The 70752-nt window shown below is 47.7% G+C and overlaps 1 protein-coding gene and 1 non-coding gene across 3 annotated transcripts; one reads left to right on the top strand and one right to left on the bottom strand.

Annotated features, from left to right (window-relative positions):
* Positions 1 to 1094: 1094 nt before the first annotated feature.
* Positions 1095 to 27317, top strand: Ercc3 (ERCC excision repair 3, TFIIH core complex helicase subunit). Of its 2 annotated transcripts, XM_013124958.3 has the most exons (15): positions 1099 to 1446; positions 1614 to 1822; positions 2910 to 3146; positions 4607 to 4656; positions 5229 to 5364; positions 5537 to 5701; positions 6288 to 6492; positions 7442 to 7756; positions 13894 to 14078; positions 17973 to 18175; positions 18588 to 18684; positions 20622 to 20739; positions 22556 to 22674; positions 24583 to 24735; positions 26985 to 27317. In XM_013124958.3, the coding sequence occupies exons 1-15, from the start codon at positions 1419 to 1421 to the stop codon at positions 27114 to 27116; spliced, it is 2352 nt and encodes a 783-aa protein (XP_012980412.1). In that variant the 5' UTR covers positions 1099 to 1418; the 3' UTR covers positions 27117 to 27317. The 2 variants fall into 2 exon arrangements, with proteins under 2 accessions (XP_040613953.1, XP_012980412.1); XM_040758019.1 differs by lacking the exon at positions 26985 to 27317 and having other exon boundaries at positions 1095 to 1446; positions 20622 to 20738; positions 22554 to 22674; positions 24583 to 24720.
* A 25720-nt stretch (positions 27318 to 53037) lies between these two features.
* LOC121144416 lies at positions 53038 to 53144 on the bottom strand. The gene has a single exon (XR_005881772.1). It is a non-coding gene; the product is annotated as a U6 spliceosomal RNA (small nuclear RNA).
* Between the last annotated feature and the right edge of the window lie 17608 nt (positions 53145 to 70752).

The following is a 70752-nucleotide window of genomic DNA, read 5'->3' on the forward strand; positions in this document are numbered from 1 at the left end:
GCAACAGGTCGCTAAAACTAGAGATCACTGATTAGACTGGGGATCCAAAGTCAAGCCTTGGATGCCTATGCAGCAAGTCTCTTGCCCCCACTGTTACCTTCCCAGCTCTCTTTAAAGACATAACCCAGTCTTGTATTGCTTGCTTTTTTGTTAGCATAATGGGCTTCACCGTAACATTTTCATCCACATGGCATGATTTCTCATTTTCCTCCCTCTTCCCTCCAGGCCCCCCTTCTCACCGTCTTCTACTTGGTTATCTGAGTCCTGTTGCTGGAATCATGCCACCTGGGACATTTTATTATGGAACACCAAACAGACTTAGTACTGTCACTTACATCCGACTTGCCCCGAATCATCCTCCAAAGCTGAACCTTCCCTTCTGTAGTTACTGGAACCAAAAATCTTGAGTGTTTCTTTCTTCCTCCCCACTTTCCGTATCATCTCAGCAAATCCCACCCATTTTTTTTTCTCTCAAAACAAACACAGAATGAAACCAGGCTTCATGTCTTTTACTTAGAACTAGTCAAGGACCACTCTACTGCTATTTTTTGGAAACATGTAAACACGCATTTCAGGCTAACCTCAAACTATTAGGTAGCCAAGTGTTGCTCCGAACTTCTTCCTTGCCTCTACCTTCCAGGTGATGGGATTGCAGACGTGGTTTATGTGATGCTGGGGCTGGAACCTGCTAGATTGGGGGGGGGGGGGGGGAGCTTTTGCACCCACCCCACCCCAGCGCAGGCTGCTGACCAGAATTTAAAAACTCAAAACAGCTGACCGTGCCTACCGTCTCCCCTTTCCATTTCCTCCGTGCCTTGTTTTAGAGCCGGGCACTCGTCAAGGAGTCACAATCACCAAATTAGAAAGCACGTGGACAGCCTCCCTGGACGTGCGTGTCAGTCGCCTTGGGCTTCGGCGCACCCTTTCCTAAAGAACTGCCAGGCCGAGTTACCGTTCGCGTCCTCTTCGGCGGGCGGGGCGCCACCCCTCCCCACCCCGACCCGGAGCCAGCGCACTCAGGACGGCGGGGGCCCGGTTTATTTCCCCGGAAGCGACGTGTGTTCCCCGCGTCGGTCGTTTCGAACCGGACTTCCGGGTGTGGCGGCGGCCTCCACGGGGCGTCGTGAGCCACAGCCCCGGGGAGGGAGAGGCAGGCAGAGCTCCGAGCTGTGGGCCAGCCTGGACTACAGGGCAAGCAGGGAACCAACGCGGCCCAAGACACACTCGCCGAGCGAGCGGGGAGGACGCGCACCCCACTGCGGGTCCGCGGCTCCGCTCTTCCGGCCCAGAGCTTCAGAGGCGGGCGTTTCCGACCGTCCGGCGCCGTCTTTCCGGCACGGGCCGGAAGTCCCTCTGGAGGAGCTCCTCCGGGGCGTACGCGGCGCGCTGTGCGGTGGCAGTCTAGTCCCGGAGCCGTTATGGGCAAAAGAGACCGAGTAGACCGCGGTGAGGGCTCCTCGTGACGGTCGCAGTCCCCGGGTGTCCTCCGGTCGGCCGGGTCCGCGGTGCCGAGCCGGGCGGGAGGTGTGAGCGGGAGGCCGGGGCGCGGAGCGCGGTGCGGGAGAGCTTCCCGTCCCCGCTCGCCGGGCTCACTCCCGTGTCCTCCGTCGCAGACAAGAAAAAGTCCAAGAAGAGGCAGTATGAGGAGGAGGAGGAGGAGGACGACGACATGCCCGGGAACGACTCCCAGGAGGCGGTGCCGTCGGCCGCCGGGAAGCAGGTGGACGAGGCCGGCGGCACCAAGGTGGACGAGTACGGAGCCAAGGACTACAGGCTGCAGATGCCGCTCAAGGGCGACCACGCTTCCCGGCCCCTCTGGGTGGTAAGCGCGGCCGAAGAGTCCGGGTGGCGCCGGATCGTGGGCCCTCTCACGCCCCCAGAACACAAGGGGTCAGGAATGCTGCTGGGTTTGGTTTGGTTTGGGTTTTTCAAGACAGGGTTTGTCTGTGTCTCTTTGGAGGCTGTCCTGGAACTCGCTCTGTAGACCAGGCTGGCCTCGAACTCACAGAGATCCCGAGTACTGGGATTAAAGGCGTGCACCACCCACGCCCGGCTGAAATGCTGCTTTTTTTTCCCTCCCTTGGAGCAGCCGGTGTGACCCTGGCGCTCCCCAGTTCTCCCCAGCCCACCACGCACGGGCGAGCGCCGTGCGCCTAGCCTGTCCTAGCTAGCGTCATGGGCAGGCCAGGTAGCTCAGCAGGTCAACAGGGAGACCCGAGTCGGCCCCAGTACCCACGCGGTAGGGGGAGAGAACCGGCTCTGGCAGGTTGTTCCCCTGACCGTTGGAAGTGTGGCATGTTCGCGCTCACACACTCGCACGCACACACCACGTGCAAACAATCAATAAATGTGCTTATTCTTTGTGTGTGGGGGTGTGTGTGCACACGCTGTGCGGGTGTGCGCGTAGGGGTGCTTACAGCGCCCCTGATTGACGCCAGGAGGGTGTCTGCAATCACCCCTCACCCATTTGCCCAGCTCCCTCCTGTGGCTAGACTGGTTGGCCAGCGACCCCCTCCCCATCTGCCTGCCCGCACACCCACCCACCTCTTCCAGCCCGTGGTTATAGGCAATGCAACCCGGCTTCTTTGCAAGAGCCGCAGTGCTCCTGACCACTGAGCCCTCTCTTTGTCTCCCCCGTTCAAGTTAATGGAAGACATGTGTTTGCTAGCTGAGTCCCTACACTCATTTTCATTCTATCTAAAAGGCGATTTGAGAACAGTAAGTTAGGGAAGATTTCTGTATATGGGACATTTGGAAACCTTTTTTCTCTGCTCTTCTATGTCTAATTAAAGTAATAGGACCCTTAGGGCTGCCTGGCCAGCTCATCCTTCTTGATCATGATGTGGGCGCCTAGTGGTCTCTGCGGCTCGTTAATATTCTTGCCCGTTGTGTTCCCTTGATGCTTTCAGGCTCCTGACGGCCACATCTTTTTGGAAGCCTTCTCTCCAGTTTACAAATATGCTCAAGACTTCCTGGTGGCGATTGCCGAGCCAGTGTGCCGGCCTACTCATGTGCACGAGTACAAGCTGACCGCCTACTCCCTCTATGCAGCAGTCAGTGTGGGGCTGCAGACCAGTGACATCACTGAGTACCTCAGAAAGCTCAGTAAGACTGGGGTCCCCGATGGGATTATCCAGTTTATCAAGGTGAGTTGCTAGCAGCTCTAATTATCTTGATAATGTGGCTGTGGTGTATCTGGGTACTGTATTTTGCGTTGAAAATGCCTGGTTTGTGTCTCCTTTGGTAGCACAGTAGCTTATTGTCCAGCTGCTGCTGCTGCTGCTGCTGCTTTTGATCCAGCTGTGGTTCTGGCTGAGGCTGTGCTTCCCTTGGGTTGCTCCTAGCCTAGCCATGGGGTGATGATTCAGGTCCCGTTCTAGCAAGGGCTGTTTGGCAAAACAGCTCTGAATGGGTGGCGGTATAGACTGCATTTATGTGTGTGTGATGTAACTGTATTTGGTAAACTTAAATGAGGCCTTAAGAGTGAGACCTTCCAGCCGGGCGTTGTGGCCCACGCCTTTAATCCCAGCACTCGGGAGGCAGAGGCAGGCGGATCTCTGTGAGTTCGAGGCCAGCCTGGTCTACAGAGCTAGTTCCAGGACAGCCTCCAAAACAATACAGAGAAACCCTGTCTCGAAAAACAAAACAAAAAAAAAAAACAAGAGTGAGACCTTCCAATCAGGAAGATACTTGTCTTAATAGAGTTGTCATAAGTCCCTTCTTCCTGGGACTATGTAGCGAGAAGGTGGCTATCTCCCAGTCAGGAGACCTGACCACAAACTCAGTCGGCTGGTCCTGGTCCATTGATCATGAACATCCAGAACTCTAAGAAAGTAAACCCTTGTTGTGGGTTTTTGGTGACTGACTATTACAGGTAGTGAGCACCATTTAAGGTTAAATACTTAACTCAAGACCCATGGTAAATGAATTCAACTAGGGAAAGTCAAAACTTCTACTGTTGAAGTAAGGAGGGTTCCATGGGAACAGCAGTTGAACATAAGTGATTATTAGGACCGAAGTTTCTGTTACTGTTGGCTAACATTTGGAGGCAGAAGACCAGGGCCATCCACTCCCAGAGAAGCTTTGGAGCTCAGCAGAGATCTCTGATGTTGTGATGGAGAAGGAGCCCAGGGAGAGATCACCGGGCTGGGCCAGTCTTGGTGGGAAGCTGCCTACAAGGATGCTGGTGCTGGTCTGTGCTGCGGGGGTCTGGGGGCAGCTCTGGATCTGTGTCGAGTTGTCGTTGCCAACACACAAATGACTTACGTGGTGCTGGACGTTGTGGCACATGCCCCAATCCCTGCTGTCTGGGAGGATTGAAAGTCCAAGGCTATGCTGGCCAGTTTATAAGAACTTGTCGTAAGATTTAAAAATAGAGGCAGTGATGGCTAGCACTGTTTAGTAAATAAAAACTAGGATGTGGATTAGACAGGAGGAAGGTTTTTGTCCCTAAAAACTTGAGGTCAGTGGGGGAAAAGCTCCCTGTAGGCAGCTATGACTGCACATGGGGTTTTCCTAAAGCACATTCAGCTCTTCACTTGGCTGTGCTAATGTGTGGCAAGTCCTAGAAACTGAGTTTCCTGTGTGGTGTTCTCTCTGCTTGCAGTTGTGTACTGTCAGCTATGGGAAAGTCAAGCTGGTCCTGAAGCACAACAGGTAAGAGGAGGTGTGAGGCCCCGCCCTCTGCGTGCCGGGAGGAGGAGGGCCGAGGGTAGGGGCTGGGCTCCAACTCTTGTTTGAGACAAAGGTGGAAAATTGAGGGGACATGGGAAGGGAAAGGAGTCCCTAACCCTGTAGTCTAGTTGACTCCCTCCAGCTGATAATCAAGGATCCCAAACAAGACAAAGAAGTTGAAATTTGCAGTGTTGGTTACCTACTTACAAAGAAGAAGGTTAACCCAGCAGTGAGCATTCTCAAGCTTTAAGCATTTACAACGAGTTCAACTGTGCTCCCTTCCCAGCTGCAAGCATGTCACTTAGGAGAATGTCACTAGTAAGGTTGTTTGCACTCCTGCTGCTGACAGGACAATGTAACTTCAAAATGAGGCTCTCATATGACTCCCTGCATGCTATTTCTTTGCCTGTAGTTCCTATCTGTGATTTGCAAAAGGTGTGGGAAGAGTCATTATGAGGCTGTTATTTTTAGATCATCTAGTTGAATTATAGTTGTAGAGTATTCTATAAATGGTGTGCTGGCCAGTAGGGACTTCCCTCCTTCCCTGCTTGTAGGTACTTTGTTGAGAGTTCCCACCCTGATGTCATCCAGCATCTTCTTCAAGACCCTGTGATCCGCGAATGTCGCCTGAGGAATGCTGAGGGGGAGGCCACGGAACTCATCACAGAGACTTTCACAAGCAGATCTGCTGTGCGTGAGCTCCTGGGTTACTGGGGCTGGGAATTGAGGACTCAGTTCTTCTGTAAGCCAGAGTGGCAGTCTGGCTGCCCTGCTGCTGTTGCCCTTACAGCTTCCATTCAGGGTTGACAGCAGCAGCGAGGTTCAGTGCTGTGTGGAGACCCAGACTACCTTTCTCTTACAGATTTCTAAGACAGCAGAGGGTGGTGGCGGTCCTTCTACCTCCCAGATGGTAGATCCGCAGGCCAAGTCTGACATCCCCAAAGACCTGTTTGAATTTTATGAGCAAATGGACAAGGATGAGGAGGAGGAAGAAGAGACCCAGACAGTCTCCTTTGAAGTTAAGCAGGTTTGTTTAGCAGTCCAGCTTGTGTCAACACCTCTGCTCCTGGAGGAAGGGGTCCCTGTAACTTTCCAGTGCGGGCCATGGCAGTCTCCTGAGTGCCCTGCCTTGGCCTTTGAGCCTAGTTCTGAGGAAAGTTTGTTTTGAGGAGATCAGGGATGTGGCTCTGTTGGCAGAATAACTTTCCTAGCACGTGTAAGTGCCGGGGTTCAGTCTCCTGCACCACAGAAACTGCGTGTGGTAGTATACATTGTGATCTGAGCCTGGAAAGGTTGAGGCCAGGAGGAATCAACAGTTCAGGGTCATCCTCAGCTACACAGTAAATTTAAGGCTGGCCTGGGATAGATGAGACTTGTCTCGCAAAAACCAAAACAAGAAAAAAACAACCAACTAAACAAACAAACAAAAAAACCTGTTATTGCTGTGTTCCTAGCTTGTGCTGCTGTTCTGTGCTAACCCCTTGTCAGCAAGCAAGGTCTGAAGTGTATTCCTTCAGATACAACTCCAGATTTTGATCATGAGGCCTGTTTGAATGCTGCCTTGTATACTTTTGCAGTTGAGATTGTCAAATGCCCTTCCTGCTGGCTCCTAGGAGATGATCGAGGAGCTCCAGAAACGCTGCATCTACTTAGAGTACCCTCTGTTGGCAGAGTATGACTTCCGGAACGATTCTCTCAACCCTGACATCAACATTGACCTGAAGCCCACAGCTGTGCTCAGACCCTACCAAGAGAAGAGCCTGCGGAAGATGTTTGGGAATGGGCGGGCACGCTCGGGAGTCATCGTTCTCCCCTGTGGTGAGTGAGCGAGGCCTGAGTGAAGGAGGCTCCATGTTTGTCTGCTTGCTGCCGCCTACCCTACTCGGTGTGTTTCACTGCTCGCACTCTGCCTGTGCGTGGCCAGCGTCAGACCACTTCCTGTTCCAGGCTTGACTGACATTTATTGAAGAAGGGCTTGCTTTGTGCAGCCCTTACTAGGCCCCTACGGGTGTCTCTGAGCTCATTTAGTTGGGCACAAGACTGACTGTAAGTGGCTCAGGTATGAGTAGGCAGCCGGGCTGCTGGACACCCAGCACGTTCCTTACCCGGTGAGTCATTCTCGTTCTGGAAGCCTGTGATGGCTGTGCAAGGCTGAGGAAAGGCAGCAGACGCACACACCTCACACGCGTGCCCCTCTGTCAGACTGCGCAGGTCTAAGCAGTGTCAGGTTCGAAGACAGACCACAGCAGAGTGATCTGGGAACTCCACCCTGGACAGTGTGCAGAGACAGGCCTCTGCCTTAGTTCTCTTCATGAAGCTTCATAGGTTATGTCCCGTAAAGGCAGAATCATTGTTGAGCAGTTTGATTTTTTTTCACTTTAATCTTCTAATGGAAGGTGGTACTAAAGTAAGAATTTAGAGAACTTTCATTTCTCACTTTGCCAGGAGCATGTGCACTTTGTGCATTCCTGAGCCTTGATTGTCCTGTTAGCTAACGGTTGTCCAGTGACAGCCTACAGTGCTGCAGCCTTCCCTTCCTTAGATCAACGGCAGCGGGTTCTAACATCTCACCGCTCTACGTAGATACGTAAAGGGGCTACAGAAGGGCCCGTGTCCGCTAATTCCCACAGAGAAATCCAAGCGGGTCTTCTCTGAAGAAAACAGCCTGAAGCACCGAATGCCTTACAGATGCTGCTGTGAGGACTGTCCATCCCTGACCTTTGTTTCAGTCTGCTGCTGGTTAGCATCACCCCTCTGTTGCTTGTAGGTGCTGGGAAGTCCCTGGTTGGAGTGACTGCTGCATGTACCGTCAGAAAGCGCTGCCTGGTCCTGGGCAACTCGGCTGTGTCTGTGGAGCAGTGGAAAGCCCAGTTTAAGATGTGGTCGACCATCGATGACAGCCAGATCTGCCGTTTCACCTCGGATGCCAAGGACAAGCCCATTGGCTGCTCCATTGCCATTAGCACTTACTCTATGCTGGGCCACACCACCAAAAGGTCCTGGGAGGCTGAGAGAGTGATGGAATGGCTCAAAACCCAGGAGTGGGGCCTCATGATCCTTGATGAGGTGCACACCATCCCAGGTAAGGAGGTGGAGGCTGGCTGTCTGCACAGATGAAAGCTGACCTCCACTCGGGGACTGCGAACGGCTTCTGGATGTCCTGCTCACTGGCAGGCAGAGCTTCGAAGCAGTCCTTGAGCCTGGTGGGATGGAGTGGGGAGATAGGTGTACACTTTCAGAGCCGAGAGCAATGGCCTCTTCCCTTCTACACCTCATTGTTGAAACTTAACCCTTAACACATGTGTATGGTCCTGGTGGCACTGCTGTGTTCATTTAAATGATGCTGAAGTATCAGCTGTCAGTATGTCATGTAACTCCAACTTCTCCAATTACAGGCATATCTTTGTCTTAAAACAGCCTCAGTGATATAATGGATCTACTGTAGAAGGCATCCATTATAAGAGTATGATTTAGCAGGTTTTAGTAAACTCCTCAAGCTGTGCACCCTCACCATGATCTAGTTTAGGACGTCTCTCCTTCATCTCTGTGTATTTAGGACGTCCCCTGCATCTCTGTGTATTTAGGACATCTCCTGCATCTCTGTGTATTTAGGACATCTCCTGCATCTCTGTATTTAGGACATCTCCTGCATCTCTGTGTAGTCAGTTCTTGTTTCCTCCTGCACTCTGAGGCAGCCCATGCTACTTTCTGACTCAGTGTTTCTCAACTTTCTTAATGCTGCAACCCTTTAATATAGTTCCTTATGTTGTAGTGACCCTAATCATAAAATTATTATTGTTGTTGTTATTATTGTTACTATTAATAGTTTGGAGAAAGGGTTTCTCTGTAGCTTTGGAGGCTGTCCTGGAACTTGCTCTGTAGACCAGGTTGGCCTTGAACTCACAGAGATCCCTCTGTCTCTGCCTTATGAGTGCTCAGATTAAACTTGTCTGCCTGGCCATAAAATTATTTTTGTTGCTACTTCATAACTGTAATTTTGCTGCTATTATGAGTCACAATATATCTGATATGCAGGATATTTGATATATGGCCCCTGTGAAAGGGTCATTCGACCCCAAAGGGGTCAGGGCCGACAGATTGAGAACCACTGTTCTAGATGTACCCTTTCTGAGAGTTTTCATATAAAAGAAACAATACAGTATTTGTTTTATCTGTCATCTTTCACTTCCCACAGATGATCTGTGTCATAACAGTGATTTGTTTCTTTTAGTGATGCACAGGGCTCTAAGCAAATGATCTCTTGAGTTTTTGTTGGTGGTGGTGTGTACTGTTCTGGTTTTTGATTTTTGGAGATATGATCTTTCTGTGTTTCCCAGGCTGGTGCCAGATTGCTGAGCTCGCAGTCACCTCAGCCTCTGAGCATGCCTGACTAGGCAGCTCTTTCTTGAAAAGAGAGGTTAAGGAAGATCCCTGGTCTAAAGTGGAGATTCTTTACTCTAGTGAGGCGTTTTTTACAGAGAACATTCAGATCAGTGAAAATGGGCTGCCCACCATTTGGGTCTTTTTGTATGATGATAGCTCTTCCAGGATCTATATATGTCTGATGATAACTAGAAATGTTAATAGAGTGTTCATAGAAGGTTTGGTAGAGATTGGATGTCTTTGAGGAAGGAAAATGGTAGGGTACTGGCCTTTTGGTGATAAAGAACTTGACATGCACCTGGTGGTGGTGGCACAGACCTTTAATCCCAGCACTTGGGAAGCAGAGGCAGGCGTATCTCTGAGAGTTTGAGTCCAGCCTGGTCTACAAAGTGAGTTCCAGGATAGCCAGAACCATTACTCAGAGAAACTCCGCCTCAGAAATAACAAGGACAGAGGGAAACAAACTTGGCATGCTCACCAAGTGTCCACAGAGAAGTTCTGAGAGCAGTCAAGGCTGGTGGCGAAGCAGGTGTCAGAGCATCTTAGGACCTCATAGGCCATGGTGGAGATTTGTCTTACGCTCTTCATCTCTGGGTAAGAAGCCATCCAAAGATCAGAAGCAGGGTAACCTGAGCTGACTTACAGTAGGAATCATCCTGGCTGCTGAGCAGAAGCACTTGGGAGCAATGAAAGGAGTGGACGTATGGAGTCCCCAGAAAAGGCTTGACCCAGGGAGAACACAGTAAGACGAGGACCATCTGTTTGGACAGGCCACAGAGATCCCATGAGCAGGTTGGGTGTGCAGGGCAGAGGGGAAGTCTAAATCAAGGCTGAGACTAAGGCTTTGGTTTCAGTGAAGGAAGGGCAGCAGGTCACTCGTTGAAATGGCGATAGCTTTGAAAACAGCATGCTTACAAGGGAAGCCAGGAGTCTGTTAGACTTTGGACATACTGATTTGCATTGTCTGATGAATTCAGGCAATGACCAGAATGTTAGGAAATGAAATTAGCAAGGAATTACATGTGCTGTGTCTGCACTAAAGGTGCTAGGCATCATTAGCCACCAGGGAAATGACTGTTAAAACACAAGGTGCCACAGTCCCTCTACTCCACATGGAGTGGTGAAAATGAGACTCCTGGCATGACCAGAGCAGAGGGACTGCAGAGGGATGGTTGCTCTGTAGGACAGCGTGAGTCTCTATCACTCCTGGCCGTCTTAAGGAAATGAAAACAGATTTATATAAAAATATCTATACTTGAATGTTTCCATAGCAACTCTATTCATAAGCTCCAATTTCACCTGGGGATATTGAGATACGCAGACTATGGCGCATCTGTAACTGGAACACAACTTGGCAATAGAGAGGAATGAACATGCAGTAGCTCTTCTGAGGCTCAGGGCCGTGGGGCTGAAAGAAGCGTGTGGTTGCACATACATGACATGTGCACAGGGTGTCATCTAGCGTGCTAGTGAACAGGCCAGTGGTGCTGGGCAGCACTCATGGAGAACACTAAGGGACGACATTAGAGAGCTTTGGGGGAGTGATGGATCTGTTGATCTATGTCCTGATTACAGTGTAGACATAAAAATCTATACCTGCATTAAAATTCATAGAACTGTTATCCTAGAGTTACGTTTATTTTGTGATAATTTAGAAACTCAACATTAAAGAGTGTGGGTGTCAGGTCTGCTAGGATTGATGGTATAGGAAGTGTGGGTGTCAGGTCTCCTAGGGTTGATTGTGTGGTGTGGGAGGTGTGGGTGTCAGGTCTCCTAGGGTTGATTGTGTGGTGTGGGAGGTGTGGGTGTCAGGTCTGTTAGGACTGATGGTGTAGGAAGTGTGGGTGTCAGGTCTCCTAGGGTTGATTGTGTGGTGTAGGAGGTGTGGGTGTCAGGTCTCTTAGGGTTGATGATGTGGTGTGGGAGGTGTGGGTGTCAGGTCTCCTATGGTTGATGGTGTGGTGTGGGAGGTGTGGGTGTCAGGTCTGTTAGGGTTGATGGTGTAGGAGGTGTGGGTGTCAGGTCTCTTAGGGTTGATGATGTGGTGTGGGAGGTGTGGGTGTCAGGTCTGTTAGGACTGATGGTGTAGGAAGTGTGGGTGTCAGGTCTCCTAGGGTTGTGTGGTGTGGGAGGTGTGGGTATCAGGTCTCTTAGGATCGATGATGCGGTGTAGGAAGTCACGTCTTAACATGAGTCTGAAGTTGTTCTGCAGTGGTTCCTTTGAGGCTGGGTATGGAACCCTAGAAGGCTGAGACATTCTTTCGGAGTGTGCATATGCATGCTGCTGCTCTTAACTGAGATCTCAGATTCAGATGTGTGGGAACCTAGCGTCTGGTGATAAGGATAGAGCTCATAGTGTGGTCTCTGTTCTCTGGTCTGGTTCACAACATCACTGGTTTGTCTTTGCTTGTAAAAGTGAAACCAAGATTTGAGTTGAGGCCTTTGAGTGTGTCGCATAGAGTTCCTGCATTGAGCCAGGCAGTGGGGGCGCATGACTTTAATCCCAGTACTCAGGAGGCAAAGGCAGGTGGATCTCTGTGATTCCAGAGCAACTGGGGCTACACAGAGAAACCCCGATTCGTAGGGGTTCATATGTTGGAGGCCATTCTGAAAGATGGTGGAGTCTTTAAGAGAAGGCCTTTGGTCATGTGTCACCTGCAAAAGGGATTAATTCTGTTCTCCTGGGATGACAGTTAGCTCCTGCAAGAGCAGGCACTTATAAAAGATCACACCTTCCAGGTTCCATGGGAGCTTTTCTGCATGTGTGAGGCTGTCTGTGGTGAGGCGCTCACAAGAGTCCACAAGTGGGGCTTCCTAATCTTGGACTTTAATGGACATTTCGCTAGACAACAGAGGATGAACTAATAACCCTATTGACTAGCAACCAAGCTCCAAGAGCTGCGATTAAATAGAGAAGTGAGCAAATCAGTTAATTTCCTGACATCCACTTTTACCACATCAGATCTGGCAAAGTGCTGCACCTTTGAGATCTCAAAAGATTAGAGATTGGTTCTTTTGCAGTTCTTTGGTTGGAGCAGTTTATTAATACGTGTGTGTTGTGATGAGCACAAATGCATTAGTTAGTACAGTGCCTGCCCTGCGTCTGCTCCCCAGCCTCACATAGACTAAAGGCCCGTGCCGAGCTCTGCTGTTCTAACAAGTGTTTACTGAACACTTGCAGAGTTCGGCACTGTGCTTGGCAGAGGCACAGCTGAGCCGTTGCAGAGGGACTTTAGAGAGTGATGCAGGCTCCACCCAGAATGAGGAGGTGACTCGTTTATGTGAAGTTCAAGGAGAAGGCAGACTCTTGTGTGACAGCGGGAGTCAGGGTGGCGGTCTCTGTGGACAGAGGGTGATGTGATGGAGGCTCGCGGGTGCTGTGCTGAGCTCCGTCAGTGACTGTGGAGTGGTCTCTCAGCACAGCACGCCTCACTGACCTGGGGCAGTACTGGATGCCAGAGAGATCTAGAGGGATGCGATTGGAAGACATCCAGACCAAGTCCTCCCTGTCCCTGTCCCTGTCCCTGTCCCTGTCCCTGTCCCTGCTCTGCCTCCAGGCCCACACTGTGGTGTTGTTGCCTGGGCCTCTAATGCCCCTCTTAATAAGGGAGCCCCGGGTCCTTTGCTGTTGTATTTTTGGACCAGCAGCTGTTGCTCAGAGATGACCTTGTCATTAATGTTTTATTTGCTTGTGCCTCCTTTTGTGTTTTGGTATAATTTTTGCACATGTAAGTTTTCAAAATTTTTTCTTAGTGTGTGTTATTTAAAACTGGCCATTTACTTGGAGTCTGACCACCCTGTTGTTGTATGGCTCTTGAATTTGATTTGTCTTTTGGCTTTTTCTGACCTCTTCATCTCCCAATTGTGTTTCTTTTTGAAGTATCATTGGTCTCATCTTTAATTATATTATAAATAAGCACAACTCACGTGTGTAGCCGGAAATTTCTCTCCTGCCCACCAGTTCCCAGATAACCACTCAGAGGCTTAATATTAATTACAAACTGTTTGGCCTGTTAGCTGAGGCTTTTACCAGCTAGCTCTTACAATTTAAATGTGGCTTATTACCTCAGTCTTGCTTCTCCAGTGGCTGCTGGCGTCTCCCTGACCCTGCCTTCTTTCCCCGGTATCTCTGCTTGGATTTCCCGCCTGGCTCCACTCTGCCTGGCTATTGGCCAAATCAGCCTCTTTATTAACCAATGGTAATAAACATACAGCATACAGAAGGGTGTCCCACATTACGTGTCTGTGGGGGGAGGGGGACTGACGATTGTGGCCAGGGTTCCATGTATGTGAAGGCATGTTCTTCCACTGACCTACACCTCCAGCTCCGTGACTCGGACATTTTTTCCCCTTTGGAAAGACAGGCAAGCCAGGTTTTATTGAGAAGCAGAGTAACAACTCCCTGTGGGTGCGGGGAAAGGCTATCTCCAAAATGTATGGCCCAACCCAAACCACTTAAAAATCTTATATTTACTTTCGGGGAGGGCATGTGGAGCCATGTCCAGGGCATGGTGGTCCACAGGAGTTGGCTCTCTGCTTCTGCCACTGGCTTCCAGACTTTGAACTCTGGTCAGCAGGCCCGGCAGCAGGTATCATTGGTAGGAGAGTGCTGGCATTTGTGACCCTGCAGCTCCTTGAAGCCCTGCGCCCCTTGTTCTTTCTGTCTCTTGAGCAGGTCTAAAAGACATGGTGAAATACTCTTTGTTTTGTCTGGAAGGAGACTTTAGCTCTCTAGTCTGCACATACAGTGCCACAGACCAGTGCCAAGTTTCTAGCTGTGTGTGGTTCCTGTTCAGGTAGAAAGTGCTGATGCGAATGTTCCCTTTGTTTCCCCAGCCAAGATGTTCCGACGGGTGCTGACCATTGTGCAGGCCCACTGCAAGCTGGGTTTGACTGCAACCCTTGTTCGGGAAGATGACAAAATTGTTGACTTAAATTTCCTGATTGGGCCCAAGCTTTATGAAGCCAACTGGATGGAGCTGCAGAACAATGGATACATCGCCAAAGTCCAGTGCGCCGAGGTATTTGCACCCCGGGGGGCGAGGGGGGCGGGGTGACGGGACAGGACCCTCCCACGGAGGGAAGGGATCTGTTGATAAATTCCTCATGGGCAGACAAGCAGGCCAGCACCCAGTCTAAGTGAGCATGCGTATCTTAGTCACCTTGAGAGGTGAGCCGTACCTCAAGCAGAGGGCAGTGTGGTAAAGTCAGTAAGCCAGTACGGACCATGCCTCTGCACGCTCACTCGCTGCCCGCTCTCCTGGGATGGGCTGCTGCAGCGGCCTGTGTGGACGTCCACTTAAACTAATTCCAGTGCCAGAGTCCTGAGAAAATAGATTGTCCTTATGGTGTTGTTTCTAGTGTTTTCTAGTGAATATCCACACAGATATGTGTTAAAATCCATAGTCAAAGGCAAGTCTTTGAACGAACGACAAAACCATGCATTTTAGCACTCTAAATAGCTAGAATGGGTGGCCTCTGAGGACAGGAAGGGACTCATCTCTTGAGGTGCGGATGAGAAACGTGTGACGTACGTACTGCTGAAAGTAACCCTCCCGCTTAGTTGCGTCTGTTACGACCCACCAGCCCTGCAGTCACTGGTGTGGAACCTACCCACTGAGCCACCCTGCCAGCCCTGCAGTGTTTTCTTGATCATGTAGCTGTAGTTCATTCCTTTGAATTACTGTGTAGCAGTCTTTCATATGATGTATCGTAATTTGTTATATAGCTAAATGTTACCTAACAATAGAAAACCCTTTTTAATATTGACTGACATTTTGTTTACTACATTGTTTTTATAAGGCTTTTGTTACTTGTTCAGTGACAAAACTCTTGCCTAGTATGTGTGACAGAGACTCTGGGTTCATCTCCCTGCCTCCCCAAACAAACAAATAAGCAGACACATTTATTAGAGTATAATTTATGAGTGAGGATTGGGGTTCAGGGGGCGGGGAGCGTCAGCAGAGGACTTTATATCCCCCAGGAGTCTGATGGCTGCTGGCCCTCCAAGAAGGGGGAGCAGTTTCTGTAGCAGTACTGTGTGGTGATGTCTAAGTGCAGGGGTTTCTGGTTTCTCACACTAGCAGCCCCATGAAAATAATTCCCTAAATATGACTATTTAAATATCTTTGTTAAGTTAGTAACCAGTTCAATATTGAGTTAATTTTTCTTTTTAAAATTATTTTGTTTGTGTATTTGCCTGCTTGTATTATCTGTGTACTTCATGCATGCAGTGCTCTTGGAAGCAAAAGAGGGCATTGGATCCCCTGAGACTGAAGTTAGACAGTTGTTAGCTGCCATGTGGGTGCTAGGGATCAAATTTAGGTCCTCTGGAAGAGCAATTAGTAATCTTAACTACTGAGCCATCTCTCCAGCCACTATTTTATTTTAAATTAAAATATAATTACGTCATTGTTTCCCTCTTCTCCCTCCAATCCTTCCAAACCCTCTGCCACGTCTCCCTCTAAAATTCATGGTCTCTTCTTTAATTATTGTTGAGGTGTGTGTGTATGAATAAATAGAACTTGCTTATCCTGCTTAGTGTTCCTTGCTTTTAGGACTTACCACACGACATTGGACTTATCCCTGAGGACTAATTTTCCCTCTCTTAGAAGTTGGTTACAGCTCTTCATCTGAGTGTCGAGTAATGTGAGATTCCCCCATCCATGTTGTCATTTTTCAGGTCTTGTTTAAGTAGTCACATGGTTAAGGTATCATGGGCATAGTTTTCCTGTCCCCTGTCATATCTAGAAGACACAGCTCTCACAACAGCCGTCCTGGTCCTCTGGTTCTTACAATCGTTCTAACAATCTCACTATGTTACTGAGCCTTCGGGGCAGGGCTGTGTTATAGATATAACAGTCGGGGCTTGGGACACCATAGTCCGTTGTTCTTTGTATTTTGACCGGTGACTTTGTGTAACAGCCTCTGTCTGCTTCAAAAAGAAGTCCTTTGATGAGTGAAAACTGCACTTACTGTGGGTAGAGGGTGAGTATTTAGAGCCCAGTTAGAAGTTATACTGGTTTTAGGAAAGTGGCAGCAGTGAGTTCTCTTCTAAGTTACATGATTTTACCAGCCTTGGGTAGGTGGCTGTGATTTCCAGTCCTTTGCATGGTTTCCTTCCTGTTTAGACAGTTGCTGGTCACTGCCATGATGAAAGCTCCACTCACTGTGTACATTTAGGGTGTCATCGTGGTTCACAGGCATCCTGGCTGGGAAGGACGTTCATCATTTACCTCCCTTTGCAGATGTGTATCACCTTCTGGTACTATGAAAGCTAGTCCTCAGGCAATATATACATGCATGTATACATATATGTATATTATATGTAATTTGTTATAAGTATAAAATAATTCGCTATTGCTTTTTCAAACATCCTTAGCCTTTTCCCTCTTCCCTTTCTTGTTTTGTCCTGTAGTTGGAATTTTCTTTGGGCCACCAACCAACTCCCAAATAAAGACATGGAGACTTATTAATTATGAAAGCTTGGCTTTAGCTTTGGGGCTTGTCCCACTAGCTCTTATAACTTAATTTAACTTGTTTCTATTCATTTATGTTTGCCTCAGGGCTTCTTGGTTTTTTGAGACAGGGTCTCTCTGTGTAACAGTCCTAGCTGTCCTGGAACTTGCTCTGCAGACTCAGAGAGGTCTCTGCATCCCAAGTACTGGGATTAAAGGTGTGCACCACCACTGCCTGGCCATCTGTTTGTGGTTTTTGTTTGTTGAGACATGGTCTTACTATGTAGTCTTAGCTGGCCTTCAACATGCTATATAGGTTCTAGGCTGACCTTAACTTACAGAGATTCACCTGCCTCTGCCTCTGCCTCTGCCCCTGCCTCTGCAGTCCTGAGATTACAGATATGTCCATAAGTATTAAATTTGATTAATAGTTAGTTGTACAGTAGTTTTCTCTTCCTGTCCATGGTCAATTACTTCTAAGAGCCCCCACTGGATGTCAGATACTGGATAGTCTGAATGTTGTGATGTAATGGTATTTGCATTGTTACTATGCATTGCACTATGGTCATAACTTTTGCTCTGTGGGGCTTGATGGGAAACTTAGCTGAAGTTTCCTTTTCTTCCTCGCACTTGATGAGGCTCTTAGCAGCCCCAGCATGAGGCTTTTGTTCTTCTCCTGTGTTAAGGACTCTCTGCTTTTCAAGTAGAGCAAGAGCTTTATGGCGTCTTCGGGACATTTACGTTGTCAGCATCACGGAGCTTGTGCTTTCGGGCTGTTAAGTGGTGTTACTGAGTAAGAGTTACTTAACTATGAGCGCTGTAGTACTGGGCCAATTGGTGCAGTAATTAAGATAGCGGTTCACGAGCAGGAATTATGTACAGTGCAGATGAGCTGGAGCCAGAGATGACTGACAGCATAGGCGTAGTGGAATGGGAATGCATAGGACTTCATTACTCAGAATTACTCAGATTAGTGTACAGGCTAATCATGAATTGTGTATTTGGATGTTTCCATTCAGTATTTTCAGACAACATTTGATTGTATGAAACTGAAGTCATGGATAAGTTAAAGGATGACAACTATATTGAGATAAAATTCACCTACCATTGATTTAGTTTTTTAAATTTAAAAAAAAGTTTCTTGTGGTGTTCTGTGTGCATGTATGCGTGTGTGTGTGTGTGTGTGTGTGTGTGTGTGTGTGTGTGTGTGTGTGTGTGTGTAGGTATACACGTGCTCTGTGTGCGTGTGAGGGGCAAAGGGCAAGGACATCTTTTAGGGATTGTCTCTCAAAGTCAGCTCACGAGGCCTTTGCATCTGCTTGTTGAGCCATTGAAGGCACTGGAATCTGAAATTGTTTGTTTGTAATTCTGCTGAATGAAACAGCATCAACGATCCTTAGTGGTGTGATGTTTTGTTTTGGAAATGGTCCCTTATCCCTTGCTCTTGCTGCATCTCAGGTTTGGTGCCCGATGTCCCCTGAGTTCTACCGGGAGTATGTGGCAATCAAGACAAAGAAACGGATCCTGCTCTACACCATGAATCCCAACAAATTCAGAGCCTGCCAGTTTCTCATCAAGTTCCATGAGCGGCGGAATGACAAGATTATTGTCTTTGCTGACAACGTATTTGCCTTGAAAGAATATGCCATTCGGTTGAACAAGTAAGAGTTGAAAATTTTGAGTTGTCCCCAAATCCCCTTCCCATTGAGAGTCTGGGAGGTGCCTATCTGTGAGCTCTCCAGAACTCCCTGTCTCTGTTCTGGGTCCTCACCCCAGGAACTGGCAAGACATAGACGCATGTAGTCGGGGGAGGCTGGAAGCTGTAGAAAAGAGACTCCTGACCGCCCTGAACTTCAGGGCTCCAAAGACTGATGAGTCAGCGTTTCAGGCTAAGAGAGAACTGGGGTTGGAGTTGAGGCTCGATTGTGTGATCCTGGGGCTAGTCGGGCAAGCTGGAGTGACCAGTACCCCGGGGTCCTTGCTGTTCTCCTCACTGTGACCAGTGAGGACATGGATTCACTCAAGGGAAGATGTGATTCTGTGATGTCTCTCAAACTCCTTGCTCCTCTCTAGACCTTACATCTACGGGCCCACATCCCAGGGAGAGAGGATGCAGATTCTCCAGAACTTCAAGCACAACCCCAAAATCAACACCATCTTCATCTCCAAGGTGTGTGGTGCAGGCTGGCGGGGCAGTGCCGCTCTTTCCCGGACATGGTTCTTACATGCTGACGGCCTCCTGGGTGTGCTTACTTTCCTGACCCAGGCGTAGGGTTAGCGAGGGGCAGCTCTGGCTAGTGTGCAGAGTAACTCAGGGTTCTTTGTCTTGGGGGTTTCTGTAAGGGCTTTTCAATTCTCAGGTGTGTCCCACGTCTCCCTGGGAAGTAGAGATCTAAATTGTGTTTCCGGCTCTGGCAAAAGCAGGTATTAGGATGAAGCTTCCTTTTTGGAGCTGGGGAAGCTTCTGTCATGGCATCTGATGTGCCTTGATGGTGGGTGGCCAGTGCCACAATGGACTTGGTAGGCCAAGCTTCAGCATGATATCACTGTCATCATGTGACCCAGTTCCTCCCTCCTTCTCTCCCTCCCTCAAGACAGAGTGTCTCTGTGTGTACCTCTGGCTGTCTTATAACTCTGTACACCAGGCTGGCCTTGAACTCTGGACACACAGATGGGTGGCCGCAGCACAGCAGGAGCTGAGGAGAATTCAGGCCTGGAAGAGGTGTCACAGCACAGGCCATGGCCAGGCTGTCCCTGATGGCAGGGGTGTGGCTCTAGGTGGTTAGGATAACCACTACACCGGTTATAGCTGCTCACGCTTGCAGTCTGGCAGTGAGGGCACTTTGGGAAGGGAGGAGGGCACCTGCCACTCTCCACACAGCGATCCGTCTCGGGAACGGTGAGGTCGAGAGTGAACTGCGAGGCAGTGGATTCTCCCATCGATGTGATGGACTTCTCTACTAAGAATTAAATCTCAGCTGATACCACAGCATATACAGGACCCTGTTGTGGAATGCAGAACACTGCCAGTGCTCTCCAGAGTTGGTGGATTTTTGTCAATGCTGAGAATGCAGTTTCCCATAAATACATACTTCAGAATAGCACAAGTATGCTTGGAGCCATTCCAGAAATTGTTAGAAATTCTGTCCTGATCCCAAGCCCAAATTTATCCATTGAAATAGGAGTTTTTAAAATTAAACATTCTACCACAATATAATATAAAGATAAACAGATCTAATACTCAGGTGCTTAGGAATGATTGTAAGAAAATATTAATTAATTTGTCTTCCGTAATTAAATCATTATGTAAAAGCAGACAAGTTTGCTTGTGCAGCTGAGCTGCTTTAAGCAGCGTTTATTGTGTTGCAAAGGTGATGGCAGGCACAGCGGGAGGTGTGTGTTTGGAACCAAGGCTCTCGTGAGAGTGTGCATTTAACTAAACATTCGGAGCCTTTAAAATCGTTTAATTACGGTTGGTTGGTTGGGAGAGGGTGACACAAGTGTGCTGTGTGGTGTGTGTGGAGGTCAGAGGACACCTTGTCCCTTTACTTCAGGGGCCAAGGGATTGGGCTTGGAGCAAGCACCTTCACCCACTGAGCCCCTCGGGCCCCGTAAGCCGTAGTGTAAGGAGCTGGATGGCGTTTAGTCAGGTGAAGAGAAAAGCAAAGTCTGGAAGACAGTGTTCCCAGTCTGGCGGCGGTGGCTGGGTACCCCTGTGGTGTGGGCCGAGACCCCAGTGGGCAGTAAAAGTGCATTATTGTCCACTTGGGCTGCTGCAGTTGTCAGGGCTCATCACGTAAGACAGGCTTTTGTCCAGACCCATTTCTGTAGCACAAAGATGAAAGTCGTGGCTGGGCTCTGGGGAGGTCATTCTGAGGTCCAGTGTGTCCTTGACAAGAGGAAGAGAGAACGTTTCTCTAAATTACCTCCAGCTCTGACTTGTCCTAACCAGGGGTGTATGTAGCTTAGTGGGAGAGCACATGCTTAGCGGGCCTGAAGCCCTAACTCCATCTCTAGAGCGACAGGAATTTAAGATTGAAACTCTGGACTAGTCGATGTTCTTCTGTTCTCACTATTCCCAAACTCATAGCTCCTTTATTTCTGTAGGTTGGTGACACATCCTTCGATCTGCCAGAAGCAAATGTCCTCATTCAGATCTCCTCCCATGGTGGCTCCAGACGGCAGGAAGCCCAGAGACTGGGGCGGGTACTCCGAGCCAAAAAAGGTAAGACCTCCTTATGTCTACTGCCACAGGCTGGTGGATGGCCTCTCTCCACACAGGTGAGGAAGAGTGGAGATGACCTACTGGGAGGCCTTGACAGGACGGTCCCCAAGCAGAGCTCAGAGCCCAGAGTCAAATCTTCATTATTTCTAATGGCACAGGGATCCATGCTCTCCACAGAATCTTTAAATGAGTCTTTTCTTTCTTTCTTTTTTTTTTTTTTTTTTTTGGTGGTTTTTTCCACACAGGGTTTCTCTATGTAGCCCTGGCTGTCCTGGAACTCACTCTGTAGACCAGGCTGGCCTCGAACTCACAGAGATCCGCCTGCCTCTGTTTTCTAAGTGCTGGGATTAAAGGCGTGCGCCACCAGGCCTGGCAGTTTTTACCAGTAACTTCAGCTCCTCTGGATCTTAACACCTTCTTCTGTCTCTGTAAGTGCACACACATGGCATATACTCACAGACCCACAAATATGCACATCAAATCAAAAATAAAATCTAGGCCAGGCGGTGGTGGCGCACGCCTTTAATCCCAGCACTCGGGAGGTAGAGGCAGGTGGATCTCTGTGAGTTCAAGCCCAGCCTGTTCTACAGAGCGAGTTCCAGGACAACCAGGACTGTAAGACAGAGAAACCCTGTCTCGGAAAAAGAAGAAAGAAGAAACTGCACAGATGAGCACTACTCTCTGGAGAGGCCCCTCTGGCCTCCACACTGCTGCTCTCCACGAGAGCTGGCTCTCTGATCCCACTCTCAAGGACCTTCTCCAGGCTGTAAGGGAAGCCTCTTCTTCCCGTAAGGCCTCACGCTTCTGTCGCCGGGTATTGTCATGTTTCTCTGTGAGGCTTTCTTTCCCTTCCACCTTTGAAAGCACCTGCGTTTACTTGCCGTACCAAGGTCACCTGATAGGGTAGGGAAGGAATCAGGGCAGGTTAGACATTTCTATTGAGGGCAGCCAGACTTTATACCTTTATCAGAGACAGAGCATAACGCAGTTGCCAAGATAATAGAGTTGTAGCTGCCAGGATACAATGATGATTGTAAGCTCTATACCACGTATACAAGATAATGTCTGAGACCAGTTGTCCTGTCGGGTTTCCACACTTTGTTGACTTCTGAGGGGACCTACAGACAAGCACAAGGTGTCCTGCAAGCTCCACTGCCTGAGGGAGGGCATCAGTCTGTCAGGAACTGGAAGGCACACTGTGCCCAGGAGCCATGGGCTCCACCCTGAAAACCCCATGGGGTATGCCTCTCAAGGCAGCTAGGCCAGGCCAGCTCCGTGGTTCCCTGCACACCGTAGACAGCATGGCCTTGAGGCTCTCTCACTGTACTAACCTCATTCCTAAAAGGAACTGAGGTGTTGGCTTTCCTCTGCAGACTGATCTCTGCACTTTTGATGGCTGTTTTAACAGGATCCCCAGGCTTGGCAGCATGTGCCATTATCCACCTCACCGTCTCGATTGTCCTCTTTGTGTGTTTAGTTTGTGTGTTTCTGTGTGGTGTTGGGGTCACACCCAGCCCTCTTTGTGTGTTTAGTTTGTGTGTTTCTGTGTGATGTTGGGGTCACACCCAGCCCCTCTTTGAGCATGCTAGGGCAGGCATTCTGCTGCCAAGCACCATCCTCAGCCCTGTTTCTCCACTCACGTGATAGCGATCAGTGCAGGTGGCTGGATTGGATGAAATCCCATGCGGTCAGGGCGATTGCGCACTGGCTGAAGAGCTCGGCCACTGCACTGCCTGCTTCCGGCAGGAAGCTGGTGTTTCGGTGGCTGTGTGGGTCCTCTTTGCTAGTGTGGATTTTTTCTCACCTTTTCCTGTAGGGATGGTGGCAGAGGAATACAATGCCTTTTTCTACTCGCTGGTGTCCCAGGACACACAAGAAATGGCTTATTCTACCAAGCGACAGAGATTTTTAGTAGATCAAGGTTACAGCTTTAAGGTATGTATTCGTTGACCTTTGGTTATGACAAAGGTGGGGCCGCCGGCCCGGGACAGCACTCAGGCCGATTCATGCGCTTTTTTCTCTGTAGATCTCTGGGGTAGCACTGTGCTAGCCTGGCAGCTCTGAGGTGCCGGAGCCCTGAAGTCACTGAGAGTCTGAACCCCCGAGGTTCTTTCTTGGGTGTGTCCCTCCAGGTGGCTTGGAGGGGTCTTTCTTGGCTGGAGAGGCTTGATCCAAGGTTCTGTTCATGAGGGAAAATGGAAGGTTTTTAGAAGCAAAAATGAAAAAACTCCTACTGTGACTTACTAATAAGATGTCATCAGGATGCCAAGTTCTAGGTTCTTAATTTGCAAAAGACTATACGTGGGTCCCTGTGTTAAGCTTCTCTGAATGAACGGAGCTGACATTCACATTCTAGGGGCATCCACTAGACTGGCTTGAGGAGCCCGATCATGACTGCCCCCATACTAGAGACAGGGCTGGGTGTCTCAGTCTGGCCTGGACAGCCTGCAGGATTCCTGGAAAGCTGCTGGTTTGCAGTCTGTGCTGGCGTCCTGAATAAGTTATTTAATTCTGGCTGCAGAGCCCGGATAGGTGAACATGCTCGTGAGAGTGACCGCAAGCAGGCGAGAAAATGATTTCCCTTCTCCAGGCCCTTGCATTTGAGCTCCCTAGAAGGCGCTGGATTGTGTGCCGGCCTTCCAGCGTCAGATAATCTGAGGTCAAGAACGCCCTTCACGGGAGTGCTCAGCGCCTGCCTGATTCTAGCTCTCCTCAAGTTGACAGCTAAGATTAGCTGTGACAGGTCTGCCCTGTGTCAGCTTGACACCCAGTCACAGCTCCTTGTGCCATGCTTCAGCTCCTAAGGAGCAACTCCCCCTAAAATGATCAGCTGTCCGTGTACAGCACACACACATTGTCTCTTTTCTGTTTTAGAGCGGATGGCAGTCCCTTTAGGAGTGCTGTTTTTCAGTGTTTGATAACAAAAGTGATGGTAACAGGTTCGCAGCTCTTAAGCACTGCTGTTATCTCAGTTGGCGTTACATTACACAATAAAGAAACAAAATACCAATACAGAAAGAAAATGACCAATGTCTGCTTGTTGTGTGTGTCTGTGTGCTCTCAACAGAATAGGACAGAAACGCCCCTGTTGACACATTTCCACTGTCTGTGAGCTAGGTAAGGTTCCAGTGTTAGCCTTCACAAGAGCAGCCCTGCCACGCTTCTTCAGCCTGAAGTGAGCTTCTTGGTCAGAGTTAATGCAGGCAGGCCAGCCTTGAGTTCCTGCCTTGACGTCCCTTGGTGATGAACCGTGCCCTGGGATGTCCGTCAGATAACCTGTCCTCCCCACACCTGCTTTTGGTCAGGGCATTTATCTTAGCACAGACATGAGAGCGGACATTTTGATTCTGAGAGAAGATTTGGTCAGTTATTTTTAAATCTTTACTGTAGGCGTGTTTTGCTTGCATGCGTGTCTGTGTACCACATGTGTGCTTAGTGCCCACAGGGGCCAGGAGAGGGTTTGGGTTCCCTGGAATGGAGTTATGGGTCTGAGTGCTGGGGACTCGATCCGGGCCCTGTGGAAGAGCAGCCAGTGCTCTCACTCCCGCGCCGTCTCCAGCCCTGGTCTGTGATTCTTCGCATCTTGTGTGAATAACTTGCTGGAAGCCCGAGGTGCCAGGTGGTGCTGGAGTGTCTGTGTGCGCCTTCCCATGCTTCCCTCCCTTCCTAGGGCAAGGTGGGAAAGTGCAAGGGAGTCTTGTAGAAGCCAGAGGGCCCTCTCCTGGTGTGCGCACTTGGAGTTCCGTAGTCTCTTCTTGAACCAGTGTTGTTGAGCAGAGGTGACCGGAAGCAGCGGGGCTTGGAGGCGAGACCAACAGTGTGTGTCCGCTGTCGCTCCTGTAGGTGATCACAAAGCTGGCCGGCATGGAGGAGGAAGACCTGGCGTTCTCCACCAAAGAGGAGCAGCAGCAGCTCCTGCAGAAGGTGCTGGCAGCCACGGATCTGGATGCGGAGGAGGAGGTGGTGGCTGGAGAGTTTGGCTCTCGGTCTGGCCAGGTGAGTGCAGCAAGGTCCTTGTGTAGGATGCCTGCTATACACGGGCACATGCGTACATACGTGATGCACTCATACATGCACAGACACACACAAGCCTCTGACACGGGAGCAAGTAGGCTTGGGGGAAAATAAAAATTCTGAAGAAACAACCCCGTTATCTTTTGATGTGGGTCCCTTGTAAATGTGTCATCAGGTATAGGGGTTTACTGCAAAAGTGACTAGGGTCCTGTCTGTCCATATGACAGCCTGGTAATCTGAGGGTCCAGGATGACACTCCTACGGGCTCTGGACCTAGTAAGTGCTGCATCTGTTGCTCTGGGATCAGCCGGCTCACCTTGCTTTCCTCCTCAGTGAGGGCGCTCAGCCTTCCAGGTGAGCGTGTTGATGAACTCAAAGCATAGCCTCAGTGCATCGGAAACCCCAGAGTTCTCTGAAAAGATTCAGCCTTTCACATGCACTAGTGAGCGCCCGGCAGGCCCAAGCCAGTGAGTGCATCGTGAGGAGAGATAGGCGAAGCTGAATCAGCTGATCCAGAAACCCCAGTTTCTGAAATTCAGTGAGACTAAAGCCGGAAGGCGAGCGTCAGCTAGAGCAAGACGGGGAGAAGCGGCAGCCGCTTGGGCAGGCGCCAGCCACCTGCAGCCAGGACCTTTCTCGTGCCAGGCAGTCTACGCGCTGGTCCGGGGGCCAAGGTGGCCTGGGCTGTGAGGACCCGCTGGGCATGCTCGTGCCCAAGCAGACTGGCTCTGGGCCACACCCTGACCTATGTGGTGCTTTTGTTTTTGAGATGGTGTCACTGTGACTCTGGCTGGCCTGGAACTCGGAGAGATCCCCTGCCTCTGCTGCTCAAGTGCGCCTCCCTCCCCAGCTCCACACCCATCTCTGGAGCACATTTAGTCATCCCCGTTTTATAGACACTCAGAACTTGCCCGTGGCTTTGGAGCTGAGTCAAGTCATGGTTTCCTGGCTTTCCCTTTGGTTCAAAGCCTTGCATCACGTCTTAGGAGATTTTAGGGGCTCCCACCCTGACTTCCCCTTTAATTATTTTGTGTGTGGTATTTGCCTGTGTGTGTGTGTGTGTGTGTGTGTGTGTGTGTGTGTGTGTGCTTGGTGCCTGTGGGGCCAGAAGACAGCATTGGATCCCTTGGAAGTAGAGTTACAGATGATTGTGAGCTCCCAGTGGGTGCTGGGATTCAAACCCTAGTCTGGAGGAGCAGCCAGTGCTCTGAACTGTGAACTACCTCTCCACCTCAGTCCACCCAGCTCTTAAGACTGCTCGGGGACTGAGGGTGTTGCTTGGTGACAGCATGTGTGCCTAGCATGTGCAGTGCCAGGCCTTGTTTTTGACCTCAGAACCACAAAAGAAAGAGTAAGTTACGTTGAGCAGCTGTCATTAAGGGAGCCCTTGTAGCTGTGCCTGGGCAGTGCTCTAGTCCCATTTTTCTATGTGTTGGAGCTGGCCCAAGTCAGCCTCTTGTGCCTCAGTTTCCTATTCTGTAGGCTAACATTGTAATTGTTGTGAGGGTCAGGGTAGATAGTATGTATGCAGTGCCTAAGACACGGAGAGTGGTCAGAAGGATATTTACAGTTTATTTTGTGTACTTATGTGCGTAAGTGCACGTGTGTTTGCATGTGTAGGGGGCACATTTAGGGAAGTCAGAGGACAACTTCTGGAGTCTTTTCTCTCCTTTTACCTCTTTGTAGGTTCTGGGGATCATACGCAGGTTGCCATGTTTACACTGCAAATGCTTTTACCCAGCTCTCCAGCTCAGAGAGTGTCATTTTAAAGAGTGTATGGAAATGACGGGGGTTCAGCTTGGTGGTGGAGTACTTGCTTAGCCTGCACAAGACACACTGACACACACAGAGACACACACGCGCACACACAGACACACGCACGTGTGCACACACACGCACACAGACGCGCGCGCGCACACACAGACACACGCGCACACACACAGACACACGCACACACACAGACACACACGCACACACAGACACACGCACACACAGACACACACGCACACACACAGACACACACGCACACACACAGACACACGCACACACACAGACACACACGCACACACAGAGACACACACAGAGACACACAGGCACACACGCACACACACACAGAGACACACAGACACACACACACACACGCACTCACACGCTACTGAGTTTCGTTGTGAGTGTTGGAAGAGGTCCTTCCTTTGGAGATAACCTTGCGTGGCTTCTGCTTCCTCCCACAGGCGTCCCGGCGTTTTGGCACCATGAGTTCCATGTCTGGGGCCGACGACACTGTGTACATGGAGTACCACTCCTCCCGGAGCAAGGCTCCCACCAAGCACGTGCACCCCCTTTTCAAACGCTTCAGGAAGTGACGCCTGCCCTGTTCTCTCCAAGTCTATGTACTTGTGTTGGTGTAAATGCAATACCTATTGACTGAAAACTACCAGCATTGAGGCTTTGATTCCACCTTCATGGGGTTGCCCAGGCTTTAAAAAGGAAAGAAAGATTGTTTTTGTTTGTCTGAAACTTGTTGAGAGTGGATCATTTCTGTATATAAAAATTATACCACTTAAGGCATATTGTCCTTATTCTACTGAATAAATTAAAAGTGGAATTTTGTGGGTGCTGAAAGGAGAAGTCACACATGTTTCATCCCTCACCAGAAGCAAGCTTCAACTGACAGCCACTTGCAAATGAAGATTTAGTTTTCCCCAGGGGAGTCTCTCTGGGGAAACAAACTCCTCTCAAGGGTAGACCCCGTGCCCAGCAGTGGATGGCCCACAGGAAATGAACTCAGTGGCAGCTTTGTAGGTTCCTTGTCTCATAATTTCATGTCCGGGCTCTCTAGAGTAACAGAGCTAATGGGAACTTATTATGCTAGCTTACTTTGAAATATTGACGACCCACGCGTCTGAGAACCGGGTGGTCACTCCAGTCCACGAGGCTCGGTGCCTCAGCAGCCCCAGTCTGAAGCCAAACGTTTGGAAGGGTCCCGGAGAGCTGCTGGTCCTCAGGGATGGAAGCGCGGAAACGCTGGCTCAGAAGTCAGCTAAGGGACTGGCAGCAACGGGTAACGAAGGCTGACAGCAAGAGGCAAGGTCGCTCTGCCACCAGCCACACCCTGTTAGATCCCCGCCCACACCACACGGTGCCACACTTGGGGTGGCTTTTTCCTCATGGTTCCTCGTTTGCGGTTCTCTGCAACTGGAGGCAAGTTGACACTACAGCCACCACAAGCTTAGTTACTGACTGAACTGAGGGGACCTAAAATCACCTAGGAGGGCTGGAGAGACGGCTCGCAACCAAAGCTGTAATGTTACCTAGGTGACACACCCATGGGCCTGTCTGTGAAGAAGTTTCTAGATTAGGGGAATTGACCCACCCCAAACACAAGCCCCCACCAGACGGGCTGGGATCCTGGACTGGAATACAGAGGGGAAAAGCGGCCACCAGCATTGCTTGGCCTGTTCCCTGACTGCTGCAGTGTGAGCAGCCTGCCTCCATGACTGACTGACTGGGAGCGGAGGTGAACCCCTTCCTTGACTTGCTTTGTCACGGCCATGGGGAGAGTAACTAACAGTCCCAGAGACTAAGGCCTAATGTAGTTAAAACCCCAGGGGCTGCTGCTTGCTGCCCTTCCTGTCTGTCTGCTGCTCCTCCTGTTCACGGCCACCAAATGCTAGGGGACAGGCTGCCAAACGCACGCCAGGGCTGCAAGAGTTCGTGAGCGCGTGGGTGTGTGGTGTGTGTAAGTGTGTCGGGTGTGTAAATGTGTGCAGGGTGTCTAAATGTATCTGGGGTGTGTAAATGTGTGTGTACGTGTGGGTGTATGTAAATGTGTGTAAATGTGTCTGGGTATGTAAATGTATCAGGGTGTGTGAATGTGTGCGGAGTGTGTAAATGTGTGTGTGCATGTGTAAATGTGTGTGCATGTGTAAATGTGTGGGTGTGGATGTGTAAATGTGTGTGAATTTATCTGGGGGTGTGTAAATGTGTCTGGGGGTATACGTATGCACAGGCCAGAAGTTGCTGCTGGGTGTCTTTCCTCTTTGAGACAGGTCTCTCACTGAACCTGGAGCTCACGAGGCTAGAAAGCCCCAGGGATTCACCTGCTCCTGCCCCGCGTCCAGCACCTCGTGATGAGCGAGTGCTGCCGTGCTCAGCTTTTTAATACAAGTTCTGAGGAGTCAACATGCATGGCAGCTCCCCGGGCAGCTTTCTCTAGTTGCTGCATTTCGGTGCTTTTCTAAGAGGTGTTGCCTAACTTGAGCTCACACTCTTAAAGGTCAAGGTTTTTTTAGTCTTCTGATCTACCATGAGTTAGTTTTTTTCCAGTGCTGGGTGTTGAACCCAAGGCATTGAACAGGTAAGTGCTCTCCCAGTGAGCCCAGCCTCAGCTCCTGAGTTAAGAACTGTAGTGGGCAGGGTAAGGTCCTGTTTCTTCCTCTCGTGTGGATACCCAGTTGTACCTCCTGTGCAGCATAGTCCTCCTTCATTTAACTTGCATTGGGTTAACTGTGGGTCTCCAGGCTTATTTCTGAACTCCTGACCCTCTTCCCTGGTAGAGATGTCTATTTTATGCTAGTGCCATATGTCTTGGTTACTGAGTGTGCTGGTTGGGTTCTTATCAGTGTGAAGCAAATTAAAGTCATCTGGGAAGGGAAACCTCAACTGAAGGGTTGCCTCCTTCAGACTGGCCTGCAGGCATGTCTACGAGGCATTGTCTTAGCGATGGGCGTGGGAAGGCCCTGCCCACTGAGAGTGGTGCCACTCTGGGCAGTTGGTCCTGGGTTATATGCAAAAGGAAACGAGTGAGTGACAGGAAGAAAGCCAGTAAGAGCGTGCCTGCATGGTCTGCTTCAAGCTCCTGCTTTGAGTTCCTGCCAAATAAACCCTTTTTCCCCAAAATTACTTCTGATGAGAGTGTTTTGTTAAAGCAACAGAAAAGTAAACGTACACCCAGGAGGTGGGTTTGGAAACGAGGAAACCTGACCTTCAACTTCTCAGGTTTGCTTTGTTCTGAGTCTCTCATTTAAATACAGGTTAGAATCAGATTGTCAATTTCTGCAAAAGACACCATTTTGATGTGAAGTACATTAAATGCATAGATAAATCTGCAGAGCATTGCTGTCCTAATGATATTAAGTCCTTGTGAATGTGGATGTCTGTTAATGGGTCTAACAAAATCTTTTTCCACAGTGTTTTATAGTTTTCACAGTTCAAGTGAGTTCTTCTGCTAAGTTTATTTTGTATTTGATTCTCTCCCACTGCCTTTCTCTCTCTGTGTACATACAGATGCACATGTGTGGGGAAAGTTAACACGGTGTTTTTATCAATTGCTCTCTGTTTTATTTTTTCAATATTTTAAAACTTTACTTTGAGTATTTCGTATATGTATATAATGTATCTTGATCATATCAGCCCCCACCCCAGATGATTTAATTTTATCATTTAGCAACATGCCAGGTAGAATATTAGATATGAGCAATTTTAAAATCTAATTACAAAAATATTTGAGAAACACAAAAATTGAGGTAAATATTTAGTCCCTCGGGGCACTCAATTGTCAGTGGTGTTGAAGGTGAACACATCACCATTTTGGATGTTCCACAGGACCTCCATCTCAGATGGGGTGAGGAAGTCCCTGCCTCCTGGTGACTTAGAAGTCAACTTGATACAGTCCCAATATTTTAATCAGAATGATGTGATGTCTTTGTTTTTTCTCCCTTGGTTGATGCAATCATCTGGGGTTTTGTTGTTGTTCATTTGTTTGTTTCTTTTTTTTTTTTAAAGGATTTATTTATTAGGTATACAGTGTTCTACATGTTTGTCTGCAGGCCAGAAGAGGGCACCAGGTCTCATTATAGATGGTTGTGAGCCACCATGCGGTTGCTGGGAATTGAACTCAGGACTTCTGGAAGAGCAGTCAGTGCCCTTAATCTCTGAGCCATCTCTCCAGCCCCCATTTGTTTGTTTCTAATCCTTTGAAGAAGACTGTACCTAATTTTGAATTTTAGTTATTAAAGTTAAGTCTTGGGGCTAGTTTTTATCGGGATGGTCTGTCTATTTGGGAGAGTGGGTATTGAAGTCTCCCACTGTTGCTGGGTGAGGGTTGATATGTGCCTTAAGCTGTGGTAGAGTTTCTTTTATGAACTTGATGCTCTTTTGTTTGGTGCATACATGTTAAGAATTGCAATATGCTCTTGGTAGATTTTTCCTTTAATGAGTATGTAGTGACTTTCTCTACCCATTCTGTTAGTCTTTTGTTGGGGAATTGAGATCATTGATGTTGGGAGATACCAACAAGCAGTGTTTGTTGATTCCCATAATTTTGTTGTTGCGGGGTGTGCGTGTGCATGTGTGTGTGTGTGTGTGTGTGTGTGTGTGTGTGTGTGTGTGTGTGTGTAACCCCTCTTTTTGATTTGCTGATCTGAGATTATTTATTTCTTGTGTTTTCTTGGGTGTGGCTAGCCTCTACAGGTTAAAGTTTTCTTTCTAGTGTCTTCTGTAGGACTGGATTTGTAGATAAATAGTGCTTATATTTGCTTTTATTGTTGAATTTTTTCTTTATCTATTGTGAGAAAAAGTTTTGCTGGGCATAGTATCCTGGGCTGGCATCTGTGGTTCCTTAGAGTTTGTAGAGCACCTGTCCAGGACCTTCTTGCTTTTAGTTTCTGTTGAAAAGACTCCAATAGGTCTGCCTTTATATATTGCTTGTTCTTTTTCCCTACCAGCTTTTAATATTCTTTGTTCTGTACATTTAAAGTTTTGATCATTACTTGTCATGGAGAATTTCTTTTCTAGTCCAGTCTATGTACTTGGTAGCCATCTCCTTCTTTCAGTTGGGGAATTTTCTTCTCTGATTTTGTGGAAAATATTTTCTGTGCTTTCAGCCTGGGTTTCTTCTCCTTCTATTTCAGTTATCTGTAGATTTCGTCTTTTCACTGGGTCCCAGATTTCATGAATGTTTTGTGTCTAGATTTTTAAAAAGTAACATTTTTCCTTACCTGAGGTATCCATTTCTTGTATCTTGTCTTCAATGCCTGAGATTCTCTTCCATCTCTCTCTTTTTTTAATTTAAATTGGAAACAAGCTTGCTTCACATGTCAATCCCAGCTCCCTCTCCCTCCCCTCCTCTCCGATCCTCCCCAATCCCCACTCTGCTCCCCAGGGAGGGTGAGGCCCTCCATGGGGGATCTCCAGAGTATCATTTCATCCAGGGCAGGGCTAGGCCCTCACCCAAGAGTCCAGGCTGAAAGAGCATCCCTTGATGTGGAATGGGCTCCCAAAGTCCATTCCTATGCCAGGGATAAATACTGATCTACAGGGCTGGAGAGATGGCTCAGAGGTTAAGAGCACTGACTGCTCTTCCAGAGGTCCTGAGTTCAATTCCCAGCAACCACATGGTGGCTCACAACCATCTACAGAATTTGCGTGCCCTCTCCTGGCATGTAGACAAACTGTATATGTAATAAATAAATAAATCTTTAAAAAAATACTGATCTACTACCCGAGGACCCGAGGATTGCTGAGGCCTCCTTGCTGACACCCATATTCAGGGGGTCTGGATCAGTCCATCAATCTGGGGTCCATGAGCTCCCCCTTGTTCAGGTCAGCTGTTTCTGTGGGTTTCTCCAGTCTGGTCTTGATCCCTTTGCTCATCACTCCACCCTCTCTGCAACTGGATTCCAGAGTTCAGCTCAGTGTTTAGCTGTTGGTCTCTGCTTCCATCAGCCCCTGGATGAAGGCTCTAGGATGGCTTAGAAGGTAGTCATCAATCTCATTATCGGGGAAGGGCTTTTTTTTTTTTTTTTGGTTTTTACCAGACAGGGTTTCTCTGTATTGCTTTGGAGGCTGTTGGTCCAGTCTGGCCTCGAACTCACAGAGATCCGCCTGCCTCTGTCTCCCGAGTGCTGGGATTAAAGGCGTGCGCCACCACCGCCCGGCTCAGGGAAGGGCTTTTAAGGTAGCCTCTCCACTATTGCGTAGTTTGCCTTGTGGATCTCTGGACATTTCCCTAGTGTCAGCTCTCTCCTCAAACCTAGAATGGCTCCCTCTACTATGGTATCTCTCATCCTGCTCTCCTCTATTCTTCCCCCGACTCAGCCTTCCTGCTCCTCCTCGTCCTCCTCCTCTTCTCCCCTCTCTTCCGTCTCTTATTTTCTTTGGTGAGTCTTGCCTCTGGGTTTCCTGTTCAAGTTCCTGAAGTTTCATTTCCGTTTTTCTTTACTGATTCCATTTTTACTTGCAGTTCTTGAACTGTTTTGCTTCATCTACTGTCTTCATAGACTTCATTAATGGAGTCATTCATGTCCTCTTCAAGTCCTCGAGCATTTTCAGAGTCCCTGATTTGACGGCCTTGTTTGTGCTTCAGCTACATCGTATTTCTCAGGCCCTCCTGGCCATCATTGACTGTGTTTTTAAGCTATGATCTAGGCATCTGGGTTTGGTATGATTGTAACTCTAGGTGTTGACTTGTCTTTGTTGGGTGGGTTTTCCATTCCTTGGTTTCTGTTGTTTTCTCTGGATCTTGGCGGGCTGTCATGGCGGCGGACAGCCTGGTAGGGAGTGCTGCTGAGTTCCCGCGTGTGGACCTCTGGGGGTGGAACTTGTTTCTTGGCACTAGGAGCTGACACTAAGGAATGGGGATGCTACAAGGGCTGGGGGTGAGGGGGTCCACAGGAGGGAGGAAAGCTGAGTTTTGTCCTGAGCGTCTGCGGGGACCATAGCGAATGGAGGAACAGAGGGAAGAGAGGCCCCCTGCGGGCGGGGATGAGCGGGAGGAGTTGGAGGATGGGAAGGAGATGCAGATCGCCTACCTGATGTCCTAGCTGCTTACACTTTGACAGAATAGCTAACCAAGTAACTTAAGTTAGGAAGGGTTAATTCTGCCTTATCGTTCTAATGGATTCTGTCCATTCTGGTTGGTGAGACATGGCAGCAGGAGACGGTGGCTAAGAGTCTTACCACATCAGTGGTCAGGAAGAAGAAAGAACAGGGAAGAAAGCAGGGCACGAGATTCTGAGGCCAGTTGCCAGACTTTCATCCTCCACAAGGCTGCACCTCCTGAGCAATGCCACCAGCTGGGGTCCAAGGGTTCGAACATTCGAACCTGTGCTGGATGTTTCAAATTCAAACCACAGCAGGAGAAGCCTCCCCCTCCCCTCCATTTCCCCCCAGCTGATTCACATAGGAGGAAATGATTACCCAGATGTAGGAGACAAGCTCCCAGGAGCTGCAGTCCTTTCCATAAATGAGCCGGGAAGTAGGGAGTGAGTCTTCCATTCACTGCCAACTTTGGAATGGCGCAGGCATCGGGAAGTCTCAGGATTTTCTGACAGGAAGTCACTGCCCACTCTAAGGTCATCAAAGAAATGCAAATTCTCACACGGAGCAGTCGGCCGGGTGTCCTCACAGTGTGCCACGATTGACACCAGTGACATCTGGCCTTTTCAAAGCAACAGCCGTGGGTATGAGGGGACCTGGCTGCAACACCTGTCGCTGCATGATTGCCAGCTTGGTCCAGCTGAACGGGGTGGGCGGGCGCCCCCTCCTCCTCCACTATTCTGCGTATCTCTCCTCGAGCTGTGCCCTCAGTGGAAGAGAATGACCTTGCCCAACGGAGGAAGGATGCTCTTCAAATCACCCAGCATCTTGCCTGGAGGTCAGCATGCTGGTCTTCTTACCAGAAACAAACATCCTGCAGGTGCTATCAGGCCAGCACCATTTCTCAGCCCACCTGGGACTTTTTGGTCATTAACGCTATAAAACCAATCAAGTAACCAGTCAACCAACCAACCAACTGACCAAGCAAACAAGCAAAGCTCTGGCACCCCGAAGACACCCTGTGATAATCCACTCCTTGTTTTCTATTTCCAAGACTCCAGTTACAGGCAACTTGGAAATGATTCATTCTTTTTTTGTTCTTGTTCCTATTTCTTAAATTTTGTTCATTTATTTTTTTAAAGGGAAATCTTTCATTGATGTCTTTGCTTACTTCTTTGTTAAAAAATCTCTCTCTCTCTCTCTCTCTCTCTCTCTCTCTCTCTCTCTCTCTCTCTCTCTCTCTCTCTCTCTCTCTCTCTCTCTCATGCAGTGTTCTGCCTGCATGATGTATCTCTGCAGCCAGTAGAGGGCACCAGATCTCACTACAGATGGTTGTGAGCCACCATGTGGATGCTGGGAACTCAGGTCCTCTGGAAGAGCAGTCAGTGCTCTTAACGGCTGAGCCATCTCTCCAGCCCCTAATTAAAAATAGTTTTTGTGTATGGGTATTTCACAGGAGAGGCTCACGTTTCAGATATTCGTCAGTCTATCAATAGTTCTTTTTCCTCAGCCCAACGGGTAGGCCTGGCTATTTCGATTCATCTATTATGGTTAATTCATAAACCCTTAAATAGCATTTCAAATCCTGCTATGATGTGGAATTATTTCTAGCAATAGACTCATGCGTGTGCACATTCCAGCCTCCCTGGTTTTATTGCAGAAGGGAATAAGCAAGCCGGTGCATTAACCTGCTCTATTTTTACTTCTCCAGAAGAAAACTGGGAAGGGGTATGCATCTGCATACATGTGTGCACCTTGTGTGTGCCTGGTGCCATAAAGGGTAGAAGCAATGTCAGACCTCCTGGAACTGGAGTTTCAGACGGTTGTGAGCTGTCGTGTGGGTGCTGGGAATCAAACCCAGGCCCTCTGGAAGAGCAGCCAGGGCTCTTAACCACTGAGCCTTCTCTCCAATTGAGTCTATATGTATGTATATGTGTGTATATGTGTATGTATGTATGTGTGTATGTGTGTATGTGCCGCGTATGTGTGTGTTTATATATGTGTGTATGTATGTGTGTGTATGTGTATATGTTTATGTGTATGTGCATGCGTATGTGTGTGTATGTGTGCGTGTTTGTGTGTGTGCACATGCCACAGTGCATATATGTGGAGGTCAGAGAACACCTTCTAGGTGTTGGAGCAGAGTTTCCCTTGCTGCTGATGCTGCTGTGCTACGCGGTAGGCTAGCTGGCCCACAGGCTCCGGGGCAGGTCTCGCGTCTCCCATCTTCCCGTGGGACTGCTGGGATAAAGATGCGTGCCACAGCGTGTCGCGTCTGCTGCACAGCCTGTGTCCGAGAACGTGCGGAGGGTGTCGGGGATTGACAACACAGAGACTCGTTCAACGATGTAAAGAAAACTTTAAGCAGGCTCCAAAAAGGTTCAAGAAAACTTCCTAAGAAAGGTTCCCACCAGAGAAGCTTCTGCTCTCTCCTCTCTCCTGGCTGGTTCTGCTCTGACCCCAGAAACTGATCTGGGCGTGGCAGAAGAGGTGGTTAGTCTTTGGACAAGGTCGAGGTCAGGGTGGTTTCTGCGGGCAGGCCTTTTCCAGGAACTTAATGCCCCCAGGCATTGTATTGTTTTTAGTAAACATTGTCTTACAGCTGCCTACTCCCAGGCAGAAGGGGAAGTGGGTCTCTGCTCAAGGTCTGGTGTTCCCACAATTCACCCCTTTTTATTTTTAAATGAGGCACTCCTGGCTTAGGTCAAGTAGGGTCACCCTCCCTTTCCCGTCCTTGGGGGACCTTGAACCCCTGTCTTAGGCGGGAGGGGTCTTCCCCACAGGTGGCCCGTCATCAGAGCACCCCAACTTTAAATCATCTGTAACCAACCTTCATGGCTATCGGGATTGCCATGGGCTAGGCTAAGCAATACTTGGTTACGGATCTCTTGCCTCTGGAACAAGGCACATTTGAGCTCGGCATAAAGCCAGAATGCCTACCGCCATTGCCACCATTCCCAGGACCCCCATTGACATAGCGCCTCTCCATCACCGTACCCATCACCAGATCTGGGCCATAACATTCTACCAGCCTTCATCTGTTACAAGGGTAACATGTACGTGATTTACATTCTGTTACAAGGGTAACCTGCATGTGACTTAGATTTACAATTTGATAAAGTTACAATTGTTCCAAGATCTGCTCAGGAAAGCATTTAGAAAGTGCACTTGCACAGATACATTAGGTACAATCATTGATGTTACACATGTAGCATTATGAAAAATATGAACAATAGGCTTGTTGCACTATCCACAGAGCACCAATTTGTTCCTGTGGTAATGCAGTTTGTTGATTTAACGTCAGCTGATTATGCGACTTGAGTCAAAGTCTCCTTTTTGTCGCATTAGGACAAGTTGCACCTCTCTAGAAAAATACACTGGCCTAGTCGTGATTCCAGAAACAGAAACCATCAAGTCTGATATTTCAAGTGACCATGTCCTGTTCAATTACTGAAAAGAGGCTTTTGCCCCTCATCACAGTCCATACGAATGTCCAAATGTTTTAAATGGGTCCTTTTTTCCCTAAAGGGAAAACTGGCAAAATGAATTCTGTTGTTTCAAGGTGTGTCAAGGGCAGACAGTTAGTCTTTCCAGTTCTCTGTTGGCTTCGGGATGAAAACTCACGGGTCCGGAAGGTTAATGTAGCAGGTCTGTTGAGAAACTGGAAATCTCGAACCGACTGTTTTCTTTCTTTCTTGGGCTCTAGATTCGATGACATCAAGGGTCAGGAACACTGATTTAGGAGATCTCACTCAAACTGGCTTAGGTAGGCTCCCATGGTCTCAGGTCCAGTTTTTCTCTGCTCCATGCCGAAGCTTTTATTCTTTTCCTACAAGAAAACACAAACATGCCCTCGACCACAAATTAGGCTCTTCTCCACTGTCTAGTGCATGGATGTCTCCATTTGACCTGAGCAATGGTTGTTCAAGTTCCATCATGCCAGAATCTGTCTGAAGCTCACTGGCATTCACATTATAAAAATTTTAAATGAGGAGTGTATTATTTGATGAGTCATGTGGGGACTGGGGACATTATTCCCCCTTTTTTATTTTCTAAAAAAAATTTTTTTGAACTGTTGAAGCTGGACCATAATAGTAGAAGGATTTGTCTACCCTCCTTGGTTAACTATCTAGATAAATTTAGATTATTTGTAGATGACCATTAAAAAGGACATATCCATTAAATATTTCCCAAAAACTTCTGAAAATCACTCAAAGTTTGTAAACTATAATGTGTCCAAATAACTTGTGAAAATTATTTGAAGTCTGTGAGCAGTCTTTCCCAATCTAACCTGTAGAGCTCTCACTAGCTGACAAGGCCTCATTTGCATCTTAAATTTTTCTGTAAAAACATTAACAGACTGGCTGGATGTTCCTTTTGTCTATATTTAAAGCAATCTAGGCAGCTTCTTAACTATTTTTGAAGGGATTTAAGTATCCTTTTAATCATATAAGCAGTTCATACTCATGCATTCACAATCACATTTCATACATACCGGTGTGGCCACACCATACATTCAGAACATACATGCATCTTTCAGTCATCCTTTTTCCCTAGGTCATGATTAGTCTGTTGCAATGAAGCTTCCTTAATTGATATCTATGTAAAAGAACAACTCCAGCCAATCCTTGAACTAAGAGGTTAAAAAGTCCTGTATGTTCTCTATCATTCCTCCATTTGAGCTACAGTCATGGGGTACAGCTGTACCTACTCCTTGTAACTCTGTAGATGTGAGGTGGAGAGGCCAAGCTTTTGGCCATAAGTTTTTAGAGATGACTCACAAAATAGAACTTAAATGTAAACAGAAATTTCCATTCTATATACCTTTCTCTTTTTCTTTTTCTTTACTTAATACCAGTACCTCTTTACTGTTACAATTTTTTTTTCACCCATTTTTTTTTAAGTCAGGGTTTCTCTGTATTTTTTGAGGCTGTCAGTCCAGCCTGGCCTCGAACTCGCAGAGATACGCCTGCCTCTGCCTCCCAAGTGTTGGGATTAAAGGCGTGTGCCACCACCGCCCAGCTTGTTACCAATTTTTTTTTCCTCTGTATTATTTGGAGGCTGTCTTGGAACTTGCTCTGTAAACCAGGCTGGCCTTGAACTCAAGAGATCTGCCTGCCTGTGTCTCCCGAGTACTGGGATTAAAGGCGTGTGCTGCCAATGCCCGGCTATTCACCCATTTTCAATCCAACTTTCAACCCAGGATGTTCCCTCATAAAGGCGTGTTGGGATTAAAGGCGTATGCCACTGGTATTAAAGGCGTATGCCGCTGGCAATCTCTTGGATTCCCCTACTTTCTGACCCTGGTATCAGGCTTAGGAGGGGGGAAACTCAGAATGTCTAGTTTCTGACTTTTTAATCTCATTGGCGGCAGCCGCTCCCAATGTATTATTGGTGTTTTAAAATTTGATGAACAGGGAGCTGGAATGACTAACTGGCATCAACATGGGGGGGAATACTCACCAATGCCCATATTTCCCTTACCTGAGTGTTCAGCAATGGTTGGATCATCTTTATCATGGTGAGCATTCCTAGTATCCGGAGTAGTATTGGAGTCGACATGCCTGATGCACCATTCCGGGACCCAAATGGGCTTCTCACTTCCTGGAGGGAAAACACTAACAGCCCCTCGGACCCTAGCTAATAGGGGGGGTGGGTGGCTGCCATTTTCCTGTAATTAAGTCCTTCCATCTGACCCATCCCAAGGACTGGGAGGGTTTGTTCCAATGTCTCTCCATAGCAGACAAATTATTACGGTCTATGGTCAAAAAATTTAAAATGTAAAGTATGGTGGATAACTGAATATTAGGGGAGGTAACATACTCCCCCTTTTTTATTTTCTTAAAATACTGTTTGAGAGTGGCATGGGTGCGCTCCACAATAGCCTGTCCCATGGGGTTGTGAGGAATACCAAAAGAATGGACAATGTGATGTTCCCTGCAAAAGGCAGCAAAGCGATTGCTGGCATAGGCAGGGCCATTGTCCGTTTTTAGGGCATCAGGAACGCCCATGTAGGCAAAGGCCTGCAGGCAATGAGAAATAACATCTTTAATTTTCTCTCCTGAGTGGAGAGAGGCAAAAATCAGTTTAGAATATGTATCCACCGAAACATGCATGTATTTTAATTTCCCTGCCTGTGGCAGGTGAGTGACATCCATTTGCCAGAGATGGTTGGCCCTGAGGCCCCGGGGATTTACCCCCTCATTGGGAGAATTATGATAAGGGGCACAATCAGGGCACTGAGAGGTAATCTGTGTAGCTATGGATAAGGGGCACCCAGTGTGAAATTTAATGGAGCCGGCATTTAGATGATACCTCTCATGGAGCTGGTGGGCAAGCTGCTCCTGAGTAAATAAGACCCTAGGGCGGGTCAAGGAGTCAGCAATTTCATTGCCCTGGGCAAGGGGTCCTGGAAGGTTAGTATGTGCACGAATAAATCCCACATAAGCAGGGTGGATGCGCTGCCAAATAAGATGTTGGAGCTGAACTAATAAGGAACGAACCTGGGAGGTTGGAAGAACATATGGAGAAGTTTCTAAAGGTCTAACAATGTTGGCAACATAAACACTATCAGTATATAAATTAAAGGGCTCTCCCTCAAACATTTGGAAAGCCATCAAGCAAGCAAACAACTCGGCGGCTTGTGCTGACATCTGCCCTATGGGTACCCTCTTCTGCACCTGAGAAGAAACCACCACCGCGAAACCCTTGGAGGAGCCGTCTGTAAAGACTGAGCAAGCTCCAACTAGAGGGTTCTCCTTTAAAATCTTGGGAAAGATCACAGGGTGTTGTTTGAAAAAAGACATCAAGGGGCTATTGGGATATTGGTTATCAAACTGTGCGCCTGTAGATGTAATAAACAGGGTCCACCCATCATGGAAGATCTGTAGATGTTCCACCTCCTCCTTACCATAAGGAAGGATAATTTTATCAGGACTCTTTCCAAAGGTTTGAATGCTAAACTTGTGCGCCTTCCACAACAATTGTAAAATGAGATCATAGTAAGGGGTCACTACCTTCTTAGGGGAGGCTGACAAATGTACCCAATAAATAGGACCAGTCTGCCAAAACACGGCAGTGGGCGAAAAGCTAGATGAAAGTACAACCAGAACAAGGGACTGCCCATAATCTATACGCCGAAGGTGGGCTTGCTCTATACTTCTTAACAACAATTGTAGGGCTTCCCTGGCCTCTGGGGTAATCTGTCTAGGGGACGTTGGAGCAGGATCCCCAGGAAGAATATCATAAAGCGCTTTAAGAGCCCCTGTTTTAATAGAAAGAGAAGGACGAAACCATTGCACCTCTCCCAAAAATCTCTGCCAATCATGAAGAGTTTTTAAATTTGAACAATCGATCTGGAGTCTTTGTGGCCGGAGGCCAGTTTGTTGAATTTGATGACCCAAATAAGTATAAGGGGGTCTCTTTTGGATCTTTTCAGGAGCCAAAATAAATCCTCTGGCCTCCAGAAGCTCCTGTAGCTCTGCAAAGGCTATGTAACATTGTCTTTCTTCGGCTGCGGCCAAAAGAATATCATCCATGTAGTGGATAATGTAAAGGTCAGGGAACTTACGTCTGAGGGGATCTAAACAGGCAGCTACATAAATCTGGCATATAGTTGGACTATTAGCCATCCCTTGGGGGAGCACCACCCATTGGAAGCGAAGGGCAGGCTCCCTAAAGTTAATCGAAGGAAGGCTAAACGCAAACCGAGGACTATCTTGAGAATGCAAGGGAATAGAAAAGAAGCAATCCTTCAAGTCAATGACAATCAAATGCCAGTCTTTAGGAATGGCCACAGGCACGGGCAAGCCAGGCTGCAGAGCCCCCATAGGCTGCATGGTCGCATTCACGGCCCTCAAGTCTTGTAGTAACCTCCATTTCCCTGAAGATTTTTTTATTACAAATATAGGGGTATTCCAAGGGGACGTGGAAGGAACCAAATGACCTGTCTCCAATTGTTCTTGAACTAGCTGGTGAGCCACCCTTAGTTTCTCCACTGGTAAGGGCCACTGTTCCACCCATACCGGATCATCTGATAGCCATGTGATGGGTATGGGGGCTGGCGGCGCAACAGTGACCCTCATCAAAAATGGCCAAAACCCATCCTATCCCCTGGGGCCCTGGTCTCCAAAGGGAGGGATGCCACAGGGCAAACCTCTCCCTGTTCTAGTTTACCTAGTTCCCTCCCCGGGCTCCAGCCCCTCCCTTGTGTCATCTGGGGGCCCCTGCTTTTGGACTTGGGTGCCTGGGTGGTGAGGACCACTCCCATTTCTTGCATGAGGTCCCGTCCCCAGAGGTTAATAGGGAGGCCAGGCAAAACATATGGCTGGAAAAGCCCTGTGTGGCCCTCAGAATCTTGCCACTTTAGGATTCTGAGGCTTTTTTGGGGCACAGCCTGTCCTATTCCCTGGAGGGTCACTGTCCCTTCCTCTTTCGGCCAAGCGGGGGGCCAGAATTTATCTGAGAGGACAGAGAAATCTGCCCCAGAATCTAAGACGCCCCTAAAGAACTTGCCTTCTATCTTTAATGTAAGCTGGGGGCGGTTCTCCATAGTGGCTACCCAAAATGCTGCTGGGCCGGTACTTCCAAAACCTTGGTTGCCCCTTTTCTCTTTAATTTTTCTAGCCTCACAAGGAGCTGTAGGGAGGAGTAACTGAGCAATCCGTTCTCCTGCAGGGATGGCAACAACCCCACTGTCCACTGATGTCATTATTTTAATCTCCCCCTCACTATCCTGGTCTATAACACCGGGGTGTACCTGGATGCCTCGAAGAATAGTACTGGACCGTCCCAAGAGTAGTCCTACCGTGCCTGGGGGCAATGGCCCATGCACCCCAGTAGGGAGGGCCTGGATCCCCATTTCCGGTGTTAGGATTGCCCGGGCAGAGGGAGCGAGGTCCAATCCTGCACTCCCCGAGGTGGCTCTAAGGAGGTCTGAGATATGAAGGGGTTGCTCTGGGGGAGAAAATGAATCCTGCCACTGCCCGGAGCAGGGGTCATTGCCCCGTACACATTGGTTTTGGGGCCCTGGGGCGGGGCCCTCCTCCCGTTTCCCTGATTATTATTAGCAGGAAGGAAATTTCCCTCCCTGTCAGTTTTAGAGTAGCAGTCTTTGGCCCAATGATATCCCCTTCGGCAACGGGAGCATAAACCAGGTCGCTCGAGACCCGTAGTACTATTTTGAGGGCACTCTCTACGGAAGTGTCCCTCCCTACCACAGCTGAAACATGTTTTTCTCCCTCCCAGAGTAGGTCTTTCTTTCCCCACTTGGGGCCGAATGGCAGCAGCTAACACTTGGCCCTGGATGAAGTTCCCATCAATGTCCCTACAGATCCGGATATAGTCATTTAGACTTTATTGCGATAGGGGCGAAGGGCTTCCTTACAATACTTATTTGCATTTTCAAATGCCATCTGCTTGATGACTGGCATCACAGGCCCAATACCCCCAAATATTCTTTCTGCTACCTGACTGAGACGGTCTACAAAGTCTTGAAAAGGTTCGGAAGGTCCTTGAAGGACTTTGGACAGATGATCCCCTCCTCCCTTGGAAGGCAATGCTTTCCAAGCCCCTTGGGCCGCTGCTGCCACTTGGGCATAGACTGCGATGTCATATTGCATTTGTTGCTGAATGGTGGCATATTGACCACTCCCGGTAAGCATCTCCACATTTCTCTGGGGCTGTCCGGCCTGTGCATTTCTTTGGGCTGTCTGGCTGCATCTTTCCTGAAACTCACCTCTCCAAATCAAATAATCTCCCCCTGATAGAGTCGCTCGGCAAAGCTGCTGCCAATCACTAGGTGTCAAGTTAAGAGACGCAAAAGATTCCATTAAGGAAAGTGTAAAGGGAGCCTGTGCTCCATAATTTAAAGCTGCCTCTTTAAGTTGTTTTATCTCCTTAAAATTTAAAGGGTTATGACGCCGAATGACCTGTCCAGAATTGTTCGGATCTGGAACTTCCATTACTGGGGCCACCACCGGGCAGCATTGGACCCCTCCTCTGGGCCTCTGGGTCTTCCCTCCAGGTCCGAGCAAGACTGGGTTATCTCATAGGAGTCCCTTTTTTCAAAGTATGGGGAAGGGGTTTCTCTCCCTGTCCTGTCTTTCCTTAATTTGAATCTTTTTTAGTTCTTTTTTAAGGGCCGCGATCTCAGCAAGTAACCGTTCCTTTTCAGACTGTGACGAGTCTGAGTCTGAGCTACTTCCATTTTCTAGGTCTGATAGAGAAGGATATAACCGATTCTGACCGGAGTTCTTCTGTTTGGGTCGCGTCCGGAGATCTCTACCCTTTTTTTGTTGTTACTAAGAGACTCCTCCTCATCCTCACTAACAATGGAGCCTCTAGTTTCAGTCAGGGTCCCTTCAGATGATTCATCATCACTCTCTGCCCCTGAACTCAAGGAGGCTTGAGTCTCAGTCTCTTGTAATTCTAAAAAAGCCTCTTTTGTGTCCTGAACCTGGCGGTGACGAACCTTATCTGTCAAAAGTGCTCCCCTCACTAATCTCCATAAGGAGAATGTCGTAGGGGGTAAGGACTCAGATCCCTCTTTTCGTAAAAGTCTGTGAAGATCACGGCGAACCTCCTCCCAATCTGGAATATTTAAGCTTCCCCCAGTAATGAACCATGGACTGGCTCGTTCGATCGATTTTAGAAAGCCTTCTAGGGTTTTAGACTTGACTGCAGTCCCATGTTCTTTAAGTAACTTTTTTAGTTGATACTGCAATGATTCTAGCTTCCCGGAACTATTCCCCATAGTTTCTTAACCCCGTCCACTTACCTGGCTTTCACGATCTCAGTGGGACCTCCAATTGTCACGTCTGCTGCGAGGCCTGTGTCCGAGAACGTGCGGAGGGTGTCGGGGATTGACAACACAGAGACTCGTTCAACGATGTAAAGAAAACTTTAAGCAGGCCCCAAAAAGGTTCAAGAAAACTTCCTAAGAAAGGCTCCCTCCAGAGAAGCTTCTGCTCTCTCCTCTCTCCTGGCTGGTTCTGCTCTGACCCCAGAAACTGATCTGGGCGTGGCAGAAGAGGTGGTTAGTCTTTGGACAAGGTCGAGGTCAGGGTGGTTTCTGCGGGCAGGCCTTTTCCAGGAACTTAATGCCCCCAGGCATTGTATTGTTTTTAGTAAACATTGTCTTACAGCTGCCTACTCCCAGGCAGAAGGGGAAGTGGGTCTCTGCTCAAGGTCTGGTGTTCCCACAACAGCGTCTAGCTTTTAATGTGGGTTCTGGAGTTTAAATTAAGATGGACTTAATTTAAGGCAGTGTTTCTCAACCTGTGGGTCACGACCCCTTGGGGGATCAAACAATTTTTTTCACAGGTCACCCAAGGCCATCGGAAAACAAGATAATTTCATTATAATTCATAACAGCAGCAAAACTACAGTTATGAAGTAGAAACAAAAATACTTTAGTGGTGGGGGGTCACCACAGCGTGAAGCCCTGTATTAAAGGGACACGGCGTTAGGAAGGCTGAGAGCCACTGACTTAAAGCATTTTTTTTGGATCATTTCGTCCCCACACCGAGCAAACCTCCTTTATTCTGTTTCCACCTTTCATTCGGCTCCTTTACATTTTAAAAAACTTCTTATAATGCAATTACATCATTTCCACCTTCCCTTTCCTCTCTCCAAGCCTGTAGGGGGCGCCGAGGTCTTTGTGCTCATACACCTGCACTCGGGACCCTGGAATGCTAAACACACAGGGTTGCTCCTTCAGCGGGAGGAACGCACCATCGGTTTTCCACCTAGAAGGTTGGAGCAGACACGCTGTCTGGGGTGACCTTTGCGCAACGTGTGGCGGGAGACTTTGAGGGCCCTCCTCCAGACCCTTCTCAGAAACTCGTTTTTTCTCCGTCTATAGAATTCATCTTTCTGGAAGGAGCCATGTGGATTTTACAAAGAGTTTTGATGTAGTCACACCTGTTGTGGGAATTCATTCCGCCAATAGTTTGGGGTACCGGTCTTAGGGCGTGGTCTGGGGAGCTATCTGGAGGCACAGATGATCCTGGCTTGCCTCTCTCTTGCTCTGGCTCCTGCTTGGCGCGGTGGGACAGGGCGAGCCGAGCAGCGGAGAGGCAGCACCGGATCGGCCTTCCTCTGTGTTTTGTGAGTTTGTTCCTTTCATTGCACCCAGTAATAAATCAGTTTTTATTATCCCCTGTGAGCTCACGCATCACACATCTGATCTGAATTTAGCTTACTTTCTTCCTCTAGGTGATTTAGGTATGTTCTGTTGTGAACACTGTATTGACTTAATCATCACAAGACTAGAGTTCACCAGATTCTGTTGTTTAAAATAGAGCAATCTCGCTGCCTGTCAGACCCCTTAAGTGTGAACCAGCCCTGGGTACCGAGTTACGCTATGCTGAGCTGTTTTCTTGCCTCCCACGACTCTTCCTCCTCTCTGCTGCCCATGAAGGTCAAAGAGACTCCCCCAACACATACACACACACACACACACACACACACACACACACACACACACCCTCCACATACCTCTACTCATTTTCTTTCAAATTCTCGTCCTTTTAAAAAAAAAGTCACTACATAATATATGCATATACACAATATTCCTAAATACAAGCACTCAGTCTAAATAATGTTTTGGGGGCTAACCGTTTGGTCTTGTACACTCAGTTGGTGTGTTCTTCCCCGGGGAAGACATCCTCTCCCCTCCCAGCACTCTCTTGTTGTCCGTAGCTCCTTATGTAGGGTTGAGGCCCATGATTTTTCATACGTCCGCTTTGGTCCGCTTTGGTATGTCTGCAGTTGTCCTTTTCCAGTCCCTGTTGAGGTGGCCATGTTGGTGAGCCATTATGTAGCTTCTGACATCACCAGGGCCCTGACCCTTTGGCTCTTACAGTCTTCCCACGCCCTCTTCTACAAGGCCCCGAGCCGTAGGTGCAGCGGTGTTTGGCAGATGCACTCGCCTGGGTTGAGCTGCAAAGCTCTGTTATGACTGGTTGTGATGCTTGGTCACAGCCTCGGTCTGCTCCGAAGAGAACTCTCTTTGATGTGGGTTGAGAACTACGCTTCTCTGTGGGCATACGGATGAGCATCTACATGCATGGCATTCCATAGTGTGTATGCACCACGTTTTCATTACCCAGTGGTCAGCCGGATGGCATTTAGGCTGTTTCCCTTTCCTGGCTACTGTGGTTAGAGCAATAGGAATAACATGGGTCGTGGATGAGGAGAATCTTCGGAGAAGGGCGTCAAGTCCATTGGGCATACACCAAGGAGTGGGCCATATGGTAGATTTGTTTTTAGTGGTGTTTTTTTTTTAATTCTATGCTCTCATTTGCTAGTGGCTGGACAAGTTTGCAACCCCACCAATAGTGAATCAGGGTCCCCCTCCCCCCACAACCCTTCCAGAATTTGTTGTCAGCTGTTTTGTGAATCGTTGCCGTTCTGACTGGGATGAGATGAAATCTCAAAGCTGTTTTGATTTCATTTCCCTAACTGCTAAGGACAATGAACACTTTAAAAAAAAGCATTTATCAGTAATTTCTATTTATTCTTTTAAGAACTCTGTTCAGTGGGCTGGAGAGATGGCTCGGAGGTTAAGAGCACTGGCTGTTCTTCCTGAGGTCCTGAGTTCAATTCCCAGCAACCACATGGCGGTTCACGGTTCACAGCCATTTATAATGAGATCTGGTGGCCTCTTCTGGCGTGCAGACAGACATTGAGGCAGGCTATTGTATTCATAATAAATAAATAAATCTTTTTTAAAAAAAAAGAACTCTGTTCAGACCCCCAGCCCATTTTTTGAATGGGTTGTTTGCTTTTTGCCTTTGTTTTTTGAGTTTGTAAAAATCTATATATTCCGGACACTAACCTTGCCGGGTGTATATTTGGCAAAGATTCTCCCCCTCTTCACTCAGTTGACTTAGTTAATTTGGCTGTGCACAAACCTTTTAGTTTTAAAGGTCCCAGTGTTCAGTTATTGGCCTCAGTTTCCAGACAAAGAGTCCTTATCCATAAATCACTTTTGACTTGTTGGGTACTGCCTATGTTTTTTTTTCTAGTAAGGGTACTGCCTATTTTATTTTATTTTAGAAGTTTCAATGTTTCAGCTTTCACACTTAGGTCTTGGATGCATTTGGAGTTTCTGTTTTGGTTCTTACACAAGGTGATGGAAATGGGTCTAATTTCCTTCTGCATGTGGACATCCATTTTTCTGTAGCACCATTTGTTAAAGACGCTTTCTTTTCTGCAGCTTCTGCTTTGGCATCTTTGTCAAGTGCTAAACGGCTGAAGCTGTGCTCCCTCATGCTCGGGCCTTTGATTTTGTTCCACTCTCTCTGTGTCTGCTTTTGTGACATTATTACACTGTTTTTATCACTATGGCTCTGTAATGTATCTTAAGACCTGGAATGGTAATTCCTCCAGCATGTTCTTTTAGTTCAAGATTGTCTTTGGCTATCTGGGATCTTTTGTAGCGTCATATTAATTTTAGGATGGTTTTTATTTTCTGTTGCATAGCTCTCTTTTCTGTTTCTTTGAAGAATGTTCTAGGGATTTTTTTGTTGGGGTTACATTGACTCTGGAAATGGCTTTTGGTAAAATGGTCATTCTCACAACATTAGTTCTACCAGTACTTGGGTATGGGATATCTGTTTGCTGCCCTAGACTGGCAAAGGAACCTGAGAGAATGGAGCCTAAAAATAGCCAACTTTATTCCGAGCATCAGGTAATTTATACTCCAAAGGTCAGGAAAAACCACCTGAGTGATTCATGGCTTCAAGCTGTGTATAATCAGAAGCGACAGATGGCAAAATCATGCTTTCCGTAGAGGCATATAAACCAGTAACACTATCCAGTTGTGATGAGTAATAAGTAAGCCCATATTTGCCTTTTAAAGGGATACAGATCTTACCATGTCCTATGCAAATAGGAAGTAATTTACAACCCAGGGGAAAATTGAATGCAGTCCCTTCTTCAGATGAACAAACGAGTCTGTCAGTCTCCAGGTCCAGTCATAAACACAGAGTTATCAGTAGAGATAACGGGAGCTGTGTCCATCCAGTCCATGAGCTAAAGCAGAGGCGGATGAGGACCACGGCTCACGTTCAGAGGCTCTCACTGCAGATGCACAGGCAAAAGCAGCTAGCACCACCAGAGAGAGACTCTGAGGTGACACAGGTCTCTGTGGGCTTTGTGGGTATCTTCTCCATTGCTGCCAAGGGCCTTAACGTGGCTCTAGGTGGCAGACTTGACTTCTGATGGTGCGGTCAGTATCTCCCTCTGCCTTTCCGCTGGAGGCTTGCCGCTTGTTCTGGTGACTTCTACCACCTCCTCGCCTTCTGCCACTGTCCCTGATGGCCTGGAGCCAGAGGAGCCTAAAAGTAAACCATGATGTTTCAGTGGTCCATCTGCAATGACAGATGCATACCCCTTCCCAGTTTTCTTCTGGAGAAGTAAAAATAGAGCAGGTTAATGCACCGGCTTGCTTATTCCCTTCTGCAATAAAACCAGGGAGGTTGGAATGTGCACACGCATGAGTCTATTGCTAGAAATAATCCGACATCATAGCGGGATCTGAAATGCTATTTAAGGGTTTATGAATTAACCATAACAGATGAATCGAAACAGCTAGTCCTACCCATTGGGCTGAGGAAAAAGAACTATTGATGGACTGACGAGTATCTGAACCGTGAGTCCCTCCTGTACCATTTGATGAGCCATCAATAAAATCAGTACCTGCCTGTGGAGTGAGAGAAGGCTGGACAATTTCTGTAATCACAAATCCAGTTCTCGTGAGAAAAACCCCACAGCTCACCAGTTGGGTAGCATCCTTCAATAGTAATCTGCAAATGAATTGCCATGGGGATGCCTAAAAATGAGGCACTGAAGTCCCTTTCAAGAGCCAACCTTCTCACTTGACGTCTTCTTCCTCTCTTTATGTCCACGGAACTTCCTTCTCCTGCCTCACTGCTCCAGCTAGTGCTCCTAGCGTCGCATTGAAAACAGAGATGTCCCTGTCTCATCCCTCATTTCAGCGGAAGTGCTTCAAGTTTTTCTCCATTTACAATGACGCTGGCTGTGAGTTTCTCGCTTATAGCTTTTATTATGTTGAGATGTGTTCTCTCTCTTTTTTAAAGTCTTTAATTTCTTTTTTTAATTATTGTTTTATTTAGGTTAGAAACAATCTTGTTTCACATGTCAATCCCAGCTCCCTCTCCCTCCCCTCTTCCCCCGCCCTCCCCACCAGGCCCTCCAGACCCTCACCCAATCTCCACTCTGATCCCCAGAGAGGGTGAGGCCCTCCATGGTGGATCTCCAGTGACTGCCATTTCATCTAGGTCAGGGCCTAGACCCTCCCCCAAGAGTTCTGGCTGAGAGAGCCTCCCATATTGTGGCATGAACACTCAAAGTCTATTTGTACGCCAGGGATAAATACTACCCAATGCCCCATAGATTACCTAGGCCTCCTCACTGACACCCACATTCGGGGGTCTGGGTCAGTCCCATGCTTTCCACACAGCCATCAATCTGGAGTCCAAGAGCTCCCCCTTGCTCAGGTCAACTGTTTCTGTGGGTTAAACTAGCCCAGTCTTAACTCCTTTGCCCATCAGGTCTCTCTTTCTGACACTAGATTCCAGAAGTTCAGTTCAGTGTTTGTCTGTGGGTATCTGCCTCTGCTTTCATCAGTCGCTGGATGAAGGTTCTGTTTCCCAGAATCTCTGGCAGTGGGATTGTATGCTGGCACTCCCCTGATTCATGTCTAAAATTCATATATGAGTGAGTACACACCATGTTTGTCTTTTTGTGACTGGGTTACCTCACTCAGGATGGTTTCTTCTAGTGCTATCTATTTGCCTGCAAATGTCAAGATTCCATTTTTTTCTGCTGAATAGTACTCCATTGTGTAAATGTACCACATTTTCTCTATCCACTCTTCAGTTGAGGGGCATCTAGGTTGCTTCCAGGTTCTGGTTATTACAGATAATGCTGCTATGAACATAGTGGAACAGACATCGTTGTTGTATGAATGTGCATCTTTTGGGTATATGCCTAAGAGTGGAATTGCTGGGTCTTGTGGTAGACTGATTCCCATTTTCCTGAGGAATCTCCATACTGATTTCCAAAGTGGCTGTACAAGTTTGTGCTCCCACCAGCAATGGAGGAGTGTTTCCCTTTCTCCACATCCTCTCCAGCATAAACTGTCATTGGAGTTTTTGATTTTAGCCATTCTGACAGGAGTGAGATGGTATCTCAGAGTTGTTTTGATTTGCATGGCTAAGGATGTTGAGCACTTTCTCAAGTGCCTCTCAGCCATTTTAGTGACCCCTTTCCAGTGGGTGGGAGCAGGTCCAATACCCTGGTGGCTTTCCTCTTGCCTGTATGGAGGCGTCCTAGTATCAGGACCTTAGCAAACTCTCGGTAGGCTCGATCCTCGCTTCGCCTGTCCCGTGGGTGGAGACTGGGATTTGGAAGCTGGCAGTCTCTGGGTGGGCTGAATCGTGTCGGGCTGGGATCCAGATCTTCTGTGTGCAGTCCTCAGGTCTCCGGTGTTTCTGCTCAGGCCCGAGATATGTTCTCTTTAATCCTATATTCCCTTGGACTTTTATTATGACAGCGCATTAGAGTTTGACCAAAGGCTTTTTCTGCATCTATTGAGAAGAATGTGTGGTTTTATCTTTAAGTCTGTTCATGGCTTATTACATTTACTGATTTGCATATGTTGAACCGTCCCTGCATTCAGCGATAAACCCAACTGTGTAATGATGGATTATGTTTTTGATGTATACCTGTAATCTGTTTGCAAGTATTTCATTGATCATTTTTTAGTCTATGTTCATCAGTGATACTGGACCTTAGTTTTCTCATTGTTGTGATGATATTACCTGGTTTTGATGTTAGAGGGATACTGGCTTCATGGAAGGAATTTTGGAATGCTCCTTCTGTTTCTATTATTTTGAATAGTTTAAGAAGAATTGGGCTGGGCGGTGGTGGCGCACGCCTTTAATCCCAGCACTCGGGAGACAGGGGCAGGTGAATCTCTGTGAGTTCGAGGCCGGGCTGGACCGACAGCCTCCCAAACAATACAGAGAAACCCTGTCTTGTAAAACCAAAAAAAAAAAAAAAAAAAAAAAAAAAAAAAAGAAGAAGAAGAATTGGATGTAGATCTTCTTTGAAATTCTGGTAGAATTTTGCTATGAGTCACTCTGATCCTAGTTTATTTATTGTTTTATTTAAATTAAAAACAGTCTTATTTTACATATCATCCCAGTTCCCTCTCTCTCCCATCCTCCAATGCCCCTCATTCCCCAGGGAGGGGGAGGCCTTCCATGGGGGATCATCAAAGTCTGTCACATCATTTGGGGCAGGGCCTAGGCCCTCCTCCATGTGTCTGGGCTGAGAGAGCATCCCTCCATGGGGGAATGGGACCCCAAAGTCCATTTGTACACTAGGGATAAATACTGGTTCCACCACCAGAGGCCTCATAGACTGCCCAGGCCTCCTAACTGTCACCTGTTTTTAGGGGCATGGTTTGGTCTTATACTGGTTTCCCAGCTGTCAGTCTGGGGTCCATGAGCTCCCCCTTGTTCAGGTCAGCTGTTTCTGTGGGTTTCTCTAGCCTGGTCTTGACCCCTTTGCTCATCACTCCTCCCTCTCTGCAACTGGATTCCAGGAGTTCAGTTCAGTGTTTAGCTGTGGGTGTCTGCCTCTGCTTCCATCAGCTACTGGATGAAGACTCTAGGATGGCATTTAAGGTAGTCAGCAGTCTCATTGTAGGGGAAGGGCATTTAAGGTAGTCTCTCTACTATTGCTTAGATTGTTAGTTGGGGTCATCCTTGTGGGTCTCTGGACATTTCCCTAGTGCCAGATTTCTCTTCAAACCTGTAATGGCTCCCTCTATTATGGTATCTCTTTTCTTGCTCTCCTCTATTCTTCCCCTGACTCAATCTTCCTGCTCTCTTATGTTATACTCCCCCCTCCTCCCCTTCTCTTTCTCCTACCTCTCTCCCCCTCCCCCCAGCTCCCAATTTGTTCAGGAGATCTTGTCCCTTTCCCCTTCTCCAGGGGAACATGTATGTCTCTCATAGGGTCCTCCTTGTTTCCTAGCTTCTCTGGAATCCTTTGTTCTATGTCTAAAAATCCATACATGAGAGAGTACATACCATGTTTGTCTTTTTGTGACTGGGTTACCTCACTCAGGATGGTTTCTTATAGTTCCATCCATTTGCCTACGAATTTCAAGATTTCATTTTTTTCTGCTGAGTAGTACTCCATTGTGTAAATGTATCACATTTTCTCTATCCATTTTCAATTGAGGGGCACCTAGGTTGCTTCCAGGTTCTGGCTATTACAAACAATGCTGCTATGAACATAGTGGAGCAGATGCCCTTGTGATATGATATTTCAGTCTTCTCATTATTTATGTGTCTGTTTAGGTGGTTGATTCATCCTTGATTTAATTTTGATGATTTGGCTGAATTTAGAATTTTATTTTATTTTTTTAATATGGAACGCTTCACAAATTTGCGTGTCATCCTTGCACAGGGGCCATGCGAATCTTCTCTGTATCGTTCCAATTTTATTATATGTGCTGCCAAAGCAAGCACTAGAATTTTTTTTTTAGGTTTTTTCCAGCTTAATAGAGTATAGGTTTTAAAAGCATTCCCTTAAAATATTCTGAGTTTCTTTGGTGTTTGTTTTATAATGAACATTATTGTTTCCCTGCTTATTTCTAATTCTGATAATATAGAACCTTCCTTCCTTTTCTCCTCCCTCCCTCCCTCCCTCCCTTCCTCCCTCCCTCCCTCCCTCCCTCCCTCCCTCCCTCCCTCCCTCCCTCCTTCCTTCCTTCCTTCCTTCTTGTTGTTGTTAGTTGGGGTCAGGGGATTGTCAATCTTGTTTATCAAACATCCGGCGCTTAGATTATTGGGTCTTTGTGTTGTATCCTTTGCTTCTATTTCAGAGTTCTCTGGTTTTTATTATTTCTTTCTTTTAATTGGGTTTGTTTTTTTCTTGCTTTTCCAGTTTGAAGTTGCATCAGGAAGTGATTTATTTGTGCTCTAATTTTAAATGTCAGCACTTAGAGCTATAAATTTCCCTCCTAGGACTGCTTTCAGTGTGTCCCAGAGGTTTTGTTATGTTTCATTGTCATTTAGTTCCAGGAAATTTTTCATTTGCTTTGTGATTTCTTCATTGAGCCTCTCATCATTCAATGATGGAGTTGTTTAATCTCCACGAGGTTTTATACTTACTGGAGGTTTGTTTGCTGTCAAGTTTTATTGCATTGTGGTCAGATATGATATAAAGAGTGATTTCAATCTTTTGGAATTCGTGAAAATACTTTTTGTGTGTTTGTGTCCCAGGACGTGGTCTGTTTTAGAAAACTTCCACGTGCTGCTGAATAGAATGTGTATTGTTTGGTGTTTGGGTGAAATAGTCTGTTAAGTCAATTTGATGTATGGTGTCAATTAATTCTGGTGTTTCTCTGTTTACTTTTTTTTTCAGATGACCTGCCTATTGGAGAAAGTGGGCACTGATATCACTATTATTAATGGATTGGTGTTATTTTGTGTCTTTAAATTTATCCCCTTGAAATTTAGTGAGCTAGAGCTTTGTGAATATATATTTAGGATACTAATGTCTTCCTGGTTAATTCATCCCTTGACTAGAATGAAGTGGCCTTCTTTATCCTATCTGATTAGTTTTAATTTGAAGTCTATTGGAATACTATCTGTCTATCCTTCTACTCTAAGGTGGTACCTATCTTCAAAGTCAAGTTTCTTGCAGACAACAGATAGATGGACTTTCTTTCTTTCTTTTCCTTCCTTCCTTCCTTCCTTCCTTCCTTCCTTTCTTCCTTCCCTTCCTCCCTCCCTCTCTCCCTCCCCCTCCCTTCTCCTCTGCCCCCCCTCCTTTCTTCCTTTTTTTGGTTTTTCAAGACAGGGTTTCTCTGTGTAGCCCTGGTTGTCCAGGAACTCACTCTGTAGACCCCAGACTGGTCTCGAACTCAGAGGTCTCCCTGGCCCTGCCAGCACCAAACAGCTTGGATTTTGCTTCTTGATCCATTTAGCCTGTACCTCAAAGTGAAATATCGAGGTCACTGAAATCTAGAGTCATTACTGAAATATGTATGTCGATTGTCATTGAGTTATTGATTTTTGGTTCTTTTTTGTATTTAATAAAATATTAAATAGTTTACCCACCATCTTGTGTCCTGTATTTACTTTAGGTTTCATTTGTTTGATATCCTTTTGTCTTGTTTGTTTTTTTTTTTCAAGGCAGGGTTTCTTTGTATAGCCTTGTCTGTCCTGGAACTTGCTCTGTAGATCAGGCTGGCCTCAAACTCACAGAGATCTGCCTACCTCTGCCTCCCAAGTCCTAAGATTAAAGGTGTGCACCACTACCACCCAGTTGATGTCAAATTTTTAGGCTGTTTGTATTGTGGCAAGTTTTTGTTCCTCCTCCAATTATGATAGATAGCTTTGCTGGGTACATTCATCTAGGTTGGTCATCACGGTGTTTTAGGACTTGGAAGTGCATTACTCTAGGTTCTTCTGGCTTTCAAAGTTTCCATTGAGATTTCAGCTGTAATTCTGGTGGGTTTTTCTTTATATATGATTTGTGGGTCTTTTGTTTGTTTATTTTTTTCTCTTGCTGCTTTTTTCCCTGTCAAATGTGTGTGTGTGTGTGTGTGTGTGTGTGTGTGTGTGTGTGTTTAACTCCCAGACTCCTATATATTGTTGGGGACATATTAGGGTCATAGCATGGGACCTCATAACTCTAACAAGGCCAGCTCAGTTACTTGTGAGTTCTTCCCTTAAATCTTGTGACTACCTAAGTACATTCCTGGGGTCCTGACATAAGGTTTAGGCTTTAAGAGAAGTCAGAACATATGTATAACTAAGTCGTCCTAGTCTTAACCCTCAGCATCCTCCGGGATCCAGCCTCTCCTGCAAGGTGGTCTGACAAATGGGTCAGCATTGTGTGAAATCTCTTCTGGGAGACAAACACCCCTCTTGCTGGCAGCAGGCTTCAACCTTTTCTTTCTCCCAGCATGAGACTCCCAGGTAAGTTCTTGGGGCTCATTGTTTCAACAGTCTGAAGACCAAAGGGAGGGACACGTTTCTCTCGAGAGTAGCTTTGTTCCTGCTGGAGGCTGAGATGATGCTCTGGTCCTCTGGTACCCCAGGCATCCGTCATCTGTCCCACCTGTAACCTCCTCTAGGGCCAGAAGACAAGGCGTGAGGCGTTCCTGGTTGGAGAGTTAGCAGGCTGTCAACACTGGCTCATAATTAAATTTCTCACAGGTCTATTCTGTGGCTCTGGTTGTCTCCTCCAGCCAGCAGGGGCTGCATAGTGTTCCTGAACGCCAGTGTTCCTGTGACGTTCATTGACTTGAGTAGGAAGGGTGTAAGACAGGCCCTGGTGGGATGTGTAAAGTGGGATTTCCAGTCTTCTGATCTCAATAATGTGCCGTGCAAAAGGAAACCAGGACTTTCGAGTCCTTCCCACGCAGAGGGAGCTGTTCAACGACACGGATGTACCTCGGGACAAAGCTTTTTGGACGGAAGCTATTGAGGGCGTCAGATGCTGATGGGGTGAGGGAGATTTCTCAGTTGGCCGAGTGTGAAGACCTGAGTTCAATCCCCCAACACCCAAATACCAAGCCAGATGTGGTGGCTCACACGTGTTATCCCAGTGTTGAGGGGGTAGAGACGGGTGGGTCCCTAAAGCTTGCTGGCTTCACATGCCAGCAAATCCTAGGTCTCAGAGGGAAACCCTGTCTCAGCTTATTGTTGTGCGGATGGTGCGTGGGGATGCGCGGATGGTGCGTGGGGAGCAAGGGACGAAGCTGCCCTTTTGGCCTCCATTGCACATGCGCACGCGCACGCACACGCAACACATAAACACGCTGGAAGTTCTCCCTGGCTGTTCAAAGAGCGTGGATAAGCTGGGATGAGGTAGCTGTCGTGTTGGACTGTGAGGAGCTAGTTAGTGAGTTATGACACAGGGCAGCCCTCCCTTGTGTTAGCCACAGGTAATTGGTTCTAAGACTTTTTGCAAGTGCCCAAATCCACAGATGACCACAAGTCCCTCACATAAAAATTGCATTCAATTTATTCAAATTACTTTCCCCGACATCATTTGACATACTAATGCATGCAAAGGCCGTGCAAACAGTTGCTCCACTGTTGTTTGGAGACCGGTGACAACAGCCTGTGTGTGTTCCCTTGGCTTGTCGAGGGTGGACTCTGAGACTGTGGAGCCTGTGAATAGAAGAGAGACTGCTCTTCAAGGAGATATGGCGTATGTGATGGCTAATCTTGGTTGTAAGCTTGGCCACACGTGGAATCAACTAAAGTCCAAGCTGCCTGGGCACTCCTGTGAGGGATTTTAAAAACCACATTATTTGAAGAAGTAAGATTCAACCTGAATCTCAGCCATACCGTCTGGTGGCATCCCATATAAGGGACCTGCAAGACGGAAGCCTCTACTTGGTGCCTGCTTGCCCTCACTGTCCCTGGCAAGTTTGCCCATCCTGTTACTATGCCTAGTATTGAATCCAACTTCTTCAAGATTCTAACATAGACCAAAGAGTGGCTGCTCTCCAGGAACCCTCCAGGACACCCGTGCCAAGTGGGGATACAGACATCAAGCCTCGTGGACCGGGCAGCCGGGTTCTTGTCCTTTCTGTTGGGAGGCAGCTATCATTGGATAGCCTGGACCACAGCCCGTGAGACAGTCTAGTCGGTCCCATTGTAATAGGCGTGTTCATTCTATGGGTTCTGTTCCTTTAGAGAATCCTGGCTAACACAGTGTGACTTTGACTAGCAGGTCACGTAGGCTGAGGTAGATGCTCCAAGAGGCAGTTCTGTATCTGTCCGTGATGGTTAGTCGATTGTCACCTTAGCAGAATCTTGAATCACCAAAGAGACAAACTCCTGGGCACTGCAAGGTCTGTGAGGGACATTATGGTAATTGATGTGGGAGCAGTCAACTCTAAATGACACACCATTCTGTGGGCGGTGTCCTAGAGTTCACAGAAGAGGAAGGTGAGCCAAGTACCACCATTCATCTCCCTGGGCTTCCTGACTGCAGACACGATGTGACCCTACACTCCTGCGACCATGCTTTCCTTAAGCTGTGAGCTCAAATAGACTTCCTCCCTTAATTAGTGTGTGTGTGTGTGTGTGTGTGTGTGTGTGTGTGTGTGCGCGCGCGCGCGCGCGTGCATGTGTGTGTGTGTGCTGAGTGTTGGTTCACAGCCAGGAAAACGATAAATAATACACACATCCACTTTCCAAAGGTATCTGGTCGGACAATAGAAAGGACAGCACCCTGGGGTGATTCTTGGCAGCAGAGCTGAGTGTAGGCTAGATTTCTGCTCTCAGATCTTTGAAAGGGCCCTGTGCTGGGTGTTGACACAGGTGCAGGCAGCAGCCCAGCCTTGGTCCAGTACTAACCAGGGCACTCAAGAGCCCAGTACCCAGGATACATCCTTACCCAGAGGAAGACCCACAGGTGGCCCCAAGATATACCGGGAGCCGGGTGAGGTTCAGATGGCCCTGGATGGCTAGAAAATGATTGTAGGGAGGGTGACTCTCAGGTCAGAGGCAGTGGTGGTGACATCTCAAACAGCACTGAGAAAAATCTCCTTTTTACATTAAATGGCTGGGATGGGGGCTGGGTGCCAAGAATACCCTTGCTTAAGGGAAACGTAGGGAAGAGGCTCGGAGCCAGGTTGTTCCTATGGAGGACAATGAGGAAGAAAGAGGGCAGGAGACGCTGGGCTGTCCTAGGACTGAGGTGAGAGTTGGCGGGCTGCTGCCTGTCATGGCCTCCTTGTGGGTGGTGTAGCTCTCCAGAGCACAGTTGGGGGTGTGGCTGAGGACAGCTTGGGGGTCAGGATCCTTCTCCACGTCGTTGCCTGCACGTGAAATGATCCTGGAAGGGGAAGTTCCCGTCAGACGCAGTCCCAGTGTGCCTTGCTCAACCCCTCTCAATGGCTCGGTGGTCAGAGCCACAGTCCAAGCCTGCTCCCAGATCACTTGATGTTTCCGTACAGACCTCGCTGAGTTTAGTCAGCCCTGCAACACAGGGAGGAAGAGACAGCAGCTCTAGAAATAAAGGAAAGGCAAAGGGCACTGTGAATGGCCACCACATTTATTCAAAATGCTGGGCATCGATTTTTTTGTTTGTTTAAGATTTATTTATTTAATTTGTCTTATGTGTGTGGGTTTTCCGCCGATGGTCGTGAGCCACCACGTGGGGGCTGTGGGGACACCAGACCTTGAGCAGAGACCCACTTCCCCTTCTGCCTGGGAGTAGGCAGCTGTAAGACAATGTTTAGTAAAAACATGTTTACTAAAATGATACAATAAGTTCTTGAAAAATGCCTTCCCACGGAAACCGCCCTGACCTCGACCTTGTCCAAAGACTAATCGCACCTTAAAAACCCACACACATCCACCTCTGGGGTCAGAGCAGAACCAGCCAGGGTAGAGGAGAGAGCAGAAGCTTCTCTGGTGGGAGCCTTTCTTAGGAAGTTTTCTTGAACCTTTTTGGAGCCTGTTTAAAGTTCTCTTTATATCGTTGAACGAGTCTCTATGTTGTCAATCCCCGACACCCTCCGCACGTTCTCGGACACAGGCCACGCAGCAGACGTGACAGGGGCTGGGGACCAAACCTGGGTCTTCTGCATGCACAGCAGGCGCTCTTAACTCCTGAGCCATCTCCCCAGCTCCAGGGCCTTGGTGTTGGGCACAGGTTCTACACCTCAGAGCATAGTGTGCCTCTTCTAAACCAGTCCACGGGCAGGAGGCACACTGACTGCCAGGCTCTGAGGCCTCCTGGGATCTCAGCTTTCTGGGGACTCAGGCTCATGTGATTTTTATTCCCCAGCCTTGGAAAAGCTGTGACTGATGATTACGATTCAGTGTGATCTGGATTAGGGTTAGTGTCACCATGGAAACACACCTGTGGACGCATTTGTAAGGATGCTCCAGAAAAGTTATTTTTCTCCTTGTGTATGTGTGCATGTTATCATGCATGCATGCGTGCGTGTGGAGCAGCCTGGGTGTCATCCCTCAGACAGACACCATCCCATCCCTCAAACACCGTTCCATCCCTCAGACACCGACCACATTTTATATATTTTTTGATGCCTTATATTTTTTGTCTTTTTTATTTTTAAATTTAAATTAGAAACAAAGTTGCTTCATATGTCAATCCCAGCTCCCTCTCCCTCTCCTCCTCCCACCAACCCCCCTCCCCCTCCCCCAGTCCCCACTCCTTTCCCCAGGGAGGGTGAGGCCCTCCATGGGGGGTGTCCAGAGTCTGTCATTTCATCCAGGGCAGGGCCTAGGTCCTCTCCCAAGAGTCCAGGCTGAGAGAGCATCCCTCATTGTGGGATGGGCACCCAAAGTCCATTTGTATTCCAGGGATAAATACTGATCTACTACCCAAGGCCCCATAGGTTTCTGAGGCCTCCTCACTGACTCCCACATTCAGGGGTCTGAATCAGTCTCATGCTGGACTCCCAGCCATCAGTCTGGGGTCCAAGAGCTCCCCCCTTGTTCAGGTCAGCTTTTTCTGTGGGTTAAGCCAGCCCAGTCTTGACCTCTATGTTCATCAGTCCTCCCTCTCTGTTACTGGGTTCCTTGAGTTCAGCTCAGTGTTTAGCTTTGGGTGTCTGTCTCTGCTTCCATTAGTCATTGGTTGAAGGTTCTGTTTCCCAGACTCTCTGGCAGTGTGGATTGTAGGCTGGAACTCCACAGATCCATGTCTAAAATCCATATATGAGTGAGTATATACCATGTTTCTCCTTTTGTGACTGGGTTACCTCACTCAGGATGGTTTCTTCTAGTGCCATCCATTTGCCTGAAAATTTCAAGATTCCATTGTTTTTTTTTTCCACTGAATAGTAGTTCATTGTGTAAATCTACCACATTTTCTCTATCCACTTTTCAGTTGAGGGGCATCTAGGTTGCTTCCAGGTTCTGGCTATTACAAATAATGCTGCTATGAATATAGTGGAACAGACATCTTTGTTGTACGAACATGCATTTTTTGGGTATATGCCTAAGAGAGGAATTGCTGGATCTTCTGGTAGACTGATTCCCATTTCCCTGAGGAATCTCCATACTGATTTCCAAAGTGGCTGTACGAGTTGGCACTCCCACCAGCCGTGGAGGAGTGTTCCCCTTTCTCCACATCCTCTCCAGCATAAACTGTCATTGGTGTTTTTGATTTTAGCCAATCTGACAGGAGTGAGATGGTATCTCAGAGTTGTTTTGATTTGCATTTCCTTGATGGATAGGGATATTGAGCACTTTCTTAAGTGCCTCTCAGCCATTTTAGATTCCTCTACTGAGAATTCTCTATTTAGTTCTGTAGCCCACTCTTGGATTGGATCCTTTGGTGTTATGGAGATTTGCTTCTTGGGTTCTTTGTAAATTTTGGAGATCAGCCCTCTGTCAGATGTGGGGTTAGTGAATATTTTTTCCCATTCTGTGGGCTGCCTTTTTGTCTTGCTGACTATGTCCTTTGCCTTACAGAAGCTTCTCAGTTTCAGGAGGTCCCATGTATTAATTATTGACCTCAGTGTCTGTGCTACGGTGTTATGTTCAGGAAGCTGTCTCCTGTACCAATTTGTTCAAGGGAACTTCCCACTTTCTCTTCTAAGAGGATGAGTGTGGCTGGATTTATGTTGAGGTCTTTGAATCATTTGGACTTAAGTTTTGTGCATGATTCCACTTCTGACACCAAATGAGGCTCCAAATGACACTGTAACGATAAACGGCACACTTACTGAAAGTAAAACTAAGTATTTATTGTAGAAATTACTCACAAGATACCAAACAAGTAACCCAGATGAGCCCAGTAGTTCCCCCCCCCGAACCGGAAGCCGAAATCCGGGAAAAGAGAACAAGACTTCCTTTGTGCAGTCTTTTATGCCTTCTCCCTGTAACGCCCCCTAGCCATGCCCAAAAGTGGGCCTGGCTAGTGACGTAGCTCACCGCCTACGTACGTATACGTCTTTAGTCATGCCTAAAGTGGGTGTGGTTAGCGGTGTGGTAAACCGCTCTTTTATTACCTCATCTGTATGCGCCTCTAGTAAGTCACATGGTTAATGGCGGCATACAGGCTTCCTCCTACAATCATGGCAATAGACATGGATCTATCCACATTCTTCTACACGCCAGTATCCAGTTATGCCAGCACCGTTTGTTGAAGATACTTTCTTTTTTCCATTGTATATTTTTAGCTTCTTTGTCAAAGATCAGATGTTCATACGTGTGTGGGTTAATATCAGGGTGTTCAATTCGATTCCATTGGTCTACCTGTCTATTTTTGTGCCAATACCAAGCTGTTTTCAGAACTATAGCTGTTTAATAGAGCTTGAAATAAGCGCCGGGCAGTGGTTGCGCGTGCTGGGCGGTGGTTGCGCACGCCTTTAATCCCAGCACTCGGGAGGCAGAGGCAGGCGGATCTCTGTGAGTTCGAGGCCAGGCTGGACCAACAGCCTCCAAAACAATACAGAGAAACCCTGTCTCATAAAAACCAAAAAAAAAAAAAAAATAAGGGATGGTGATGCCTCCAGATGTTGCTTTGTTGAATAAGATTGTTTTGGCTGTTCTGTATCTTTTGTTTTTCCATATGAAGTTGATTATTGTTCTTTCAAGGTCTGTGAAGAATTGTGCTGGGATTTTCATGGGGATTGCTTTGAATCTGTGGATTGCTTTTGGCAAGATTGCCATTTTTACTGTGTTGATCCTACCTATCCAAGATCATGGGAGATCTTTCCATTTTCTGGTGTCTTCTTTAATTTCTTTCTTTAAAGACTCAAAGTTCTTTCGATACAGGTCTTTCACTTGTTTAGTTAGTGTTACCCCAAGGTATTTTCTGTTGTTTGTGGCAATTGTAAAGGGTGATGTTTCTCTGATTTCTTTCTCAGCCCTTTTATTGTCTGTATATAGTAGGGCTACTGATTTTCTTGTGTTGATCTTGTATCCTGCCCCTTTGCTGAAAGCATTTATCAGCTGTAGGAGTTCCCGGGTAGAGTTCTTTGGATCACTTATGTAAACTATAATATCATCTGCAAATAGTGAAAGTTTGACCTCTTCCTTTCCTTGTATCCTCTTCATCTCCTTTTATTGTCGTATTGCTCTAGCTAGAGCCTCAAGTACAATATTGAAGAGGTATGGAGAGAGTGGACAGCTTTGTGTTGTTCCTGATTTTAGAGGAATTGCATTGAGTTTCTGTCCATTTAGTTTGATGTTGGCTGTTTTCCTTGGGTTGGAGTTTTCCTTCCAGAACTTTCTGTAGGACTGGGTTAGTAGATAAGTATTGTTTGAATCTGGTTTTGTCATAGAATATCTTGTTTTCTCCCTTTACAGTGATTGAAAGCTTTGCTGGGTATAGAAGTCTGGGCTGGCATCCATGGTCTCTTAGTGTAGGTAGACTATCTATCCAGGACCTTCTGGCTTTCAGAGTTTCCATAGAGAAGTCAGATGTAATTCTGACAGGTTTGCCTTTATATGTTACTTTTTCTTTAGTTGCTATTAATATTCTTTCTTTATTCTGTATGTTTGGGGTCTTGATTATTATGTGGCAAGGGAACTTTTTTTGTGGTCAACTCTATTTGGTGTTCTGTAAGCTTCTTGTACCTTCATTGACATGTCTTTCTTTAGGTTGGGAAAGTTTTCTTCTATGATTTTGTTGAATATGTTTTCTGCCCCTTTGAGGTGGTTTTCTTCACCTTCTTCTATACTTGTTATTCTTAGTTTTGGTCTTTTCACGGTGTCCCATATTTCCTGGATATTTTATGTTAGGGATTTGTTGGACTTAAGATTTTCTTTGGTCGATGATTCTGTTTCTCCTAGTGTATCTTCAACACCTGAGATTCTCTCTTCCACATCTTGTATTCTGTTGGTTATGTTTGTATCTATAGTACCTGACCATTTGCCCAGCTTTTCTATTTCCAGCATTCCTTCAGACTTTGTTTTCTTTATTGTCTCTATTTCAGTCTTCAACCCTTGCACTGTTTGAATTGCTTCTTGCAATTTTTGCTTTGTCTTTTCCTCCATTTGTTGTATTTTTTGGTTTGTTTTTTCTTCCATTACTTGCATTTTTTGTTTTTTTTTCCTTCCATTTCTTTGAGGGATTCTTCCATGTCCTCTTTGAGGGCCCCTATCATTTTCATGGAGTTGTTTTTAAGGTCATTCTCTTCTGCTTCGTTTGCACTGGAATGTTTGAGTCTTGCTGGTATAGCCTCTCTAGGATCTGGCGGTGTCATATTTGTTTTTCTGTTGCTGAGTGTGTTTTTGTATTGTCTCCTTCCTATCCCTTCTTCTAACGGGTGTAGAAAGATCCTCTTCCTGGCCTGGTGGTTAAGGAACCAGAGTTCCCTTTCCGTGGGTGCAAGCAAGTCCAATACTCTGGTAGTTCTCCTCTTCCTGGTCCTGTGGGTGGAGAAGAAGACCAGGAATCTGGGATGCATAGGCTCCCGCTGGGAGGAGAGGCTCCATGGCGGTCCCCAGGCACTGCACATTTTATATTTTAAGATGGTTTTTCACAGACCTGGAACTTTCCAAGAAGGCGAGGCTGCCTGGTCAGAGAGTCCCAGGCATCCACTTGTGTCCACCTCCCTGGTATTGGGACTGTGAATGCACTTCGTATGTCTACCTTATTTCTAATGTGGGTTCTGGGGATCCAGGTTGGGTCTTGTGCTTGTAAGGCAGCATGCACTGAGTCACTTCTTAAGTCAGCTAAAAACAGAAGACCCACCCTGAACACAAGCAGCACCATGGGGTCCGAGAGTGAACAGCAAGGGGGCAGTGAGCAGAGCTCCCCATTCGCCTCCCTCTGCTTCCCGACTGCTGCCTCAGGTTCCGTCAGGCCATGGGCCAGTGCCAACCTTCCTCCCTAGGCTGTCTGTGTCAGCTCTTTTGTCATGCTGATGAGAAGCAAGGACTAATGCAGATGTCCACTGCCCCTTGGTAATCCACACAGACACACGAGCATGGGGGTGGGGGCTGTGTGTGGCAGTGCATGCCTGAAACCCTAGGGCTGGAGTAGTGCAGGCAGGGGGATCTCTGGGAGTTACTGGCCACTCGTCTTGACTGGTGAGAGCCAGGTTCAGCGAGAGACTGTGTGCCAAAAATAATGTGGAGGCACACTGAGAGAGCTCAGAGGGTGCTCGATGCTTAACCTGAAGACAAGGGCGTGATCCCCAGGTCCCACGTGGTAGGAGACACACAAAACACAAACACACAAAACACATACACACACAAACACACAAAACACATACACACAAACACACGTACAGATACACACATATCCACACACACATACATATACACCACATACACACATACCACACACACATACCACATACCACACATACACACATATCCACATATACATACACATCTCGCACACCAAATACACATCTACATATACAGACACACCACATACACACATATCCACACACACATACACACATATCCACACCCACACTCACACACGCATATAAACACATACACACACACACTCACACACACACACGGTGGAAAGTGCTGGAGGAAGACAACTGACATTGACTTATGACTTCTGTGTGCATAGGCATCCTGTGCACATGAATCCACAACACCCTTGTACACACGGTCACAGGCACACGTATATAGACCACACCACACAGAGCTTCAGATTGCGTGGACAACACCTGTAGCACGACTTAGCACATTAGACACTGAAGTAGATGTCCTCTGCCCAGTTCCTGCTTCTGCCACTGCACATGGCGCAGGCATGGTAGCTGCCCAGCTGTGTCCTCATAGGAAGACACACAAGCAGACATGCTCCAGGTACAGTACTTATCAGTAAGCTATGCTACCCAGAGAACTTTGCAAGCAAGGACCCCCAAATCCCTATGACATCCAAGAGGGATGAGGGAGATGCTCCATCCAATAGCCTGCCACAGGCTGATTATAGGATCTGAGAGTCAGGGCTGTGTACAGCAATGAAATGTATGTACTGTGTGGGTGTGTGCAGATGTAGGTGTGTGTGTGTGTCTGTGTATGTGTGTGTGTGTGTGTTGGACAAAGGTCAACCTCAGCTGCTGCTGTTGGAGAGCGGGTCTCTCACAGTTCTAGAGCTTGCTGGACGGGCGAGGCTGGCTGGTCATCACAGTCCAGGGTTCACCAGCCTCTTCCTCCCCCAATCACTGAGATTACAAATGTGAGCAAGCACTCCTAGCTTTTTATAGGTTCTGGGGACTGAACAGAGATTCTCATGCTTGCCTTGCATGGCAAGCCCTCTACCCATGGAGCCATTCCCTGCTTTAATTGAATAAGGAATACACATTGCATTTGAGTTACTGAAAGAGAAACGTTTGAAACAAACCCCTTCTGTTGGGTGCTTTTGTCCCTTGGATTTCCGTATTCTTAGCTGCTTGTGAGTGTGTTCTCTGCTGTCCCCTAAGAAGAGGCAAGCTTCCAACCCTGCCCCCACCTCCTGCGTGCCTGTGACTTCACAGGAAAAGCTTCCTCTTCCAGGGGAGCTGTTCTCAGAGAAAAGGCTAGAGAACGTGCAAATGGCTGCTCAGCACAGCTTCCAGACAACCTGATAAAGGAGGGCTTCTCGTGGTGTGATGGGCAGTGTGAACTTCTTCCCTTGGGAATTACAGCTTCCTTAGATGCCGGCTTCCCAGACGCCTCTGGCTCTGATTGTTTCTCCTCTTCTACTCTGTTACGGACGAATATGGTTCCCCTCCCCTGAAACTTATGTGGAAATTTTTGTTAGTGTGGTGAGTGTGTGTGTGTGTGTGTGTGTGTGTGTGAGAGAGAGAGAGAGAAAGAGGAGAGAGAGCATGTGAGTGTGTGACAGTGTGTGAGCATGTGTGTGACTGTGTGAGCGTGTGAGTGTGTGATAGTGTGTGTATGAGCAAGTGTGTGCTTGTCATATGCAGGTGCACGTGCCCACACACATCTACGGCAGTCAGAGAAAGATGCCAGTGTCTTGCTCTATCGCTCCCTGTCTTAATCCCCTGAGACAAGGTCTCTCACTGTAGCGGAGTCAGAGCCTCAGGGATCTTTCTGCCTCTGCCGGCCACAGCACCAGGGTGGCAGCGGCGGGCATGGCCATGCCTGACTTCTTACATGGGTGCTGGGAGTTTGAATTTAGGTCTTCATGCCTGAGCACAAACATTTACTTGCAGAATTGTTGGAATTGTTGAAATTTTATCAACACTGTGCCAGTGTGTAAGGCAGGAGGCAATCCAAGGGGTTAATGACTTTTTCTGTGGTGTGGCGATGTAATGTTCTGAAAAGTATCTCTTCCATTAAAAGAGACTGGAACTTTTGCTGGCCCTCACGGCCAAGTTAGTAATATATTCAGGTCACTTAAGACTTAAGTCTGCTGTCCTACTGTGTGCTCACACTGTTTAACCTGCCTTTAAGATAACAAAGTGGCAGTCAACCTTACTTGCCTTGGATTTCCTATGTAATCTGTATAAAGACATGACCTCTCCACGATGAGGCTACCAGGAAAGGCTTTTTTTTTTTTTTTTTTTTTTTTTTTTTGGTTTTTTGAGACAGGGTTTCTCTGAGGCTTTGGAGGCTGTCCTGGAACTCACTCTTGTAGACCAGGCTGGCTTCAAACTCACAGAGATCCACCTGCCTCTGCCTCCGAGTGCTGGGACTAGAGGAACAGCCAGAAGCGTCTGGAGGGCCCAGAGTGAGAGATAAAGAAGTTCAAGGCCAGCAGCCTGGGCGTGGCCAGGTCTGTCTGTGAGAAAGAGAACCACAGGGACAGAGAGCAGAGAAAGCGTAGTGAGGACAGCAGAAGCAGAAGCCTGGAGTGGCGAGAATCCAGGGTGGTGAGAAGGTGGGAAGCTGGGGGAGGGGAACCCTGGGAGCTGGAGCACACTAGGGAGGGGGTAACAAGGGGTAGGAGGCCAGTGTGGACTTGGAAACATGTAACAGGTACCCGTGATGCTACAGGCGCCCGGAGGCCAGTATGAGTGTTGATATGTTCATAGGAGCCATGCCCCTCTGCTAGACTTAAGGGAAATGACTCCTTTTGGGAGATGGGAATTGGCTGCATAAGTTCCGGAGGAATGCCGGTCTTTATCTAATGCCAGAAATCCTCCTGTAGCCCAGGTTGAGCTCATTTCTGGATATTTGGACTGCCTTTTGGAATTTGGGGGAACTGGAGTTTCCTTTGGCCTGACATAATCAACTTGGACAGCCTAAAACAATGCATAGCCGCAATCTTAAGCTATGCGTTCTTCCAGGCCCACGACCCAGCTAAGGCATGTGTGCCATTTGCTGAAATCAGCGAATGCAGAAGTTGAAAGTGACTTCCTAAAATGTGCCACAAAGGTCGAAAGCAACCATCTGTGGATATTGGTTGATAAACAACGCTGTGTTAGAGCCACTGACTGTCATGCTTCTGGACTTTGTGACCTACAGAAACAGGGCCCAAATTAGTCTCTGTTTTTTCTTTTTACAAATTATCCACTCTTAGGTAGCAGAAGATGGACTAAGGCACACTTTGGGTCCTTTCTAAAGTTTTTCTATCAATTTCACAGAGTGGGGTCTCCAATAAAGCAGAGGAGCCGAAGAGAACTAGACCTGATGACTATGGTTGGAGCCTCAAAATGTGACACTGCTGTTGACTGTCTGAGGGTCTACACTCATGGTCAAAATGTGACACTGCTGTTGACTGTCTGAGGGTCTACACTCATGGTCAAAATGTGACACTGCTGTTGACTGTCTGAGGGTCTACACTCATGGTCAAAATGTGACACTGCTGTTGACTGTCTGAGGGTCTACACTCATGGTCAAAATGTGACACTGCTGTTGACTGTCTGAGGGTCTACACTCATGGTCAAAATGTGACACTGCTGTTGACTGTCTGAGGGTCTACACTCATGGTCAAAATGTGACACTGCTGTTGACTGTGTGTCTACACTCATGGTCAAAATGTGACACTGCTGTTGACTGTCTGAGGGTCTACACTCATGGTCAAAATGTGACACTGCTGTTGACTGTCTGAGGGTCTACACTCATGGTCAAAATGTGACACTGCTGTTGACTGTCTGTGTGTCTACACTCATGGTCAAAATGTGACACAGCTGTTGACTGTCTGAGGGTCTACACTCATGGTCAAAATGTGACACTGCTGTTGACTGTCTGAGGGTCTACACTCATGGTCAAAATGTGACACTGCTGTTGACTGTCTGAGGGTCTACACTCATGGTCAAAATGTGACACTGCTGTTGACTGTCTGAGGGTCTACACTCATGGTCAAAATGTGACACTGCTGTTGACTGTCTGTGTGTCTACACTCATGGTCAAAATGTGACACTACTGTTGACTGTGTGTCTACACTCATGGTCAAAATGTGACACTGCTGTTGACTGTCTGAGGGTCTACACTCATGGTCAAAATGTGACACTGCTGTTGACTGTCTGTGTGTCTACACTCATGGTCAAAATGTGACACAGCTGTTGACTGTCTGAGGGTCTACACTCATGGTCAAAATGTGACACTGCTGTTGACTGTCTGAGGGTCTACACTCATGGTCAAAATGTGACACTGCTGTTGACTGTCTGTGTGTCTACACTCATGGTCAAAATGTGACACTGCTGTTGACTGTCTGAGGGTCTACACTCATGGTCAAAATGTGACACTGCTGTTGACTGTCTGAGGGTCTACACTCATGGTCAAAATGTGACACTGCTGTTGACTGTGTGTCTACACTCATGGTCAAAATGTGACACTGCTGTTGACTGTCTGAGGGTCTACACTCATGGTCAAAATGTGACACTGCTGTTGACTGTCTGAGGGTCTACACTCATGGTCAAAATGTGACACAGCTGTTGACTGTCTGAGGGTCTATACTCATGGTCAAAAGAGCATAGACCATGAGAAACTGATAGGGTGAATAAGGACAATAAACTCTTTGGCTTCCTAGAGTGAACTTGGGTGAAATGGTGCCTTAATTTGTCATTTGGACCTTAGGAGGAAGTGTAGACTGTCAGGTCCAAAGGAAACTCCAGTTTCCTAAACTCTAGAAGGCAGTCAAGTATCCAGAAAGGAGCTCAACCTGTACTAGAGGAGGATTTCTGGTAGTTAGATAAAAGCCAGCATTCGGTGGGAATTTGTGAAGTTGGCCAAAGGGAGTCATTTCTCTTACTTCTGGCCAAAGTGACAAACAGCTGCCCAACTGCCATACCCGCGGAGCCTCTCGGCATATCAAGGTCCACGCCAGCCTCCAGGCTCCCCGAGTCGCGCTCATAAGGACTTGTTATGCATTTCAAGGCCCCCATGCCAGTCTCCTGGCCCTTCCCTCCTCCAGGTACTCACCCTTCCTACAACCCAACTGTCCTCACTATGCCTGGCTTCAGCCCTGCTACCCTCACTATGCTCTCCATTCCCTGCCCTGCTATCCTATCTCTCCATTCCCTGCCCTGCTATCCTATGCTCTCCATTCCCTGCCCTGCTATCCTATGCTCTCCATTCCCTGCCCTGCTATCCTATGCTCTCCATTCCCTGCCCTGCTATCCTATCTCTCCATTCCCTGCCCTGCTATCCTACCTCTCCATTCCCTGCCCTGCTATCCTACCTCTCCATTCCCTGCCCTGCTACCCTACCTCTCCATTCCCTGCCCTGCTACCCTCCCCTTTCTTTTGGACAGCCATGTCTAGTCCGCTGGCCATGCTCAGTCTCCTCTTCCCATTGTCTCTGGCCATTGTTTTTCTCATATCTGCAATAAAATCTTCCCAGCCGTGGAGCAGTAATGTTGTCAGTTCACACATGACAGATGTGGCTTATGTCTCCCCTAGGGAAGCAATTTTAGCTGAGTTTGGCAAAGTTGACAAGCTGAGTTTAGGGAGAGCAGTGGTGCTGTCCCTGATGTGGAGAATGAGACAAACAAAGCTCGTGTGTGTGTGTGTGTGTGTGTGTGTGTGTGTGTGTGTGTGTGTGTGTGTGGCGATTTGTTCCTATAGGGCCTGCGGGGCTAGAGACGGGGGCATGGACAACACAGACGGTACTGTGACCTGTACGTAAGGTGAGCCCACTCGGGTGGGGGATGTCCTGAAGGAAATTGTCTGGCTGCATCACCCCGGAGCGCTCCCACGGGGCGCTGTGCGGCGGCCCCCTTCCCTGCTGTGCTGACTCAGTGGAGCCGATTGAAGGTGTGAGTCAC

This window comes from Mesocricetus auratus, unplaced genomic scaffold (genome assembly GCF_017639785.1).
Source record: "Mesocricetus auratus isolate SY011 unplaced genomic scaffold, BCM_Maur_2.0 Super-Scaffold_100015, whole genome shotgun sequence".
Lineage (NCBI taxonomy): Eukaryota > Metazoa > Chordata > Mammalia > Rodentia > Cricetidae > Mesocricetus > Mesocricetus auratus.

Coding starts and splice junctions, on each gene's coding strand:
- Ercc3 (XM_013124958.3), top strand. CDS start 1,419: ATGGGCAAAAGAGACCGAGTAGACCGCG. Junction 5,365..5,536: donor CTTTCACAAGCAGATCTGCT/GTGCGTGAGCTC, acceptor TTTCTCTTACAG/ATTTCTAAGACAGCAGAGGG. Junction 18,176..18,587: donor TATGCCATTCGGTTGAACAA/GTAAGAGTTGAA, acceptor GCTCCTCTCTAG/ACCTTACATCTACGGGCCCA.